Raw genomic sequence first — 58,359 nt, 5'->3', positions numbered from 1 at the left:
AGGGCCAAGAGGCACTTATTTTCAGATTTACTAAATGCCTGCATTTCCAGTTAATCTGGAGCTGTGGGTGCCAAAACCTCAAGAGAGTCACTTACCCTCATTGCAAATATCATCTCAGCCTCTCTAATGCCACTGGAAGAGTACTAACCTTTTGAGAAGACTTAAGGGCACTCTAAAAGCTATATACAGAAAAAACCAAGAAGATCAGAATGAAAGCCAAGAGCTTCTGACATCGGATGTTTCCTTTCAGTGTTTTCTCCTTTTGATTAGCTATTTCTTTTCATTTACATCCCATAGTCTCAAAAAGTTATTTTTGAATTATCTGTTTGCTGCAGATTTCCTGTAGAGGCCCAACCATCTACTCATCTTTGAGAAAGTGCCCTTCTGCTGCTTGGTCCTGCAATTGCTTCCATATGAACCTAAGGCAGGCAGGTTCTCATCTTCCATTTAGATTTTTTTTTAATGGATGATGAAAGCAGAAACAATTGAGCCATACAGCTCCCTAAAGCTTTTGATGTTCAGCTTCCCCAGTCGAGCACCATGGCGACACACCAGCACAGGGAACATCCACTGCACAACAACAAAGAAACACTCACTTTGCATTTTACACAAAGTGCTCTTCACATGGCAAAACATCTGTCCCAACCTATAAAGCAGGCAGTTTGCTGTCTTTTAAGGCAGCCCTGACTCAATGCCTACAAGTCACTCTCTTTGGAAAAGGGGCAGTGTTATTTTTTCTGCTAAACTCTGTATCCGTTCATCAAAACCACTGTATTGGTTTTGATGCATTAAAGAGCTGGATTTGATGATCCTTGTGGGCCCCTTCCAGCTTAGACAGTTTTGTGAGTCTGTCCCTGCTGAATTCACACATTCACTCCCAATCCCCTGAATCTGGGGGTGTCTTGCAGCACCAGGGGGTTCTGACCCATCCTTGTCAGATATCCTGGTGCTACTGACACATAAATAAAACACAAACAAACCATAAATTTTCTTTCTCTAACCCACCAAGACACGCGTGATCACCTCAGATCCTTGCACCAAAGCAACACCCCCTGGGACAGCTGGGAGCACACAGCTCCAGCAGCTGTCCCCAGTGCCACCAGAGGCCACCTCTGTGGGATCTAGAGTAAGGAGTCCTCTGCTTTCTTCCTGCATGTTTCCTTGAGGCAGACCAGCAAATTTTGCCTGTTTCTGACATACAGCCTGGGTGGTGGTGCCTTAGAGAGCAGCAGTGACAGCTGGATGAAAGGAGCAAAGCCTAGCCTGGTGATCTGTCACAAAGTGACTGCTGGCCAGCGCAGACATGTGAGACCTGGGCTTTAGCAACAGGCAAGCAAAAACCAAGCCTGCAGCTTGGCTTTCCTCTGTGCAAGTTGGACATCACTGAGAAAGGTCACATACAAATAAAATCCCACTGAGTACACTGAAATACAGCTGAAATACACACAGAATAGAACCTCTTCCAAAGGGTTTGCTAAGAAAACAAAGCAGAAAAGACATGGTCACCTTTGAGTATTGTGTGAATGGCTGCAAAATTGACTCCAATAATCACTTTGTAGGCCTTTCTCTTTCCAAAATTCACTATCCTTTCAAAAACAGAACAGTATATGATCTGGTTAAGGTGCTGATCCATCCCAAGGTGATGAATACTCTCAGGGCTGGGAGCTTCATCCCTTACCTAACATTTCCTGTAATGAAACTTTCTGGCTAAACTTTGACATGGAAAATTTCAATCCAAACAATTAGGCTGAGTTACCTTGAGTTGATGCATCTTCTTACCTGTTTTGAGAAGTCTTATAAAACCACCCTCACTGTAGAAGACATTAAAACTGTACACCCACTACCTTCAGGAGCAGGGATAAGTTGGTCTGGTGTTACCCAAAAGAAACAGCTGGAGATCTAACATGACCAAGTGTTTTTGACAACAGATGAACTTTTTTCTTGGTAATGAGCAATTTTGCTCATTCTGCAAGCCTTTTCTACACTGAGATTAATTTTAAGCACTGGCAAGACCTAGCTCATTAACATACACAGAAGATTTTACAGTAAATTAGTATCACTGTTCCTTACAACATGTGCAATTTTGCAACCTTCCAAAAGTAGGACAGGTTTAATTTTACCTGTTTCAAGGCTTTCACTGACCCTTCACATGTTCTGCTAGAGGGAAGATCAGATGGCAGATCCTACACCAAGCTGGGAAGAAGGAAGAGGCTGAATGCCCAAAGGTTGCTGCTGCATTTCTCTTTTCCATTGTCTTCTCCAGAGGGAACTGTTTAGAGAGAGGATGAAATCACTGTGGGAAAGAAAAAAATGTGTGAAAAAGGGAACCTGAAAAAGGTAGCAATGAGAGGTCATTAGAAAACCCCTGAACAGTGAGAATGTTTCAGGTTTGTTGAGAAGCAGAACTGTTCATCTCTGTGCCATGTGCAAAGTCACTGAACTACACTGTTTTCCCTCAGCTAAACACCAGCTTAATCATACATATTTCAATCATGTAAGCAATTAAAAATAATTGTTTTCCCTCAGCTGGTTGGTTTTTTCCCCCACAAAATACTGACAAAAATGGCACACGTTTCTCCTCTTGCTTGAATTTACTTTATTTGTGCCAAAATTAATTTCTGACCTCTAATATATGCTCCAAAAAGTGGTGACTGAAATAGAAAGCAAGACTTTCCATCTGATTAAATGCTTTTATGGTTTATGGTCACACAAGACCCACTGCCTAGTGCTTTCCTGCAATTCCTCCTCAGTGTTTAGAAATTCCTGATCAACAAGGAACACATCTGGGAAGCCCAACCACAGCATTGCAGGGAAAAGAAACTAAAAGGAGAAGGATTTCAGAAGTGACAGTGGCATAAGAGATAAATATGGGGAAAAAAAGTTGGAAGGCCAGCCTAGCACTTACCCACAGCTCCCAGCAGTAGTTCCAGGCAGGATTTGTTCTAGTAATAAAAATCCCTGGGGGATACAGGTATCCTAACAGGACAGGAGTGGCAGCACTGGTAGAGCTGAGTTACATAAACACAGTGTCACCTTCTCCCTGCCTCTCTGGGTACAGAGCAGGTTTGTGGGATCACAAATGGGCAATTTTGTTAGCAGAAGACTTGGGAGCAGATGAAAGCTTGGGTCCACCATCCCCCAACATACCTGCCAGAGAAGCTGAGCTGGTACAGGGTGGGGAAATTAACTGTGCTAGATAAAGGAGTGGTTTTAAAATCTCCTTTTGCCTGGAGCACTGAAGAAACCAAGAGAAGGAATAGCAGCTCTGCAAGGGATGCAGCTGCATGCCACTCCTTTTTGAGGGTGAGCTGTGATACTCCACTCTTGCCTCTTGAAGTCTTCCCCAGGGAATTAGAAGCTGGAGGAAAATTAGGGGGTTTTATTTATTTATTTTCACCAAGCCATTGTGCAGCATTCTTTATCTATGATCTAATAACTCTTCTAGCATTCATAATGTGTGTGATTTCAACCAGAGGAAAAATGCGATAGGATTTTGCATGACTCATGGGTCTTGTGAAATGCTTTCAAGCAGCTCATCTTTCAAGCTTTTTACTCTGATTGAAGCAGGGTAAAAACCCAAATTTTGTAAAATGGTCTGCACACCAAGTTTCTGCAAAGCATGCTGATTTTTAAAGGTGATTTTCTTCCGAATGTACAAACTATTCTGGAAAATTTGACAAATCTCTACCTGATTAAGCCCACAAAGGTGTGTTTGTACATTCTTGGGTACATTCTTACATACCTGCCCAAGAGCTTCATGCTTTTATCTTTCTTTTTTTTTTTTTCCCTCACCTTCTTTAAAATCAAGGCCAAATTTTCAACTGGCAAAGCAGATCTGCAGATTGGGGTTTGCTGAGCCAATGGGAACTGTTACCTGAAGCTTGCATGGAGTTACACTGCTCTGCTCTCAGCTCTGCTGCCACTCTCAGGGGTAGGAATCCACACAGGGCCACCAGAAATCTGAGTGCCAAAAATCACTCAGCTTTGTTTCTAGTGAGCAACTGCCATATGGATTTCCCTTTCCACTGAGCTCTGCTGTGCCTGAATCCCTTCTCCTACTCCCTTACCTCATTAGAGCTTGTGACAGAAAGGCAGGTCATTGCCTGGAGCTCCTTGAGAAGCAAAGCACAGCTGCAAGCTCCTCGTGCCTTTCCATCAGCACTTTTGTGGCACAGCAGCAATGCTCTGTGCATCACAGGCACTGAGCCTGACTGCTGCTTGCTTCCAAAACCCACTGCACCCTCCCAAGCTGTGTGTCCTCTCCTTTGATCTTTCCATCCATCCCGTTGGTCACCACAACAGGAGCTTGGAGCTTTCTAGTTTTCAAATGCCTGCATTGTTTATGGCATTGCTGACCTCAGCCAAGGGCTTGGCAGCTTTCCCTGGGACAGAGAGGCTCTGTAGGGAGGGGATGGACTTGGGAGGCAGCAGGAAAGAGCAGAGACACGTCTCAAAGTCATCCTTCAGGGCAACTTTGTGTGTTGGTCACAGCTTTCCTTTCTCAGAGTGACAGGCTGCAAACAGTGACATCTGAAAACCCTTTCCCACAGTGGGGAGAGGTGTTGTGCTGCTGTTCCAAGCTACTCCTCTTACAAGGCTTACTAATAACAACAATTAGGAGTAGTAGTAATAATAATAATAATGGGTCATGGAACAAATTTGGGGTTCTGACTATCATGCAGCAGGGAGTGAAACATATCACAACTGTCTCTTTTAGAAGTGCTGGGAAAACTTGTCATAGTTAAGGATTAAAGTAGCAGGCAGATGTGACATTTAATATCTGAACTGCCATCAGACAGGAAATTGCACGTTAAGTTGCATTGTTATCCAAACTAATAATCAGACTAATGAAAGAAATAAAGAAAAAAAGAAGACAGATCTAATAGTAAGCACTGTGTGCTGCAGCCCCTGACACCCAAGGGTGGTTCCTGTACCCCAGCATCCCTCTGGAGCCAGCTCTGTGGCTGGGGATGTGAGCAGGCTTCACATGGGCCTCCTGTACCACTGCATCAAACACACTGCAAGTTTCCAGGCCACACTGTGAACCAAAGAAAACCTAAGACACTTTTCAAAACAAATGAAAGTCATCTCTTCTTTCATTTCCCCTAAATGCTTGTCTCTGAAATGTCTTGCTGCATTTGCCTCAACCTTTCAATGCTGGAAAGGCTGTGGCACAGCAGTGGCAAGCTGTGTGCACTGAGTTCTGGCAGAGTTGGATGGAGCAGGAAGGAAGTTAAAGGGGAAAAAGTTTCACATTTCAATGGACAGAGTCAAATATTTCCTATAAAAAGGAAACAGGATTTGACAGAATTTTTTGTGTTTTAAGCTTTTTATACCTCTCTTCATAAAAACTAAGCTCCTTTTCTCCTCCTGCCACAGTGTATCATGCCTCAGATAAAATCCTTTCGAAGAACAACATGCACACACAGTATAATCTGACATTATTCCAGTGCTACAGGGAACATCTTGAACATAATTGCACCACATGGAAGTTGACTTGCTATGAGAAAAACACACAAAAAAGCTTTCAAAACAAATCTGTAAACACATTTATGCTCCCAATAGCCATGATAAATCCAATTAAACAGCCAGGATGTGTGTTTCAAACTGTCACTAAAGAAGTTAATGCAGTTTCTGTGGCAGGGAATATTCCATCTCTAAGCAAGAAATCCTAGTTCCAAACTGCCCGAGGGTCATGATTTATAGTCAAGCCTCACTTGAGAGGACCAATAGCCAAACCAAGACTCTTTAAGCCCAACTCACCCACATCCCATCCATGCTGGCACTGCATTGCCTGACCCTCACTCTGCCCAGTCCTGGCATCACCTTCTCTCGGTGCTATTTAAGGCTTTCAGGATCTCTACTTGCCTCTAATACTAAAAAGGTCCTGCAGATCCATGTGCCATGCCCCACACAATACCAGTCTGACATTCTGCTCCCAATACACTGAAAACTTACAGCTGAAAACAACTGGGGAGGAATTATTTCAGCCTGAAACTGAAGAATTTCTTTCCTGAGAATGCCAGCAGTGAACAAAGCAGGAATGCTGCCTTTGGACTGGGAAGGGCATGGTGTTCTGCAGCATCAGGGAACAAGAGACCCTGACTAAAGAACATCTGCTTCTGGGGAACACCAAACAATCCACAGCAAGGTTTGCACTGGCTACCTGTTAGTCACACTGGAAATATAAATCCTACTAAATCAGAAACAGCACAGTAGCTGTAACACCATTGCTTTGCATCAAAACACTTTAAATGTCACCGGTATTTCTCATGAGGGAGAAAATTCCATTTGTGAGTGCTCAGAACAAGAACAGCAGCAGCTGGTCTGCTTCCCCACTGAAAGCTGGTCCCAGCTGCAGCACAAGAGTGGAGACCCAGAAGGTTGAGTTCCACAGCAGTGGAGACCCAGAAGGCTGAGTTCCACAGCAGTGGAGACCCAGAGGGTTGTGCTCCACAACAATGGAGACCCAGAGGGTTGTGCTCCTCAACAGTGGAGACCCAGTGTGGAACATCTGATCACTCAGCCCCACTGCTGGGCATCCCAATCACACTTTAGCCACCTAGGTAAGACTTCAAAGCTCAGCAGCTAATTATCCTTCAAATAAAGGGAGTCAGTGCACCCAAATGTATTCCTCCTTTCTGCTGGGAAGGGCTCAGGAACACCCCAGCCATTGTGCCCCCACAGCTTCCCTGTTCCTGTTTCCCCCCATTTTTAAGTTCTGTGCACACAATGGGTCACCCTTCCACAACCTTCCCATTTTTCTTCTTCAAAGGTTTGAAGCCTCCATTTTTCAGTGGATGTAGCAATGGTCTCTCTCAGGACTGTGGTGCCATGAGTCACAGCAAAAGAAACTAATATAGCACCTGGCTTGGATGCACAGCTTGGAAGCAAAACCAACAGCAGGGAACATTTGCAGAGCAATACATGCCTACAGAACATTGGACAATGATTTAGAGCACTGCAAGTTTTGGCCACTTGGGGATGTTTTAGAAGTTTCTTAATGCTCAGCAAGTGGCAATACCCTGTCTTAAGGCATCCTGTGGCCACACACGATCAGCTCAGTGAGCATGGGTGTTTTGGGCTGGAAGATGCTGCTGCTGCTGACAACAGGCAGTGCTGGAATTGGAAGGGCAGGAGCAGAGCTGTGCCACAGGCAGTGGCCACCTGCCTGTGCAGTAGGATGTTTCTGCCCTGGCCTGATGCCAGCAGGAGCTGCTTTTTCCCTGCTGTCTTTGAACACAACTGTGGATATTTTTATCCCTGTCCTTTCTACGTGTGGAAAAGCATCAGCCAGCATCTTATTTCCCTACAAGGATTATAGACACTTAGATAACAACAAATTAAGAAATGGACAAGTGTTAGCTGTGTGATTCCAGCCTGCTGAGTTTATTTGGGCATACAAGCTGCTGAAGCCACACCTGCCTGGCTCAGACAGCCTCTGAATGTTTGCAGAGCTGCTGGACACCTTGAGCAATAATGACAAGGCCCAAGGGCTTTATGAGTGTTTCCAGGTGTGTCTAAATTGTTTCTGACCTCTTCAGACTGCAGCCTGCTTGGCTTATGGAGCTGGCAGGATCTCCTGGTGTGTTTGCTATTGGAACTTCTTTGAAGCAGGGAACTGTGTTTGCAAGCTCACTCTGGCATGTCTCCACACCAAGGAAGCTTGCTCAGAGCTGGGAGGTGCCAAAGGTCCAAGTCAGCTGGCAAAAAACACCTGCCTAGGGATGCTTTCCTTTGGACATGCAGTTCTGGGAACAAACTTAAAGTGTAATGACACTGAAGAAAAGCTCTTTTTTCCAGACCATGCTGTTTTTGAAATTAACAGCTTAAAAAGGTTTGGTTTTTTTTTTCCCTCAGGAGTGAAAGAAAGTATCCAAGCCAGAAATTCAGTCCCCAATTAACTTCAACACTTTGACATAAATATTTTATATCCTTTTGCATTCATATCCATAGTATAGAATTACAAAGGCCAGAGGAATGCTGTGCAATTAAAAAAGCTGAAAGTGCTTGGAAAAGGAGTTTTGACTTTCAACCTGGAGTCACTCTTGTCCCTGCATCTCTTGTGTATTTTCAGCATTATATACCCATATAATCCAGCATCCTAATCCTCCTCCAGGCACCTGTGCCTCAGGTACTGATGCCACAACCTTTGGCAGATTGATTACAACACCGAATGTGGCTTCACATCCAGAGGAAATTGGAGCATGAGACAAGGCTGGTCATGAGTAGATGGTAGGAACGGCAAGGACCAGCCCAGCATCAGCCCTCACTTTCTGAAGGTGTTCTCACTCCACACTGCAGTAAACTGGACAGCAGATAAACCAGGCTGTCTCCCTGCTCAGCAGGAAGGACGTGTCCTTCCCCAGTCCCAAACAACCAAGAAGAACTTCCAGCTCTCACCAACACCTTGCCCTGCTAATGGCATGAACTGGGCTCTCCTGCTCTTTCACGCTCTGGAGATGTGCCCTGCAGCCAGGAGAAGCCAGATTTTCACACAGGATCAGCAGCAGAGGAACCCCACTGACTCCAACAGAATCAGAGCAGCAGGACACAGAGACAGAGAGAGGTGCAAAGCTGTAAAGCCCCTGGACAAGTCCTACTGCAAGGGCATTTGGCAAGTACCTTTGTTGCATTTGGCACCAGATCAGAAAACTAAAGCCTGCTGGTACTTTGAAGAGTAAGCCTCTCTGCTCACCTTGCCACACTCTTTCTTTGTGTTATCCTTTCTCATCCTGTCAGAATAGAAGCCAGAGCTGGAAATACTCACTTTGTGAAGAGCATGAATCAGGGAGAAGTGACTTTCTTGAAAATTCTCTGGCCACTGTCAGAGGCAGGAGCCCAGGCTTGTTCAACCTTTCCTCTGAGTCAGCACAGCAAGTCTTTACCTTCACTTGCTGTCTGACACGAAAGGAGAAGAAAAGCATTTGTACTCTGCTGCAGTCACCATCACAAAGATCCTGTTGTTGCCAGCAGGAGCTGGTACGGATGTCAGGAGAGGCTGAAATGACTCCATCAGGGAATAATTGTTAAAATCTATTTGGGGCACATCCTGCATTCCTCAAGTACCTGCAGGAATGGCTGTGGCTAGCAGGGATGTACAAAATGACTGTACATCCTATGCTGGCTCTACCTGCCTAGATGTCCATACTTGCACCAAGTATGGCTTGCTTATCAGCATTTTACAAAAAGATAGCCCTTTAAACAAATTACCTTGTTTTAGAGAAAGACATTGGAAAGCTGCCTATGAGTAATGTGCAATGTAAATCCATTAATCAGGCAAAGCCACTGGCATATCTCTACCTAATCATTCCATAGCACTCATTTCTTTGTCTCTCCCATGTTTGTATTCAAATAGAGCAAATGCAGCAGTCAAAAAATTCTGAGCTGGTGGTGAGGGGAAAAAAAAAAGTCATTAAGTAGCCTGTTCAGAAGTGCACAGAAAATGTGTAATGACAGAGGACTGTATCTGAAAGCAGGAAAAGTAGGAATTTCAGAAGGCCAGGCATCCTGGGAAGGGAGGGAAGCATGCCAAGGCAGCATGCTCTGCCAGCCACAGGAATTGCACACTGATGGACTCCACACGGGTGCAGGCTGTAAGGAACAGCGAGCTGTGAAAAGAAACCATCAACAACCCTGACCAGACAGGCTCTGAGAGAGCAAGGAGGTATTTCAGGTGGGTTAGAGGTGCCTGGTTGTGGCTGTGCCAGTGGCCACCTGCCTGAGCTGGACCTGGCAGAGCTCACACAAAGAAAATAGAAAGCAGCAAGACACTCAAAAACTTAACGGGTCAAACAGCAGTGGGGAGCCACAGGCTGCCTTTGTGTTGTACCAAAGAGCTGGAAAACATCATCAGAACCTTCTTAATAGAAAACAGCCTCCTTTGATCTAAAAGGGCTTGACAGGCTCCTTTGACAATACAGAGATTAATCCTGAAGGTAGTTGAGCACACCAGGGCTAAAATTTAATTTCTAGAAACGCTGGAAAGAGAATAATTCTTTTCACGTTTGTTTAACAGTACTAGCAATTCATTCTTCCAAAAGAGATTGGTCAAATCCCAGGACAATTACTAAAGGCTACTGTATAAATGTGGAAACAACAGTCAGTATAAAAATAAATCTGAAGGCACAAGACAGACAGACATGCACTTATCCATAAATAAATATTGCTCCCATGGCCTCCTTACAGAACCATACCACCTTCTGTGGTTTCTCACAGCAAACACAGGGGGTTGACTACTTCCGTTAGTTCTCTTTCCTTCCCAGGCTCTCAAGGTTAGTTTTTAAATGAAAGACAGGGGGATGTTTTGAAGTTCATGACAGTGGGCAAGCCCTCTTTCTCCACAGGAGGGATGCAGCAATAAAACTGGTCCTGCCAGGTGCTGACCTGCCTGTCTGTATGGGGTGAGGGGTGTCCAGCTGCAGTGAAGCCCAGGAGTCTGAGATTCAGTCAGGTTGTCAACATCAGTGGATTCGAAACCATCTGGAATCAAAAGGAAATAACAGATTTAGGTGACAACTAAGGTAAGCCACGCATCAACCAGTGGCCTAAGAGCCAGAAGTGCTGATTTCTGAGTCAGCACACACTACTGGCATGCTCTCTTCTGGCATCTCCATCCACCAGAGGGAATGTCCCTCCCCAGCACACTGGCACAGACACAGGCTCCCTCACAGCAGCACCCCATCCACCCCTACCACACCCAGCACAGCCTCCCACAGGAGAACATGTTCCATTCTGGGTTTTCTGGGTAAGCAGTGACCCACCACAAATGTGTTTTCTCTTGGGACCATTGCCCATGGATAAATCCATGTAAGGTATCAGTGCTGCACAGCAGCTCAGGGCACTCTCACAGCTGCTCTTAGGCTGCATCAATGCTCCTTCACAGAGGTAACAAAATCCCTCATACTTGTAAGCAGGGGTTCAGAACCTCTTGAAAAATGAAGCTTATAACCTATTAATCAGTGCACATTTAACATAATATATAAGAGCTCGTGGTCAAAAAGCCCAAACTGCTTCTCTCTCACAGATTCAAAGCAAAGAAGGAATCCAGTCAGATTTGTATCACTGCTTCCTTGCTCTATAAATAGCTGCAACTGCCATTCCAAAAATAAACCAGATAAATATTTAAGGCCCACTGCTACTTAACTTACTGTTATGCTTACATACTGCTTACTGTTGTGTAAATCAGGAGAAATATCAATGAGATCCATAAATTCACCCCACAATGCTTTGCTGAAGTCAGAGGGAAGGACTGTTTTTCCAGTGATTAAAGAAAAGTCCTTCTATGAACACTTCACCATCAGCTTTCCTTCCCCTGACCTACAGATCCCTTTGACAGCCATGGGAAAATGAGCATAAGGGGAAATGCCAAGAAAGCTGCTACAGTCCTTTTGCCAAATCCATGGCATGGATAAATATTTTTTTTTTTAAGGGCACCTCTGTCCTATTTAATTTTTAAGCTCAGCCTGAACAAGGACTGCAAGAGATACCTGCTCCCTACAGCAGTTTAGGAGAAAGCACTCTGCTGGAATTTTCTATCTACCTTGGTATCTACACTTGTCAAATAAAACAGCAATTACCCTAAAACTACTGTAAAAATAAGCAGCTATACTTTTCTTTTGTAGACAATTTGTCTGTCCCCAAAATAACTCAGTATTTTGCCCATGAAATACTTCAGACTAATGCACTTCTGAAAAAAATAGTTGAAGATGAACAAAATAGTCTCAAATAGCTCTTCTATCTAAATTTAACTCAAAGGCCCCATTTTACATCAAATAAAAAGACAACATAATGTACCTGATAATGAATTGCATTATTTGTGAGGGCCCTAACAGAACACAAATTATTTGTATTACTGGAATAAACATTCAACAGAATCCACCAAAACAAGTGAAACTATTTAAAGGAAAATACAGTCATCCTCCATCCTGAATAAACCAAGGGGAAAAAAACCAACCCAACCAAACCAAAACCAACCCAAACTGTTCTCGAGCACGCACAGGTATTGTGTTAATCTGATTTCATGGGAAAACTAAAGACTCAAAGGCTGCCTGTTTTGCTATTTTTCCTTGCTTTTCCAGGAAACCAAATATTAAGTACCTGGCTCACAAACCTCCAGCAGTTGATCCCGCTTCCTTTGACGTTCACCTCCTACGAATGACACAATCCAACACCCACATACCAGCTCTAAGAAATCAAGAGTGCTGTTGCTTCAACAAACCCCCCTGCACTTGGGGCTAGCCAAAGAAAGATGAAACACCCTGGAACCCTGCAAACAAATTATACCCACTGCTGACGTAAGGAGGGGGAAGGGAGGGCAAAGGGGAAAAAAAGAAAAATTGAATAAACCATAGGAAGCATCCTTAGTCATCCAGAGCAATGTGTTGAGATTTTTAACAGCACACCTGGAAATTGAAAGCCTCTATAAGCTCTAGCTAGAAAGTAAAGAGCAGGCTGCAAGTGGGCAATGAGCATTACCTTGTGGTGTGGGAATGGGACTCGAGTGCCTTCTGCTCAGCCTGGCCTTGCAGGTGCTGCAGGGAACTGGGGCTGCCTCCAACAGCACGAGAGCCCAAGGCAGGCAGGGCTGTGGGAGCACAGAGGAGCTCCCTCCCCACCTTACACAGCTGTGGCCTATTCCTGCTGCACAGGCCAATAAATCATCAGCAGGGAGCACCTGGGGCCTTTGTGGAACAACATGGATTAACAGCATCGAGAGGATTTGGTATCCCATCTAATACTGCACCTAGACGAGGGCATTGTGGACGCTTGAGAGCTCTGCATGCTGCATCCCAGGAATGTCCCCCATCACTAGGACCAACAGCACTGCTGCCTGCCACGGCCAAGTCTTCCCATGAGTGCTCCCAGCCAAAAGCAGTTCTCAATTTTCCGCAGCTGAAAACACCTGGGAAGGGCAGAGGGGCAGAGCTGGCCTGCACCTAGAAGTGACCTCCCTCTTCTCCCCCTATTTTGAATTATATTTGTGAGGCAACAGATAAAAATACCACCTTTAAGCTCAGAACCCCAGCTTTGGCCTGAGCACCACCACCATTTAGGAAACCAGACAAACAAATGGGAAGAAAGGAAAATGCTGCATAATTACTCAGAGCCACCCTGAAAGGAGGGCTGCTACCAAAACCACCGAGTCTCTTTTATTGAGGATTTCTTACTGCAGGAGAACGCTGCCTAATAGCTGCTATATCCTGCTTGAGCGAGTATATTCTCCTCGGAAATCAAGCAAAGGTTTCTAATAGTTTTTGACAGAGTGTGGTCCCCTAAAGCTACATTTTCTGTCTGATTCATGCTGACTAACTGTAACCCTACAACAGTTATTGAAAGTTAATTAGCGGTGAAGTGCTAAGAGCTCTAAAAATGAAAATTCAAGCAAGAACTGAATGCAGAGTGTCTCCCTTCCCAGAAAAAATACTGTCAAGAAGGTTAACATAGCTGAAAAAATATTCCAAGTTGAAAATGTGAGAGGGATTCCTCTAATAACTTGGCTGTGATGGTCCCTTGTTGTGTAGACACACAGCTGAGAGGTAACACATTCCTAAGGGTTTATCATGACCCAAGGAACAAACCCCAGTATTTCTTTCTTTATAAGATTTGCTAGAGGAAGTGCCTGGAAAGTTACATAGAGACAACACCCAAGTTACATAAAGACAAAGATATAAATCAATGACTGCTTCCTCTGGGGACTCAAGTTTGTCAGATGTTGCACACGCTATCAAATCCCAACTATTTTTGCCCTTATCCTTCACTTCCTCAGAGTTTGCAAGGAAAAATCCACAGTTAGATGTGAGCCCAGCCAGCACCAAGCGGGCGTAGGAGGTGAGGCGAGGAGAGCCACAGCCCTGCACCACCCACTCCCTGCAGATGTAAGCGCCCAGACAAGGTGCGAGGCAGTGGGCAGCACCCTTCAGGTGTTAAAAAAACCCATCCTGGCGCCCCCAGAAGTTGGATACAGCCCTAAACAATAAAAAATTAAAACTAAAAGCAACCCTCACGCAGAGAAGGGGCATTGTTCTAAGAACAAGGAAGGGAACGCACTGGAGCAAAGCAAGTAGGTTGGAAAAGCCAAATGTAGGGCTCGGTATAAAAATAGACAACAGTGATGCCAGAATGCCTTGGCAAAACTGTGTTTATTGATTTTCATAGAATAGGGAAAAAAGCTCCAGCCCTTTCCACCCCTGACTGGTGACTGTGACTCACTAGCGATCTAAAATGACTGCAGTGAGCAAGCGGGGACTGAGCTGAGTTGGACCTCGCTCACGTCTCACAGGGTTGACAGGGGAGCGGTGTCCTGCTCCTGGCTCTCCCTTGTGGCTGCCCAGGAAACACAGAATAGCTGTGCATGTTCACCTCCATCGCAACAGCCAGCAACACTTCATTCGGGCAGGTGCTCTGGGTGGACAGAGGGGCTGGTTAATGTGTGGTTCAGTGTCTGGCTCAGGCACCGCTGCTTGCCGAAAGGCACCCTGGTGACCTGGTGACATTTCCCTGGGGCTGGGAACAGGGTGTGTAAGGAGGACATCCACCGTCCCCGTTCAGCTGGGTGACCGCCTGGGTTGAGGTCTGCAAGTGTCACAAGCTGTCCACGTTTGGTTTGGAGCTACTTTACACCTTTACTGGGCAGCCAACACTCTCACTCTGAGGGGATCACAATGCAAGGACACGCTTGGGCTGAGCGGTACCTTCAATGCTTTTCCTCCTCCTTTCCAAGCCACGATGGTTTTCCTCCTCCCCTCAGCCCCAAGGAGGGCAGAAGAGGAGCGCAGGGCGGGCTGTCCCCCTCCAGACGGATCCCTCAGCCCCGCACAAGCTCCGGGTGCCGCGGGTGGAGCCCCGGGCCGCCGGCGGCCCCGCGGGGGGAGCGGGCAGCGGGGCCGCACCGCCCCTGCCCCGCCCTGCGCGGGCCGCGAGGGCCGAGCCCGGAGCCGGCGGCGGCCGCATGGGTCCGGCGTGGCCGCCCCGCCGCCGGCAGCGCCCGCGGGCCCTCCCGGGGCCGGGGCTGCTGCTGCTGCTCGTCCGGCTGGCGCTGCCCGGGGCGGCCGCGGGCAGCGGGGAGGCGCCGCCAGCAGGTACTGCCCGTCCCCTCCCGGGCCCGGGGCAGGGCGGGCGCTCACAGGCCGGGGGTTGCTCAGCCCATCCCTTCGGGAGCGGGGACTCGCTCCGCTCCCGCTGTCCCTGGGCCCCGCGGTCCCCGCTGCCGCCCAACATGGCGCTGCCCGGCTGACGGCCGGGGCCGCTCGCCCCGCCGGCAGCTGCAGCGGAGCCGGGGCAGCCGCGGCCTGAGGCGCTCTGCCGTGTGCCCCGGCTCTCCCTCGCAGTACGGGTCCCGCAGGACGGCCCCGCGCCGTGGCCAGGGACAGGGAATGGGAAGCGGTCCGGACAGGACACGGAGCCCGCACCCGGACAAAGGAACCGCGGCGCACTGAGGGCGGGCGCGTCCCGCCCGCTCCAGCGGCGAGGCCGGGAGCTGCCTCTGGGTGTGCGGCTCCCTCTGGCTTCCTCAGGAGCTCGGGCCAGGGAATAGGGTGCAGAACAGGTCTTTTATTAACGTGTTTGAGGGCAGGCAAACCCCTACAGGCTGTGCTCAGTTGTAGTAGCAATAAGGAACTGGAGAACCGGCTTCCTCCTTGCATTGACGTTCTCGAGTCTTGGGCATCCTCTGGATTCTGCAGCAGATGCTGATGGCTCATAATTTCGAATTTCTTTGCTTGCAGTCTTAGAATTTGAGTTACTCTTCAAGTGTGTCCTCCCAATAGCTAAACCCAGCACCACCTCAGAGTTACTTATACAGAAGCATGTCTCCTTTTGGAACATCATTGTCTCGCTCTGTGGAGCTGATGTAACATCTCAAGCAGCTGTTTTTTCTCAAGAAAAATGCCTTAAAACTATGGGTGGTAAGAAAATACCTGCCAGCCTTGCCCGTGGATGACATTGCCTTTGACACGGATGGATACTTTATCCCTGGTGGCAGGAAATCCTAAGATGCCCTTCAGGGGAGGTGTGGACTCTCTGGGCTGTGTTTTGGCCCTGCCATTTCCTGTTGCTGGATTATCCTGGTTTTAGGCCTGGGTAGTGCCCAGCCTCACCTCCCTGCTGCGTCAGTGACAAATAATCCTTCTGCAGCATCGTGCCATGGCTTTTGTGAAAGTGCCTGTCTAAAGGTACAGCCAGTGCTTGTCTGAGTGGTTGTGCTCCCTCCCACTGGTTTTGCCACGAATGAAAATGAATCCGATGGGTAATTTTTTGACAAGAAAAAAATTTTAAGGTTAAACCAGTTTAGTAGGATCGTGTGTGGACAATAATTCTGTAATGCTATAATAAACCTAAGTAAGAACTATAATAAACCTGAGTAAGAACATCTACACAGTATTTTTCACTGGCTTAACTAAATTTGTTAAAATATAATTTAGCTTAATTTCATCTTCCTTATAGAGACACAGCAGGTTTTTACCTGCAAACAGCATCTCCTTGTCTAGGTTGAGATTGCACATACCCATTTTGCTGCTCTGAGTGCATGACAGCATGTTAGCAGTTATTACTGAGCTTGGCTGAGACCTACATTTTCTATTCAGTAAGCTAGATGAGTCCCTCTGTTAGGATGTGTAATTATTTCCTCTATGCTTCTCTTTAATTATGTTCTTGAAACACTGTGGTAATGCACTGTAGGATATATTTTACACATGTATATAGATCAGAATGTATCTGAAACTTTGCTCCATTAATCTTTTAGATCCACTTTTGCTCAAAAGTGCAATCTTAATTCTGAAGATCATAGGGGCTCACTAAGGTTTCAGGAGGGTTAGAACAATTCACATCTCTAATTCAACAATTTATGGTGAGCTGTCAGTGCAGTTCCCTTATTACATGCCATGGCTGGACTGGGACAGGAGAAAAAATGTTCTAAAAAGAAGAGTTGTGTGATTTAACATCACAAACATTTCTGAGGGAGAGGAGTATGACTTTTGTGATCAGCAGCTGTGTCATGTGCTAAATGACTGTGTTAATATGTAAGTCTGTTTACCTGCTCAGACTCCCACAGTTGCATTCACCACTGGTACAGGGAACTCTGGTGGAGCTACACCCACTCATGGCAGCAGTGAATTTGGCCCAGAGGCCCTATTCCACTGCCATCAAAACACTGATGCTGAAGCCAAGCTTTTCTGGAGTACATTTTTCAAAAATACCACCCTCTTTTGTTTTGTTGGGTTTTTTTTGGTTTTTTTTTTGTTTTTTCCAAAGGTGTTGCAGTTTACTTTGGAGTCTAAATGACTTGATTAAAAGTCCAATTTGAATTTCCATCTAAATCATATTGAACATGTTTCTGTCAGGATTTACAACAATGAAATGGACTATAATTAGATATTTGTATTTGACACATGCCTAAAATTAACTTTTTTGCTTCCCCCAGGTAAAAACTGCAGCTTATTGCAGGAAATGGACGTCATCCAGAAGCAGGATGAAAACTGTTACTGCTATGTGCAAAACAGAACCATTCACTTACAGTACCTGTGGTCAACTATCCAGGTGAGAGGCTGTTCTGGGGTCAGTCAGTACATTTCATGTGAGCTTTTCCCAGCTAGTTAGCAGGATCAGGGCAGCATCTCTATGGAATTAAATAGCTGTGACCATGATATAAATCCAGCATTATGAGCCTCCAGTTGGGATGCAGTGAGGTTTCGTCTCTGCCTTAAGAGTGTTATGGTGCGACAAAAACATTAATTCAGGATTGTGTATTATTTTCTTGCACACCTTTTCTGTTGATGGATCACTGTTAACCTCTGCAACAAATGCTTCTGCCTATCACCAGCTGCCTTTATGGAACTTCTAAATCTGAGGACTACATGCAGTTCTGTGGCTCTCTCACCACAGCACACCAAAGTGTAGGAACCAAAGGCTCGTTAGATTGTGACTAATGAACAAACAGCAGCAGCAATGTGTTTGTTTTCCTGAGTTAGCAGAGGGTCATCTTACCAGACACACATTTAGAGATTAGCTTGAAGCAGATAAAAATCCCTTCAACAGCTAAAGGAGTGAGCTAACCATCTCCATGGTTCCTTTACTTTCCTGAGAAGTATGTCTCCAGACAAAGGAAGGAAATAGTTTTATTTTGTCTCTGTTGGAGGACTGTTCTCTCAGGTATCCGAAAGTGGAACATCACTTTGTTCCCAGGACTTTTCCTCAGGAACATGTTGCAGGTGTTTTTATGAATGGTAGCAGGCTCCAGGTGGTAGAACCCTCCATCAGTCCCACAAATTTTCCTGGAGTCAGTGTTTAAAAGCAGGAAGTTCAGATTTTTTCCACAACAAACTGCTTGCTGACACATTGTCTCCTTTCCCAGTACAAACCTGGTTTATTATCCGTTGCATCACTTTTTTGCACATAGGTCTTTGTTGTCTAGTAAGCCCTAAAGAATGTATCAGAGTCCTCAGGAAAATCACCTCAGCTTAGAAGATGGACAAGATCTTTGATCAGTTTGGTGGGAGAGGGCACTGGGACCCAGAAAAAAAAACTTCAAAATACCCAACAGGAATGTGCTTCTATTTAAATTTCTGGTTATGCTATCTTTCATTTTCCTCATCCCTCTTATGTCCCCAACATGAAGATTGCATTATAAAGAAAAGCAAATCAAATTTGTTACAGTTCAGGAGGGGAAGGAGGAAGGGTATGAACATTCACAAAACAAACTGTGGTCAGTCAGATATCACTAGCTTTGTTAGAAATTTGTGTGTGGGCAAGTGTCATAGTAAAACCAAACCCACTGTGCTTTTGGATGGATTGAGGTCCCTCCACTGAACTTTGCTGCCAGTGAGTTCTCTGAATTACCTTGTAAGGTATTAATTGTAAACAATTAATCTTTGCATAATATAAATAACCAATACTAAACCATTAAGACTGATTTTCATTACCACATGCATGGCTGATATACAGTATAATTCACCAAACCCCACAGTGATTGTGAGCTGCTTCTCTGTGTTTTCTGTTCTTTGTTTCTAGATAAAAGTTAACAGCAGAGAAAGGTTCCGGTTTGAGCCTATTTCAGAAAAAAACAACTGCCGGAATTCAGAAACTGTTTTTGAGTTTGTTGCATGTGCTGTTCAAATCCTCTGGAAGCCAGAGACATGTACAGAAACTTTTCTGAGCATAAAACAATATGGAGAGGACGTTTGTTTCAAAATACAACCCTTCAAAATTGAACCCTATGTTGTGAGGGTGAAAAGAGAAAGTAAGTACCAAATCTTTGAGTTCAGATTACAGATGGCTTGGTATTGCCAGTGCTACTGAATGTACCATCTCTTCTGTAAGAAGCTTGGGACTTTTCTGTTGATATTTTATATAATCAGCATTTCAGACTGAATTACTCTAAAGTCAATTTCTATTTCTTTCCCCCCTTTTTAGTGCTAGATGGAAAGCTCTTGTTTTTGTTTGTAGCTGGAATTTTTCTGTTCCATTTTGCAAACAGCCTGAGCAGGTGAGTACTGGCTGCTTTTGACCTTCTTTCCCAAAGCTTGTGCATCTTTGGTCTGTTTTCTCAGCTAAAGAGGCAGTTCTTTGGGAAAGTGAAATAAGGAACTGAATATATATTTAAAACTTCCTCATACCATTTGTGTTTGGACAGATTGTGACATATCTTGGAGTGCCTAATGCTGTTTATCAATCAGCTGTGTTAGGGTTTTTGTATCCAAGCTCCCTGCACTGGGGGACACCACAATCCTCAGTGGGCAAGTGTGTGGATCAGAAAAGTCCTTTTTCCCTTTTTTAGACCACTGAGGATAGCTGAATGCTAAATAATGCTGATTATTAATGATGCTTTTCCTTAGAAATAAAGTCATGTGGGGCCTCTTTTGCCTCCACCTTTGTGCCAGCCTTTCTTCTGATGCACATTTTTCATAGCACGTAAGGGAGGATACTCAGTTGTTACAGCAAAATATGTGCCCACAACTTCAAAGCAAAGTGAGTCACAAAATAATTGTCAGGAGGCACCTCTGAAACAAGCAGAGCAGCAATAGGTTTTATAGAATTAACTCTGAATTAAGAAGATGGAATTTATAAGTGCATATGCTTAGGAGAAAAAACTTGTGGGTTTGTGGGGGGTTTCTGCATTTTAAATTAAAATAAAACTTCTCTTGCAGTGCAGAACCATATTGGTTATTTCATTTTCGTCTGTGTACTAGAGACTAGAAGGTCAATGCAGGCAGAAGTAGTGTGAGCTTTAAAAAACCCCAGCACAGTCTCTTAACCTCTAACAACTCCAGTGACCTTAAGTATCTCTTGGGAATTTTTCCTTACACAGATTTAATACCTGAACTGGGCCTGCTTACTGTATAACTGCAACTCTAACTTACAGCTGATTTCAGTTCTTACTGAACATCACTGCTGTTTGTACAAATGTCTTAACCAATTACAAATGATACTTCTCACCATATTCTCTGTTGTTCTCTTTACAGGAGTGCCAAGTTCTTTTACCTTTCTGGAGTAATACTGGGTGTTCTTGCTCTGCTAGTCTTTGTCCTGTTGACACTTAAAAGGTTTATTCCAAGGGTAAATCTACATTTATAAAATAAAATAATAGTAATCATCATAATACAAGAAGTGACAGTACAGAGCCAGATTCTGACCTTGTTCTGGTTTTGTGGCCAGGTAACTGCACTGAAATGACTGCAGCATTGTTGAATCAAGTAAATAGAGTTAGGTCAGAGTCAAGTTCTATTTAGCTTCCTCCTGAGTTTAAACTGAACAGGCATTGGTGATGTACAAGAAGAGTTTGTTCTGAAACATAAATTATTTTCATTGAACTGGAGCTAAACTTACCTTTGAATCTATGAATCAATTTAAATAAAAATACAGTGGCAGCTGAGAGATTCTCTTCCATTCACCAAAGACAATTCATTGTAAGGCAGATGGGAATTTTTCCTTTAGTTTAATAAAGCCTGTGCATTCCCATAATATTGCTGAGATATGTTAATTGGGAACATGTCAGTAGGGTTATACTGTGACAAGATACACAAATACAGGGATGCAGTTGCTCTGCTTGGAATTGATACTGTGTTGTAGCATGCAGAGGACTGTGCAGTGGAAGTCTCAAACCCTGTAGGTCTAAAGAATTTCATATCTGCTTTTCCCTGTGAGTTCCTTTGGAAACAGTGGTCCTGATTCTGGCTTGAATTTTTTTAATGAAGTTTTTTTTCACTTTTTTTTTTTTTTTTTTTTTAATTTCTAGCACAGTACCTTCTGGATTTTAATGAGTGGCTCCTGGATGGTCTCTCTCTATTTTATTTACTGCTTCAAAGAGAATATACAGTGGTTGTGGTCTGAACACAAAATCTACCTGTTGGGTAAGAAAATTACCAAGAAATGTGCTGCAGATTTTGGTTTAATTTAGTGGTCAGATGAATACTTGCCCATAAAAAAATAAAATCAAGTGACTCATATAGAGCTCTATTTTCTCCTAAGACACAGATGTTGAAATATTCTAAAGGTTCCTAATTCACTCAAATTAGTGTTTACTCACATTGTATCATTGAATAAAGAGTTTGATGTAGAGGACTGTAAAGTTGTAAGAGATGCAGAGTTCTAAGAGCAGATTTTGCTTGCATTATTTGTTCATTTATTTGCTGTTGTTACATACTTTTCCTGTAAGAGCAAAAGGGCAGCTCCTCTGGTCTGCAGCTTGCTGGATGTGGGAAATGGATGCACACATTGGGAATGGGATGTGGCTGCAGGGGCTGACAAACCTATTGATCTGGCACCTGCCTCAGCATGGTCATGTGAGGAGAATTCATGTGCAGCCCACAGCATTGGCTAAAAGCTGTTCAGAGATAACCTTGTGAACTCTTGGCACACTTTGGAAATAGAAAGCACATAAAACATCATGCAGTTACCTGTAACACAACACAGGAATCAGCAGGCTACACTTCACAGCAGCTGCCAGCTTTGGGAAGCAAAGTAAAGGTTCTAGGGGTAGTTTGCATCTTTTTCTCCATGTCCTTTTCTGTTCCTACAGGGTATTTTCTGGCTGTGGGGATTACCAGCTTTGCCATTAGCTATCAGCATGGGCCGCTGACCACGGAGCTCAGCATAACCTTGTTCACATGGACACTCCAATTAACAGCCTTTGTCCTCATCTACTTTGGAGTCACCATCCCTCAAGTTGCATATGCAGTCATAGCAGTCAGCCTCTGCTCCAAAGGCCTCTGTTACCCCCTGGGTGCTGCCTGTCACATTGCCAGGTCTGTGTCTGTTTGTCAATGTCCAAATCCTGAGAGAACCAGGGAATGCTGGAAGCTGATCATGAAAAAAACCCTAGACTTATACCACATATACACCAATAATGGTGTATATATGGAATTTCTAGTACTAGTTCAGAATTTTGCCAAATGTAAAACTGCCTTAGGAAAGGTGTAAGGTCCAGAGACACAGAAATGATTTTCCACTTGGCAGTTTTAAGCATGAGTTTTGTTCTGTGGATAATGGAGAAGTGTGACTGTGTTCTTAAGGACAAATGTAGCACCTTCTAGTCCACAGCATATGGCAACCAGAACATTTCTGTTTGATTGATGAGACTGCAGCAGTACTGCCTTGGTTTGATGTGTAGTGAGAGAAGCTGCAGGGAACTCATATGGAATCCTAGAGATAAAACACTGAACCATCACCAAGGATGCAGCTGTTCAAAAGTGACAGTCCTTGGAGGTTGAAGAGAGTTCAGAGACTAAAATCACATGTCCACTAAACAGCATTCTCCATGATTTTAGTTTTTCTCCTTTTCATTCATAGAAGCAATCTATCAGAACTAGGGAGATATTCCTCAGCATTCCTAGAGGCCCATTTACATTTTGGAATTGAACAGGAACTGCCTGCAGTAGGTACACCTTAACTTGCTGAGTGTTTGCAGTAGCAATACAGGAACAACGTGTTTGCTCATCCTTGAATTTGAAGTATGCTTTAGCACAAGTGCCATGCTCAAATGAAGATTCTAAAAAGCCTTGCCAATTGACATCTGTTTTTTACCTTCAGGGATGGATGGCATCCAGCTTCATAGTCTTTAGTACAGACTGTTCCATAGCTGTGGACTCTGCTGAACCGCAGAGAAGTAGAAGAGGCAAAGGCTAGAACTGGCATAACCAAAATAATAAAAAACAAATAATTTGGGTTTTGTTCTTTTTTTATACACACTGTTTACTTTTGAAAAACATACTGCTTTAGTCTTTATCTTCTCTTCTTACATGCTGAAGTATGAAGCAGCTTGAATTGTTCTTATTTTAGGTAGAATTTGTCATTTGTTGTAGACCAATTTTTGCCTGCGGTTGAGGAGCAACAGCTGTTTCAAAAGCAACATGTAAGATCAGCACCTGTTGTAAACAGGTTCAGAATGCTCTGGAATCAGTATGATGTGGCCACAAGTTTTACTTTCAAGTTTTACTCTGAAACACTGTAGTTTATTCTTCATGTAGTTCTTTCTTTTTGGTTTTTATGAACTGATGCTTCTATAAAGGAATACAGCTCTACAAGTAATCTCTCTTAGGAGAATGAAAAGGGCTTTTGAATTTTTCTGTTTCAAAATCCTTAAGTCACACCACCAAACTGTGAGGCCACGATGCCAGATACACAGTTCAGAGCAGCAAATATATCAAAATAATTTAAAGTCTTGCAGTATTTATTGTTAAGAACAGTGGATCTCACTGAGCCAGCAAGACCCTTCACCATTTGACCTAAACAACTACTACAGTTCTCTGCTTTAAAGGGATAAAAGAAGGAAAGTTAAATGCTGCTGATGTTGGAGCAGGTGTTTTTATACAGAGCTGAAAGTTTTATGGGCATCCAGCCCTTGCTTATCTTAACTCATCACAACATTTAAATTGAAAGCAGTTGACAGAAGGAAACAGAACATGGCACACTTTCTAATTTATATCTAATTATATTATACATCACTACGCAGCAGCTAAAAAACCATCAGATTGTAAACATTTTGGCCTCAGACTACTCAGTTTTGTAATTCAGAGCAAGATTTAAGAGAAGCTAGCTAGTAAACAACATGAACAACTCACAACAGGCTTAGAGCATTGCTTATCTTTGATGTAACATATGCAGACTGAGTTTTGATTCAGCCCATGTCTCTGCACAGACTCATTTTGCATTTTGCACCTTAAAATGGCTGAGCAAGCAGCCATCTCTTTAATTCTGTGAGATTCTAGTCCATGCATACACAATAAGGACCTGATCTAAAGCTCATCTGAAGCTCATTAAATATCATGTGAAATTCTACAGCTTTGGTTAAGATCTAGGGTAAACAGGCTAGCAAACATTACATGCCTTGCCCTCAAATATAAGAATGCAGCTTGTTCTCTTAAAAGGGTAGAGGTGACTAATGCATTTTAATAGCAGGTATAGAGAAAAAGGACAGATAATTACATGGCAGAAGACTTTATAAATACTGTTTATTTTCATTTTGTTCTAGAAAAATGAAGCATCACTTGAAATCAAAAAAAATGGTGTTTAAATACCTTACTGAAGAGGAGTATCGAGAACAAGGTGAAAGTGAAACGATCAGAGCTCTGGAGGAGCTGCGCTCGTTCTGCAGGAGCCCTGACTTCCCATCATGGATAGCTGTATCCAAACTCCAGGCTCCACACAGGTAAGAAACCTTGGCTTCTCTAAAACAGGAAACACATTGCACACCTAAACACACTGCAGACCTAAATGCCACTGCAGGCACTGTTCCAGATGTGTTTATCTTGCATATCCCACTCAGGACCACAGCCACACCTCTCGAGGGGATTGCTCGCTGATGGCATTGAATTTCTCTTTGTTCTTCCCTGACCACAAATTACTCTTGGCAATTTGCAGACCTTCACAGCTGATTCATGGTCACAGAACTTAAAGGCTTCCTACAGTGCCTCTGTAAGCCCTTGCAGTGACCCTGGTGCCTCTCTAACCAGTGAAATTGCCCTGCTTCAGGTTTTAGAACAGTGCCCTTTTCTGTGGTGTAAAACTGGGGCACAGTGAAGGTACATACTCAAATATTACCTATAGTAAGCTCTCCAACTGCAAATCTGCAGAGTCAGGGAATCCTATTATTGAAGTATCACTATCTAAGACTAAGTATACAGAGAAAGAAATCAATACCTGCAACGAGCAAGTAGAACAGGTAGAAGAGCTGTGCCATGTATAGCTTAAGAGATAAAACTAAGACAAATACAGGTCAGGAAGGGTCAAGTAAGCAAAGCCAGAAAACCCTGTAGAGTATAAAATTAATCATAACAGTGTATTCCCATCAAAACAAAAACTTCAAGAGGTCAGAAGCAGAGTTTCAAATATTAGCCAGCCACAAAGACTTAGTCCTTGCCACAGAACCAATTGTCACCATTTTAAAGGAACCCCAGTCAGTTTGGAATTTATTCAGTAACAAGTTAAACCCAGTTTCAGAACCTTCATCTTCCTTGGACTGGCACGCAGACAGCCTCTCTGCCAGGTTTTATAGATTTACTGTTAACCAGTCTTACTTTCTAAGCTGCTTGCCTTTAGAATGATGGAGAGGGAAAAAAGTGAAAGCTTACTGTTGTATTGTAAAATTAAATACCACTAAATGTATTGACACATATTTTCTAGCCATCATTTCATTAATAGAGGTGCTATAGACTGTTCTCTGGTTGTGAAAAGGGAAATAAAAAGGAGAACCAACAGCAAATCAATTTGGAGAACCCCTCCCAGCTCCCATTAAGCATCAGACTGTGGTTCATCCCAAGGCAAACTGTTCCCCATTTAGACTAACAGAGCTTCCAAGAACAGTGAGGTGACGACATTCATCTCACAGAAATGTTAAGTCTGAAATGTAAATTATTGATCAGTTTACCAGAACTCCAGAATGTAGCTGCATTTCCTTTTTCATACATTTCTCTGATGCTGTCGACACTTACCCAGGTGTCAGAACTGCCGTCTGTTCCCACACTCTTGCCAGAAACCTCCAGCTCCGTTCTCTCTCCTCAATGGAGTTGCCCACTGAAAGGAAGATTGGTGGAGGATTGCAGTATAGGGACAGTGCTAAGTTCATGCTTTGTTCTGGCATTTACTTGGAGAATTCCCAGTCTGCAGCTCCAGCTTCACTAGAGGCAGGAATTCTTTGGGAAGACTTGAGCTCAGCTTGCCCACAGTGCACACACAGCACCAGCAACAGGGTGACTACATACAACGTAGGAGTGCAGAATTTTCAATTTTTCCTTTCATTTGCAATATCAACACACCTGAATTCTTGCAGCCTTTGTCTCAAATATGCTACAGCTTTAATTTATTTTTAGAAGCTAAAGTACCAACTACCCCACTGTACAAATGCTTAGTCTGGATTATCCTGCAAGTACTGACAAGATGTGAAAACGAAGTTAGATCTTCTTGCTTAGTCACAAGACCTTGCAGATGGTTTCCAGAAGAGCAAAAGTTACTTCTACAGAAATACTGAAAAGATGAGCTGGGAAAACCAATCTTTGTGGTTGTTGCCATCCGTTATTGGAACTTCCCCTCATCTGCACTGCCCGTGGGGATGTCCTTACAACACTCCTTCCTAAATAGCAATACCTCTAGAATTTACAGTATTTCTTCTTTTTATTTCTCAGTTGATAACTTCTCCCTTCCAAAATTTGTCAGGTTTGCAGCTTTTGTTCTGGGATCTCCCCACGTCTCAGCTGCAGAAACAAAGGCGCATGATGAGCAGTATGGCATTGGGAGCTTCTTCCTGGAAGAGCAGCTCTTTGAGACAAGGGCACAGTTTGAGCAAGATGAGCCAGCCAATTCTGTCCATGAAGAAGATGAGGAGAATGAAAATGAAATGCATTCACAAATTCCATTTCCATATGCTACTGAGCTGCTCTGAGCTTTGAGAAATAACAACAACGAGACAGAAAACACACTTCTCCTAGAAAGAGAGGATACAGAATGAGAACTCACACTTGGCCTTTTCTTGTGGTTGCTGGTGGACAAAGAAGGATCTTTGAAAAAAACTCTTTCCTGTATCACCAATGTCACCTGATTATTACCATGGGGGCTGTTCAAGTGAAGAGGAATCTCATGCTATGGGTATTTTCACTAGGAAAACAAACATTGTGTATTTCCAAGGCAAGTACTGGAGACAGCCTGTCCACCAGGATGCCTTCTTTTACCAAGAACACTACCTCTAGTAAACAGAGAATCTGTTTTGGCCCTTTCCATCAAGTCCTCTGTGCTGAGCACTAGAGGGAGGAAAAGCCATTTTTAATACTCTCCTTTTTACTCAGTACCCTCTGTGTCAAGACTTCTGATAATGCTTTTAGAGAGTTGATAAACTGTGTTTGTTGTTTGTGAGACTTTTATAGAGAGTTGATGCAGCTGAACAAGGTTTGTTTCCCTTCTGGCTGGGCTGGTCTGTTAGCTTCATCCTGCCTCTGCCTTTAGTTTTAAGCTCCCCTTGCTCCTCAGAATGCTGCCTGATTTTTCACCCTCTGCCCATATTATTCCATTCTTGACCTCTGCTGTAGTTACACAGCATTTTGTTCTAAGTCTTTGTTTATTTACATACTTTCTTCCCTCTTGTACAGATCTTCTGCTAAACCTTTCTCTAGCCCTCTGCTTTTCCACCTCTGATAATGGTTTGGGAGAGGTTTTCCATCCCTAAACATTTTTGCTATTGCCTTCAGTTTCAGTGTCAGCTTACCTCAGGCAGGTGCTGCTGTCTATTCCAGGCCTCTGCAGAGCTCCAAAAAGGCCACAAAGGCTGAGGCTGTTTCAGCTGCTTGGAGAAGCTGCTATTAGCAGAGCCAGAGTGCTGCTGTGAGCCTGGAACTGGGAATGCAGATAACCCACACAGAGCTCCACTGGCCTCAGAGTACCCAGGAGTTTGTTCACTGAGTAAGAAGCAGAAAATCATTGCTGGAAAACAGTTAGGGTAAAATCTGTCTTTTACCTTCCCTTTCTCAGCTGTCTGTGGGGCTTCTCACAGGAGAAGCGGGGAGGACCAGAGAGAAATTTAGGCAGTCGTGTCTTTCAGCTTATGTATCACACAGTCCTAGGCTAGGGAGTAGTGTGTGTACCTCAGTTCACCCACCTGAAGAAGTAATTTCTTTCTTTTGTTCTTTAGACTGTCTTTCCCTGTATTCTTCTGTTCTCACTCTGCTGTTTTCCTTTACTGTCTTACAAACTGCAGAAGACAAAAGACCATTAATTCTGATTATTTCACCATCTGATCTCACAAAGCCACTGGGAACTGTGAGCAATGGGGAGCAGTTGGTGCTCAAGAAAGGCATGTCAGACTGGATCTGTGTGCTTTAAAAGGGCTGTCTGTCCTTTGTGACATGCCTAGTGGTGCAGCATGACTTCAGCAGTGCAGGTGCTGTCCTGGGTTCTCCTTGCCCATCGCTGCAGCAGGGACAAAACCCCTTACCTCCAATGGTGCTAAGGGTGGCCATACCATAATCCAGGAGCTCCTCTGTGTAACAAAGGACTCAGAGTTGGTGCTTGAAAGCTTTAAAACCTTACTGATGTGGTCGTTTCTCCTTTATATTGCTTCAGCTTAAAAGAAACACTTCCATTTTACAGTAAAGAGACACTTAACACCTTTTAGTGCCATAAAGTTTTAAGTACCTATGCAGAATCTAAAGCATGTTTAGCAGAGAAAAGCCATGTCAAGCAGGTGATCCAAAGTGCACTTGCTGTTAAATCAAGAACATTCAAAGATAGAGCAAGGGTTCTGTTTAGGAAGGCTGCTAGCAGCAAGACTCACCTTTGGCTGGTGCTACCAAATCCACAGCTAAATTGCCACCCACACTTGGGAAGTCAGGTTTGGCTTGGGGGGCTCTGGCACTAGCCACAAGCAGTTGTGAAAACAGAAGAAGGCCTCATTATCTTGGCTGGTTTGGGAGAAGGGTGAAAACTCCCCCTGAACCATGACCATAGACCAAATCAGTTTTATTTTATCTTTGTGTCACCATCATGAAAATGGAGTAATAAAATCATTACGGGTTAGGCAAAGGATACTCAAAGAAATGTCTTAATGATTTTTGCATGTTTTGAAATACAGGGTTTTTTCAGTGTACTTCATAGCTAGCCATGAACTCCCATCCAAGCAATTTGAGGCCAAGGAAGAGAATCAGATTTGTTTGAGCTTTTGAATGTTCTCTCTTTGGTGAGGTAGTGATGATTACCCTTTCATAATATGGAGGCATGTAAATACATAACATGTATTTACATACAATGGCCCAGATTATACATTAAGGTAGTATTTTACCTAAGCAATATGTTAAATGGAAAAGCCCCACCCCCCACCTTAGTTTAGGTAATTACATGTTTTAGAAGAATACCAGGTACACCTACTTCAACAAGGAAAAAAGTAAAAATGCAATAAAAATGAAATAAAAATCAACTCATGCTGTATGTAGTTGTGAGATCCACTGTCTGGCAGGGATGGGTAAATACTATCCAAAATAGAGCAGGAAACTATTAAATACATGCAAAACAGAATGGCAGCAACAGGAGAAAGATGATGGCTACCTTAGTGGGTAGCTAATGGTGACCTTAAAAATCCTCCCAAGCCTGTTCCAACACTGAAAGGGTTTCATAAACAAGACCCACCAAAAGCAGCTGCTGTCACTGGAGCCCTGTTCACTTGCACAGTGCTCCTGTGATATGTGGAGATGACACAGCCTTACTGAAACACAATTGTTAAGTACTGTTGTTTTGGTTTTCAGCTAGAAAATCTAGGAACAGAATCTAGGCATTAATCCATTGCCCTAACTCTTACAAAAGCCTTTCTCCCTTAACAAAGGATGTTACATTTTTCTGTGTTCTCTGCAGTGTTCACAGTGATGCTCTGCACTCTTTCACACTGACCAGTTTACAACACACATTGGTTTGTCCCTTACAGCCCCTGCACCCCACAGAAGGGAACTGGTGCCTACAGTCAGATTTTATTATCAAATACTATTTTAACACAGTGTAAGAGTAGTTCCCAGGCTCTTGGTTCAGCATCCTCCAGTGACTTTAGTAAAAGGTCATTATCACTGAATTATTTTCACTTCAGGTTGGTTATGTTCACTGCTGACTCCAATATGAACAAATAAAATAAAAGTTCATGTTGATACTATTAAATATGTTATGGATATTTTATATTTCTTACCACAGTTTTTACAGTTTCACAAATATCAAAATCCAGGTGTACATGTCCATTTTGCAACATAGAATGACTATACAATTCCAAAAAGAGCAGGCATTTCAAATACACAATTCTGAAGTGTAAACACAGTGTACAAGCTCTTCACTTCACAATCCAGGTGCTATGCAGTAGCAGCTGAGGTAACACCATACAGCATGAACTCAACAAATGGTTGGTTAGCCTCAAGATGATTTTTAGCATCCTTCTGTCCTGTCACCTGTTCAGTCTTTAGTTCTCCCCCAAGTTATACAAACATACAATAAATACATTTCTGATTTTAAAGGACACTTAGACAAGTCATGAGGATTTATGTGAGTACAGTACATTTAAGTTCAAGTGCAAAAAAAGTAACTAGTGGCTAGTCATTGATGTTTCTTTTTATTGTCTATGGTGTTGGTCCCAGGCACTGCCAGAACGTGGGTTGTTCTAAAAGCACAGCTAAAGCACAGCTACGGGACACCCCTTCAGTCAAGCTAAAAGTTGTCAAAGTGGGTAAACCTGTGCACCCCCTTTCCTGCTCAGCTGCTGCCACCTTCCTCTCCCTGACTCTGGGCTCCTGCTGGCCTTGCCTCTGCTCAGCTCAGCCCCTCCCCATGGAAGGCCTCGTACCTCACACACATCTCACTTCCAGGAGGGCAGCGCTCCCTCAGGCCCAGGGGAGCAGAGTGCTCAGCATCTCCTGGGAACAAGCTGCTCATCTAAGAGCATGGGCCAAAACACTGTCCTGACTGATCCCCTGACTCTTCCCTGAGCCCGAGGATTTCCCTCCAGCAGCAATTTTCACTATGCACCAGCACGAGCTGGCTGCAGACAGTATTAAGAAGCATGACAAAACATAATCCAAAGTCCTCCAGTGTCTTGACATTGGGCAAAGTAACTTCCTAAACATACTGCAGTTGAGTTACATTTGCTTCCTCCTGAGAATCTCACTCTACTTGATTTCTGCATCCACTACTTTGCCCCTATAATCCTAAACATTTAAGATTTTTAGGTGATTCCTCCCTACCCCCCCACCTTCCCTAGGCACTTAAAGCTTACTTTTTTCTTAATAAATAACCATAATAACTACACTGCATTAAATAAACCCCTGTATAGATGAGGAAATAAAAAACCCAAAAAGATCACTGATCAATCTCAGGCTGTGCAATCTAGATCAAAGACTCCTGTCTCAATATAACATCAAACCTAAAATTACCCAAATGCACACAACCTTATGCCCACCTGCAGGGCTGCAAGCACAGAGGGTAACTTCTTCAGAAGCTTTCCTCCAGCTTTTGTGTGGCACTAAAATGCCAGTTCAAAACCTTTGCTTTGCAGAAATAAACTTCCATCTCAAACAGCTGAACATTAGCTTCAAAAACATATTATTTGAATATGCATATGGTTTACTTCATCCCTCACCATGATATTAAGATACATTTTCTTAAGCTACTCTGTTTCTGAGAAATCTTTCCAGAGATACTTTCATGACATTGCTAGAATTATTAGATCTGGAATTTTCTGATAGACTATTCAGGGAAATTCAGTGTCTCTCTTAAAAAAGTAATTTAATTTTGATTTGGGAATAAATTTAAAGAAAAAAAATTTATCCAATCAAATCAGACACACTGTGCCTCAACAAATGAGGAGTGAACTCCCTTTATTCCACAGATGGTAAAGAAATTTCATAGCACTTGACTCAGCTTTAGCAAAGCAGCTGAGAATTCTCCCTACCATTATATCTGGCCACATCACTTCCCTCAAGAATCCGACCTTTTGGCTTCCCTGCTCATGTTGCTCTGTGTAGTCATATGAATATTCTTTATATAGTTAAAAGCTTGCACTGCATCACGTTATGATTGTTAAGATGAAGGAAGTCCTACTTTAGAGCTCCTAGTCCAGCGTTTCCCAGGTGAGAAGCAGAATTCCATGCACTGGATTTGGTAAGATGAGCGCGCCTCAGGGCCCTGCAGCAGCAGGCTGAGCATCACCATCCGACACCACGCGGCTGCCATCTGCTTGGCAATCTGATGGTGCTGCAGCTCTTGGTGCTGAACAGTTTCTGGACTGCTCAGCATCTCTTGGATTTTGGGGTTGTCTTGCTGAGCTGGCTGATGAAGCACTGCAATTCTCACTGGTTTTCTAAAAAGAGGGGAAAGGATTGCATGGCAAAAGTCAACAGAAGTACTCAGGACACTGTCCCCACTGGCACCCCCCAGATGCATTCAGGCACTGCTGGAACGTCACAAGGCACTTGCTTTGAATGCCCACAACATAAAAAAAGAGTCAAATTTAAAGCAGCAAAGCAAAAAAGGTACATTTAAATCCAGATGACACTAACAGCAAGCAGACAGCAGCTTACCTTCCATATCTTTTCCTAACTGCACTTTCCCAAGAAGCATGCAAAAAACAAACTTGTGTTTCAAGGGGAAAAAAGCAATTAACTGGTCTTCAAAGTGTTTAGACAAGATAATTATTATGACTAAGCAAGTCTATAACTTTTTTTTTCATGCTTCTCAAATACAGTTTTTCTCAGTTGATCCCACCCTCCCCAAGATACTGTTCAGACTGCCAGAATTTTTGCTGTATTGATGTACAAATCTATCCAGTCTTCTCAACCAAGCCTTATCAGGGAACATACGAGCACATTTAAACACCAGTTACATTCCCAGGGCTGAAACAGCAAATCTCCACACTAACACATTTCATTAGAAGGTGATGCACTGCCTGTGATTATTTGTTTTGCACTGAAGCATAGAGAATAAGGCTAGTATGTCCTTTGGTTTGAAGGACTATGAGCAAGCAGAAGCAAAACTAATCCAAAATCTTAATGAAATAAGAAGGAATCATTTTTGTCACTAATTTCTCTGTTCACTGACCCTCCTTCCAAATGTTCTATTTTCATTTAAAGGAAACTATTTAACAAATTCAGTAAGAGAGCTTGACAGCCTTTTCCTGGTTTCAGTATTTCAATATCATCAGCCTAAAATAAATGACTGAGCCTGAATATTTTGAAGCAAATTTGTCCTCTTGGAGCACTGAAGGAGGGATGAGAAATTTTGGAGAATACACATGATGAAGAAAAAGATATAATTTTCTTGGTGCATTGAATTTTGGCACATTAACAACTACTTTTGTATCAGCACTGTATTTTTACAAGAATAAAAGCATTGTGAAGAGAACATGTGCCATAGAGAACAGGCACAAAAGCCCTTCTGGCACTTTGCAGTGCTCAGGGAAGCAGCTGGGCTGTTTCTGGCAGTGCTGGACAAGTCACTCTCAGACACCACACACCTGCAAAACATCATTTTCTTGCCACGTCCATTGCCTGACTTCTGTGTAACTTTGCTCTGATTTAACAGGGGGCAGCTTACACTAACCAAGACCCTGAGGACATTTGCAATGGGAAATTGAGAAGTTTGTTTGGACACATTACTTTGATGTCAGAGACCCTGTGATATCTTCAGCTCACATTCTTTGACTCTGAAAAAGTTGAAACCGAACAAAAACCCCAACAAATCTAAAGCACGCCTCTCACACATTTCCAAGAATAAAGTCAAGTAAGAAAGGCAGGAGGTCACTGACCAGGTGAAATTCCTACACCCAGCTCTGCTGATTCACACTCACATCCCAAATTACCCATTTCTAAAGACAGCACTTGTGGAAAAAGCATTTCTGTGTTTACGCCTACTGGGTGCAAGAAGGAACCTCGCCCAGCCTGAACTTCAGACAGGTAAACACAGGGCTGAGACTGCCCATGCTGTTCCAGCCCTGACTGACAGCACCTCCCTACCTGGCTTAGCAGTGTGCTCCAGCTCCAGCTGGAAAGGCATGGCCAGAGCATTACAAGTTCAAGATCCAAGTCCATCCAACCACTGAGGCAGCTGTTACAAGCTGCTCTGTGGGGAGACTGAAGGGTAATGGTGCACAGTAAGCACCAGCCACCAGATATTTTAAGTCCCAGGATAGCTCTTATCTAGGTAAAAAAGAGATTAACTTCTACAGAAGGTTTTGTATCCAGTCAGTAGCTGTCTGGCAAACAGCAGCCATGTACATGTCTGACAACATCATCTAAGGAAGCAAAACTAAATAAAATTAATTTTACAGTCTGTTAAGCAGCTGTGCATCTTCATGTTCAATTATCACCTTGTTAATTTTACAAAATGCATAACCTGCAGATTCCAACTAACATGAAAAGAAATGTAAACTTAGAGGGAATACAAATATATCCAAGTCTGTAAAATAGAGTCCCTTTCTATGTCTCTTCTCCTACCATCTTCAGGAAGATACTACTTGCAAAGTTATTCCTGCTACATTACACATAGAAAACAACTCTATTTCATGCACTATTTCAACTACTGTGTCACAAGTCCAGTTATACTACAAGCTGACAGAAAATACCTACCAGGTACTAACAGATTTACAGAGCTATAAAGATTTTAAAGCTGCTAAAATTACATAAGAGCTTCCTGAACATTAGAAGATTACCTGTAAAGGCTGATTCTCAGGAGTGGGATTGGTTTTGGATAGTTTAACCATCTCTTTTATCTGGTAGACAGCATAAGCTAAGGTGACCCACGGAGAAGAACTGATGCCCCAGGCAGGCTTGTTCACATCCTCTTGCTCTTCCTGGTGTTTAGTTTTCTTTGGAGGGAGTCTGGGCTCAGTCCTAGGCATGATATCTTCCGACTGCTGCTGCACAAGGTCAATAGTTGCTATGGGAACAGGACTGGAAGGCACTGGAATCCTTTCCGCCAGCATTGTCTTTTCTGAAGTTTAAAACAAAACCATTACTGGCAAAGCTAACAAGCTTAAAAAAGAACAACCCTGATGAAGCAGACAATGAGCATTAAGTGTTCCTTGCTTTCCCACTGTGGTTATCACTGCCCTGAAAGCAGAGCACTGGCACAGCCACCAGGAGCCAGACCCAGCACAGTCTGGTTAGGGAAACGTGGCTGCTGGGCCCTGGAGCATGAAAAACTCCAGTTGTTCCCACCAAAGAGTTCCTATGGAGTTAGGCAGTTAGTGAGACAAGAATTAAGGGTGGTGACACACTGGAAGACACAAAGTATCTGTCAAAGACTTTCAGGTAAAGGAAGAAATCCTCCCAAGAGACCTTTACATCTCAGGTCTTGCAATAAACTGTAACAGTTTTTGTAACTATCTTGAAATGTCATCCGTGAAATGACTGCCATGACCCAAGCCAATGTGCCTTACAATCCTGAAGAGCCAGAGTATTCATACAAAAAATAATTAAACAGATTTTTAGTAACGGGGGGTTATTTTCAGTAATAGCTCTGTGCTCTCTGTAAAAAACACATCCTGTGAACTTTGAAAAAAAATTTTTCCAAAGAAAATATTTTACCGATTAAGAAGATCTTTCTTTCAAAATTAAAAAATTACTCTTACACATTTGGTTTACAACTCCTAGATAGTACTGGATATTTTAAGCAAGGGCTGGATGTTCTCAAGGAGTGAAGAAACAAGGAGAATAATCCTGCACACCCTTGACCACATGCTTCATTTTACTCATCCAACTGGTCTGCTTGAAAGCAGCCTAATTACTGTCATGCTTTAAATGAACATACACACTGTTAAAATGGGTAGTGTGTATTAAATGAAAACCAAGGACAGAAACAAAGAGAACAAGGCCACTATGAACAAGCTGGCCTTTTGTAGATTCATGTGTAATTAACTGACTGCTGATGGCAAAGTGAAGCAGCAAATAGCCTTTTCACCTTTCCATTTTTTGCCATTATCATTTGAACACAACTGAGGAAAATACTAGCAAAATACATATTTGAACACTTCAGTACAGGCAGCCTGATAACTTAATTTAATATTCCAGCTAAAGAAAACTAACATTCATTTCATACTCAAAACTCATACTGGAAAGTATTTGGGCAAAAAGCAGCTCAAAAATTCATGACTTTTCACAGTTAGCCAGAGTTTTATTGTCTTTGTAAGAACTGTAGTCACAGTAAACCCTTAACTTTTCTCCAAGTATTTAGTTTCTGGTTAGCCTTTATATTGATAAAGATGGAGATTAAAAAGTTCAAGTTCCCCCTGAGGGGAGATATCTCAGGTTTAAAAAAAAAATCTATAAAATTTTTTGTCCTCTGAAGCCATCTCTACAATTTCTAGCAGGTGGCTTCGACTGAATATGAGAGCACAAAGTGGGACTGAGGTGACCTTAACGAATTGATGCAACTGAAATGACTCACTACAGCTGTGAAGACTAAGGATTCTCAGAACTGAGAGGACATACAGGCAGCAAATCAGATCATCCTTTTCTTCTATGGACACTCAATGCTGCCCTTCCTGTAGCAGCAGCAACACACCACTTCAATTTCTTCATTGCTCAGGACAAAAACTTCCCACTTGAAAATGAACTGTTTTGTCAAATTCAAGTTAAGACACCAAAGATACAAAAGTAAAGGTGCAGGAGCAGCTACAGAGAGATCTGTTTTTCACTACTCCTAATTCTGTAGTGTCTCTGTGACATGAATATTTACCTTCTTCTTCATCAGGAACCAACATCCACTGGATCAGTGCAAACAGAAGCAGAATCACTAAACAAGCCATCCCTATTCCTCTGAATGTGGCAGCAGGACCTGTAATGAGATTTTTTTTTTTCCCTTAATTGAGAACCTACTTATTTAATAAAATAAAATGAGTCAGCATTATGTGCTTCTTGGCTATATATTGCCCATGAAGACTCTTATTAGCTTGTTTCATTACATTTTCCTCCCCCATCACTTCTTCAACAGGCTTTGTAAAGGATTTTTAAGCAAGTAATTAGATTCTCATTTGTTCATCGAGAGGCTTTATAGTATCAACCTATTCTCTCACACAGGATTCATTCATCTTACAGATGAGGTTAGGTATTTGACACAATAATGAAATATCTAGGTGTAATATATTGAATCAATCTGGAACACTGACAGAACAAAGCCATGAGCAATTTGGTCTGAATGCAGTGCTGACCTTGCTTTGATCAGGGGCCTGGACATCTCAGAGCCCTCCCCAGCCTGAGAAGTTCTATGATCCTGTATACAAAGTGTATAACTCTTAACATATAACAATACCTACAGCATAAATAAGTTTAAAGCTAACAGTTTGGTAAAGCCAGAATAAATAAAACTAAATTTTTCAAAATTACTTTTACTTACCAAAGTAGTTGACCAAAACCCCTCCAACCATGGCTCCACATCCTCTGCCCAGCCCCAGGTGCAGGCCTTGCAGAATTCCCTGTGCTGATGTCCTCAGCTCCGGAGGCACGGCCGCACTCAGGTACGAGATGCAGGCTGCCCAGATAGCTGCATGTGTGACACCTGCAGAAAGGAGACATCAGCAGGAGCACCAGGGCCACAGGGGGCCAACACAACATCTGAGCAACTGCACTTACCAGCTGGAGCACATGGAGAGAAAAACTACAAAAACCCTCCGGTGACAAATGGCTGCGCAGTACAAATTGGCTTTTGGTAATGTGATACTGGCAACCAAGCCACAGAGAGACAGGACAACCAAGCCACAGAGAGACAGGACAATCAAGCCACAGAGAGACAGGACAAGTCCTTCTGCAGAGCCTGTCAAAAGCTTTCTCCCTCCAAGATGACCTCAGTTCTCCTCTGGAGACGCAGTCCCTAGGGAGACAAGTCTCTCTGCCAGATTCATTGTGCCTTCACAGTGACCCAGGGCCTTTGGAATACAGTCCCATTTTCACAAACTCCAGGCAATTAAAGCATTGATGCCTCTCAGCAGTCTCCTTACCACCACAGTGAAGCACACAAAGGTCATAAAATCCAGACAGTATCAGAGAAATCCATGCCATCTCAGAGGCAAGAAGTAATCCCCTCCTGCCCTTCTCACTCCCTGCAAAAACCCAACAAACTCCCTCAAACCTCCAAAAACTTCCCAGCAAACTCTTTCTAAACTCAACACCAACACACTCTGCATTTAGCATGGAATGGTCCAGATGAGAACAGCACACAAGCTTCTCAGGTTAGGCCACAGACATCACTTTCCATGGCTGCTGTTGAGAGGCAGAGTCACTGGGCCTTCCTCCTGCTGCAGCTGCATCCTGCCCTGTGCCTGATGTGCCTGATCCTGCGTGGGTGCTGCCACTGCTTCACCCACTCCTACAACAGCCACCAGTGCCACCAACCACAGCTCAGTGACAGCCCCAGAGCTCACTGCCATCAACTACGGCCCAATGACAGCCCCAGAGCTCACTGCCACCAACCGCAGCCCCATGACAGCCTCAGTCCTCACTGCCATCAACTATGGCCCCATGACAGCCCCAGTCCTCAGTGTCATCAACCACAGCCCCATGACAGCCCCATTTCTCACTGCCACCAACCACAGCCCCATGACAGCCCCAGCCTACAGCAGAAACTGTGCAAGTGTCTACACAGCACATTTGGGGTTTCTACCCAGCATATTCAGGTTTATCTACCCAGCAGATTTGGGGCTGGGACCACTTTTTCCTCCAGCAGGAGAGCTAAGGGACAGCCAGCACACGGCCCTCAGCGTGGGAGGCTGGCTCTAGGTGGAACCTTCCCCTTGGAACACCTGTCTGGGGGCCTGTGTGGAGTGGGGAAGGACAGGAAAAAGCAGGGTTGTGGAGAAGTTAGAAAAACAAAACAGTTTCGTAGTTCATCACACATTAAATAAGCCTGAACTATTTTGCCACCCTCAGATTGAGTGGGAATTTTTTTTTCCTTATTTCAGAGGTATTAAAAATAGTCATCACAGTTTACCAATTCCTAAGCTCTACTGCCTCAGTTTTAAACAAATATTGGCACAACTGATGATTCAGTCAACATGTCTCTGTCCTCTACACTTGACTTATAATGAACAGTTGGACAATCAATAATTACTTAGGCATTTAGGCTGAAGACTCCTAAGAGCAAGAAAACACATTTTTTTGTAACATGTATGTAACATACAGAATAATGTGGATTTTGCTTAGGAGAAATAAGCAATAGCACTATATGAAATTGATATAGTGCAGGTACACACGTTAGATGTCCACCAGGCTAATCCAGGTCAAATTCACTCAAAATCAAATCTCCTTAAGCTTTGGGTATTACACATATATATGTGCATGAATCTCTCTCTCAAGGTTTTGGTACTAGTACATCACTGTATTGAAAAACAAAAAGCTTGCATTAAATTGAGTCTGTATTACCTTACCATTTAGAGTTTAAGGCTTTAAAACTCACAGATTTTCTATGCAAAAAGCTAAAGAGTTTTAAAACTCACTGAGTCTCTACTTTCTTTAATGCAGATCCATGAATGCATTGCAAATAGCAACCAAGAGCTGTCCCAATAACGAAGCAGAGCTAATTTAATATAGGTAAAGTGGTTTTGGTTTAGAAAATGCATCAATTAACATAAAACATTCAGTTTTATTGGCTGTTAGGAGCAAGCACATTCTTAAAGCTGGGCAAATAAAAAACACATCAGAAATTATTTGAACTGAGTTTGTTTGAACACAAAAGGCCATAACTTAACCAACAGGTTCTTGGATGTTTTCATCTTTAGCACTAGAACACAGTGTTCTCAGTTTCTCTGAAAACAAATCCATACTTTAAATCAGCTCACTACACTTGCCTTTAAAGGCACAGCCTTTTTATTTTAGTATGTGTACATTATTAATGTGATTTTTATTATTTATACAACAGTAGCTATTTGAAACAGTTTTTACCACAATTCACATAAGAAGTCTGCTGTGGATTACTGTTATTGCTAACCACAATTCTTTTTAAAAGAAGTTGCTCACTATATATATTGTGAAATTATTTGCTAAAACCACTAACCGCCATTTCATCATCTGCACAACAGTTCCAACAAGTGCAGCAACCCTAGAGTGATGCTTGTAATTTCAGTGAATTTAGGATAATTCATATGTAAACTGTGAGCTGAAGATTTGGGGATCCAAATTTATTTCAAGAGAAATATGCATCATAATTATTGTCAGCCAAAGGCCAAACTCTTTGCTCTCTAGACATAACTGTGTTGCTGGAACATCAGTAGGAGTCACTTCTTAGAATAGTACTTGTTTTGGAGTTTGCTGAGTAACTGCCAAGTGAAAACAGCTCATTTTCAGGTTAACAAGATGGTTTTGTAATTTAGAAAAAATTCCTGTCATGCAAATTGGAAAGCTACCATAGCTGTTATCAGAGAACCTGGACCAGTGCCCTGGAACAATAAATTGCAGCTAACTAGCATAGCAAAACTTTATCTGCTAAGTGCCAAATGAACAAGATTGCTTGTGTGCAATATATATAGATATATATGATTTACAAGGATGTCTTGAAATCTTCAGTTATTACAGATTCAGCCTTAACTCTTATTTTCATACATTGCCTGTGCAAGTCAATACAGCAAAGTGGTTGAAAACTTTGGATTGAGAAGTGAATTGTTTAAATCTCCTCATTTACTCCTTTGAGAGTGCAATGCAATGAGAGCTGTCCTCATTCCATCTACAAACAGCAGCTGGAACACAGCATGGTTCTTATTACAATCAATAGATGCAGTCTGCAGAGTCATCTTCCAGAAAGGTCTCCATGCCCTCCAGCAACAGCACATGGGGATAATCCTGCTTGTACTGCAGGAACATATTAAACAGAAAAGAAAATTTTTTACAGAAGTCAACTAAAAGTTCTGTTAGCCTTAACACCCCTCAAGCTGAGGAGTTTACATAGAATGTGACAGCTTCCTGGAAAAAAGTTCTGCACAATTAGAACAAGGACTTCACCAGGGGTTTCAAAGACCTGTCAACTTGATGGCCCACATGGTGCCCACATGTTGTACACAATCTACTCTTTTTTGGTTCTTACACAGAGAAAACAGCTCCAACTCTTGCTTCCCTCTGTCAACAAGCTCACTTAAAAATAAGAGCTTCCACCTCACCAAATTTCATTGAGGTATCACGTCTTACTGCCACTGACAATACAGTGGTTATGTTGGAGAGAAAGCAGAGCCCAAAGAAAGAGGACTTGGAACTGCTGCAGAGAAAAACCAGAACTCTAGAAAAGAGGAAAACTAGTAAGAGCAGAAAGGGAATGAATCAATGAGGGGGGGAAGTCAGCAGTACTTCTAAAAAGATAACCCTGATCCCCCATTTGGCAACGCTGAATAAGATGACTGGAATCCCACAAATAATGCAGTGGCAGTGGTTAGACACACACAGGGCACCCATGGACATCAGGGACCGACAATGACGTGTGAAAAGGGCACACAGAACACAGAGAACCGGGGCTGGGTGGGGGAGCTGTGCGTGGGCTTGGTTTGGGTTTAGCTCTCTCATTTGCTGACTATAAATAACTGCAAGTAGCCAGATTAACCAAGGAGCCCATGATTCAGCAGTGCCTAAATATGGTAACATCTGGCAGATACATTTATGACAAAGTATTATTTTGAAAGTCCTTAATTTTTTCTTCAAACATCAATTATTCAGGATTTGTGTACTGTGTACTCTTGCTCTATGTAAAGGCAAACCTATGTATTGTGCAATTCATATTGAAATTTCAGCAGAATAAAAACCACATGCAAAGTACAAGAAACTTCTTTTTCAGCCATGACTTACAGGATTCTTCCAGGCACAAACTTATGGCTGTGTAGGTTAAACCAAAAGGGTTTTTCCCTGTATTTAGATATGGGATATCTTTAAATCAGGATCACCTAAAAGGCAACATCCAAAGCTTTGTATTCATCATTTGTTTTCCCTAGATGTTTGAGCAGGTGGGAGTATAACACATACTCATTCTTTAGTTTCTTTCTAAACATGTTCCTATTTTAACACTTGGTATGAACAATGAAGCATCAATTCAATAGTTGTGGTTTGGGGGCTTTTTTAATAACAAAATTCAAAAGCCTGCTGTTGGGGCAATTATAATATGATAAACTGTGTTTTGTTAGCTCAGAACTTTAAGGAGCCAGGACACAAATGGATCTCTGTGTGTATGTAGAGATCCACACAGTGCTCTCTAATGGCATTTTGTAACTCAAAGTCTACCTTACAAAGATTTCTGTAAGTATAGTAGAAAAAGTTAATTTAAATTCAAGTTATGCTGCACACAGAAGAATAAAACTTCTAAGTATAATCTAAGGAAAAAATTCTAAATATTATTTTATAAAACCAAAATGCTGGCTTTAAAAAGATGGTAAAAATGGTACTCTTCAAATATTGAAGAAATAGAAAGTAAGGCAGTTCCACTTTTTCATGGTTTTGAGAAGTGGTACCCACCACAAAAAAAGGTCACAAAAAAGGTCAAAAAAAGAAGCTAGAACAATGCATACTTTAACATTGTAATGAAGTTCTTACAGACTTCTACAACAGGATTTGAAAACAGGACTCAAGTTACTTGTCAATAGACCACACCTCTATCCTTGAAAATAAGATTGTGAAAGGGCACGTCCCTTAAAGAAGTTCTCTTAGGATTGAGAAAGCACTGAGAGAACTGCTGCTCTAGCTATTAAAACAAAAATTCTATAATCTAAAAGCACTGATGGAACTGAAGTATTTAACAGAGACAGAATGACCCAGACTATGCTTGGAGGTTTTCTGCGGCATCCTTTCAAGGACTGCAACCTCTGGCATTTAATGACGTTCACATTTATCACCAAACAGGATTTGCAGTAGGTGTGTACCCTCATAGCTCATGCTTCTGTCTCTTTGTTTATTTAAAGGGTGTGTTGGTCTCACACAGTTCTGTTTGAATAAACACATAACTGTGCACAATCAAATGCATGCCCACCCTTTTGACGTCAAATATTTCCCAGGATAAACAGCAATGGTTTATGTGTTTTATGAACCTCCATCTTCTGGGGTATTTGTGGTCAAAACAACAGAGAAATACCAGATTTTTTACTTAATCATAGCTCACTTGAAAACAAGATAATGGGAGCACCTGGAAGGTCTTACCTTGCAGCACTTCCATCGGAAGAACGGTCCAGGCATTTTCCAGGTACGAGATGTAGATGTATCGTGCTGTGTTACAGGCAAGGCCAATATAAAGCACTCTAAAGGAAACAAAGAAAGGAAAAAGTCAGGACAGTCTGCACTTTCCCTTTCTGGTATGTTATAATACAGCTTACTGATTTAGAACTTATTTGCATGCATACGGTTTGCCAGTCTAAAGCATTTGCTCAACAGAAAATACATCCTTCAAGTCCTACACCCAAACATAAACTCTCCTCCTGCCCATTCAACACATTCAAAATCCTAATAGAAAAAAAATAAATCAAAGAGACAGCAAACCCACTGAGCTTTTAATTGAGGTCTGTAGTTCTATGCCACACTCTAAATGGGATTGTGTTTCAGAGAGAGAATTTCTGAGTGCATTCAAAATCCTTTCCAAACAACCTGCTTTTCTAATCATCCAGAGATTCATTCTGCCATTTCAATGAAAGCCTGGAGCAGGTTTGTATTAAAGGAATTAATTTTAACCCAATTAATATAAGTTTATAGTCCCAGTATCTGCAAACTGCTCAGAACTACTCTAAAACACATCCCACAGAAGCAATATGGTTTATAATAACATGCCTCAGGATAAAACTTAGCCATCCTGTTGAAAAGCAGCAGATGCTGCATCTCAGAATTTAGAGAAAAAAAAAACCAACAAAAACTCTTACAACAGCTTTAAAACAATGAAATACAAAGACTATTTGTGAAGTGCATTTCCCATTGCACATTTAACCTGATGACTCTTCCCTTGCAGTTTTTAGATTTAGCATAACTTCCCTCTGGGGTGCTCATTCATCCAGCTATCTTCCTCTTATTTTTAGATGGATCTTGGGAAACAAGGACTTAATTGAAAACATGTTTACCGCTTGAAAAAGGGTGCTATTGCAACATTTAAAGATTTTTTTCAGGGACAAGGATAATTTGTTGTCCCAACAGGGCTTGTTGTCTGAACCCTGGTTGGGCATAAGTGAAATAAATGCAATTGGTAATTAAGGTGAAGCACCGACCTTGTGAAAGGGCTCTTTATTCTTTGTGGTGCTTTTTCAGTTAGTTTTTCTACAAATGCACACCAATAATTAATTAAATGGTACAGAGTGACTGGAAAATCTAGAGTGAGGCACCATCACAAAAACACAGCATCTTGTCAACATATGAGGTCTCCAAATACACATGTTGACAGTGAAAAATCCACTACCAGAGTTTTTATCATGTCAGTGATATCAAAAAAGGCCTGTGCATTTCACAACAAGATGAATTTACTTTCAACGAGTAGGGCAAGCTGGCAGGAAGTCATCTCCTCTCAGTCATAGATCAAACCAAGCTGTGCTGCTTCCAGATACATGTGAGGTCCATGAATAGCTGGTTTAAGCTGCCTTTAGGCAACAAAAGGCCAAGCATTCAAGGAAGAAAACATGGGAAGCCATGAAAAAGTTCACTGTTATACAATAATGAGAACAAACTTGTTCTTTGTGCTGTGAATCATAAATTTCATCTCATCCTTTAATTAATGCCTTCTGTTCCAAACCAATAACTCGGTTCCTTTCATAGCCACAACTTAACATAGCTCTTATGTAAAACCACATTTCTGAAATGTATTAGGACACATCAGCCTCAAAAGGTAACCAAAGTCACAAGGTCTGCAGGCTCCTGTCTTCACTCCCCTACTAGAAAGGTCCAGGGTGATGCATACTCTCAGGAGTACAAAGGAATGGCCTCATATATACATTTGGTTTTCCTCAGCAGCAGTACAGATGCACCTCTCTGTTTAGGACGAGTTCTAGACAGCTTAATTTCACTTTTGTCTAGCAAAAACTTTGTTCACCAAGAACTGTCTTCCTATCTCAGCTGTTCCCTAGCATAGCCACACCAGAGATGTGACCTCCTGCTTCTTCCATCATCACTAACCACTCACCTACCTGTGTTTATCCAACACGTTACATTTGCAGAAAGATTTGGATTTGAAGTTTAAGAGCAGCAATTTAGTCAGGTTCTACCTCTTAATTTGTTAGAATATATGTACAGAATTTTAGGTAAATTACAGTTTATGAAGATTTCTATAAATATGGTTTTGGAGGGGTACGTCACACGAAAACTTTTGTATATTTACAGAGTCTTTTCAAAAATGAATTTATAATAATCACTTAGGCTCCCTATCAGACCTAAATGGAAAATGTAAACAGATGTTCCCTATGAACCCTATATGCAGCACTCACAGAGACACAATACTCACTTCACAGGTTACACATTTAAAGCACTGAATCTATATTTGTGACAAGGAGTCTGAGCTGTTTACAGCCATGACTACCAGTCTCTGCTTCCCATAAAAGCTCACATGCTGGAACTGTGGTCAGACAAACACATTCTAGCTTAACCTCAAGTAGGAAGTTATTTTCAGAGCTTGACATCATCTTCTTAAGTGACTAGCAGCTCTGAGTGCTTCTACACCAGGTGGGATCTAAATATTTCATAGCCAGTTTTGCACATTTTTTTGCTCACAGTATCATAGAGTGATTTGGGTTGGAAGGGAACTTAAAGATCATCTAGTCCCCACCCCTCTGCCATAGGCAAGGACACCATTCATTAGGCCAGGTTGTTCAAAGCCCCATCCAGCCTGGTCTTGGACACTTCCAGGGATGAGGCAGCCACAGCTTCTCTGGGCAACCTGTGCCAGGGCCTCACCCCTCACAGTAAAGAACTTCTTCCTAATATCCTCTCAAAGAAACACTAGAAGCACACATGCACTGCACAAATGTATGAACAGTAGAGCTAATGAAGTCAGAAATTGGGCATTTTAATCAGCAAATATTTAATACAATCACACGTAAAACGCTTGGACAATAATCTGAACATTAGTTTTAAAAAACTGTGAAAACACAGGAGGTTTCAAACTGTTGTAAGGGTTTTATATGCCACCACATACAATGGTAGAAACAGAAAGATTTTTAAGACTTGAAAAGGGAAACTGAGCTTCTGTCTGATAGGGTGTAAAGCCCATTTCCTTGCAGTTCCACAAAGGACATTCAACAGCCTTTTTTCCTGCTACTGTGACAATGAATGCAATTCTGGTACTCATGCCTGTCTTCAAACACTTGGCACAGAAAGAAAAATTGAATGACAATATTCAAACACTTCAGAAAGAAAGTCTACATCTAGAAGTCCAACAACCCAGAGGAAAGGAATTTTGAGCTATTAAAAATAAATAAAATATCAACATTGAATGCTTCTGACTAAAGATATGGAGCTGGAGGCTATAGGAATTTTATTCCTAATAGGAAAATTATTATCTGCACTAGAAGGCAGCAGACAACACATACACAGAACTGTCAAAGATGAGCTATGAAAACTCCTATCCATGTTTCTTTGGGGAAGAAAAAAAGAAAAGCTTGCTTCCTCTCAAACACACAAAGTTCAGAAAGTACAAAGTGGCAGGCAACCAGGAGGAGTCATCTCAAACTGTGATGACTAAACACAAGCATTAGATAACACTAAAATATGACTAATGTGCATTTCCCAGGTGTAGGTATGTAGACTGCTGTTTCATAGCAAACAGGGACTAGTGTTTAAACAATTCAATCTTGATCCCATCTTGGCTTCACAGGTTTAGCAGTACCAAAAAAAAAAAAGAAAAAAAAAGGAACTGATCCCCTCTTATCATCCTTCTTTTCACTGCCCAATGGGCCAATGCTCCCATCCCCTCCATTTAATCTTATTCACAATCCTACCACTCTTTCAGTTTTCATTCTTTAGCTGAAATCTAAGCCTGAATTTTGTACTATAATATACATTGAAAGACCATACGCAAGCTATCTTTAGCTATGAAGACTGTGATCTGTTCTCACCACTCCTCCATCATCATATCCTTCCTCCAGGCTTTGCATGCAAGGTGTCATTTTCTCTTACTAATTATTGTCAAATTCAGAGATTAGGACTGACTCTAAGTAAAGATATCCTCCTCAGTTTCAAGTAAGAAAGAACTCCATCTTTTAAGTAATCTCTCAAATTACTGTGCTAAACATCTCAAACATTTTTAGTAGAGGGCAAATGAGTAAAAATATTCCTCCCAATAAAAGCAAAACAAAGAGCAGGACCTTAGAACAGAATACACAAAAAGAACAGTGCAAACAGCTTAAAAATACTTACATCTCAATGCCTGTATGAATATAAACTGGGTATTTGGAAAGGATATGATGCTAACAACACACAGCTCTGAACTTACATGCACAGAATACCTGAGTAAATATTAAAAAAAAACACCTCTGCAGCTTCATTACTCAGGTTTTCCCCATCTTTCCTCCCCTGTGCTTTTTTTTAAAAGTAGAGGAGGGATTTAGAAGGCTATTAAGTCAATGTAGTGAATTTACTGGAAACCAATGCTCACTAATATGCTGGAAGCAGTCGCTTTCACTTAGACAAGGCAAAAACAACAGGACAAGCCCTGCAGCCATCTCACTTCATAGCTGACACAGACACTGCAACTGAAGGAGGAGAGCAAGCCCTGAACTAGTAAGTGACACTGCCAGGCTGCAACCTCATTCTGCCAACACCCAGAGTCTGATTACGAGGCCATGTACACAGGAGGTGCTCACCTCGTTTCCTCAGCTCAGCTTCTCCCTCTCAGCCTGCAGCTGACACCTTGACACCTTTCCAGGCTACCGTGGGGGCAGCGAACTGCCCTGCAAGGGGAACTAGGCTAAAGCAGAATGCTGCTACTCACAGGAAAAAAACTGAAAAACTAATGGCATTTGTATGTCAAAACAGACAACCCTTGAGTGGGTGGCAATTTGTAAAGATCTCAGAGCGATGCATCAGGGAACAAGGCTATCTTCTGGAACCATCTGCAAAAGGTTATGGTGCCAGGCAGAAAGCACATACTAACATGCAACTCAAATGCAAAGCAAGCATTTCAGAGCATTTTCAACTCTTGAAATAAAAAAAAAAAAAATCGATCATGTGAGCCACATAACTGAGCATGAATTTGAAAAAAAAAAAAAAAAGATTAGTTGGAGTTTCACTTTGTAGCACAAGGGCTGAGCCTGAGAGTCACCATTTTTTGTATAGCTCTTTAATGATTGCTGCCATCTTACCTGATGTGACCAACCAATTCAATGAGTTTGTGGCTGAAGAAATAGGCAGTCAGCTCAGACACGTGGCTGAGCACAGAACAAACTCCAAAGAGAGTGGTGGTGCCATTTAGGTCTTCCAAGTGCCAGTACAGAAAGGTGAACACAAAGCCATATCCAAACCCCATGAACCAGGCCACGAAGAGCACGGAGCCATATTGGATACTGCACAGCAGTTTAATTAGGTCCCAAAAACTGAAAGACTGTGACTGGCTCATACTGGTAGGAGTGTTATCTGAAGATTCATTGGAGGCATTTCTGTCCACCTGTGAGATCTCGACCTCTTTTCTCTTATTTTCATCTTGCTTGAAGTGCGTGTAATGAAATCGAAACTGGGTGGCCACGATCAGAGCCATTGTCATGAGGACACCAAAAACAATGAAAACGATCCTGTAGTTCTTGTACTCTGGAGCTTTACATCCTTGACCTTCAATGGCAACTTCTGTGTGAGTATAGTCAATGCCAATTCCCACGGAGAGCATGGCCAGCCCCCAGCCCAGAGACCCCCACATACGCTGCAATCCATAGCGGTCCCGGTGCTTGCCGAGGTACTGCAGGGTTATGGTGTCCACAATGGTAACAGAGGAAGCACTGAAAAATTCTCCTATTATGACAACCAGCAGAATGAGTAGAAAGATGGCCTCTACTTCTTGCTGATCATAAACGAGCACAACTTGGTCAGAAGGCATGGGCTTTGTGCTGATGGAAGCTGGGGTGGTGCTCAGAGTTGTGTTCCCTAGTGAGACCGGGCTAGTGGTGGTGCTTTGCAAAATCAAATGGGTACTGTTCTCCAAGGTAAAATCCTCACCATTGCTCTGTGTAGGTACTGGGAATGTTATTTCGGGATTAGGTGTCCCTGTTGTTTCCAAAGTGGCTGAACTGGAAGTGACCAGGTCTCTCCTCCCACGAACTTTCGGGGATGCAGCACTCACTGTGGTTAGTGGAGAAGCCATGGAGGTGTTTTGCAGGATTGTTGTTAAAAGGCTGCTTGCGTTGGTGGGATGTGCAGGGGGAAGGCCCTTTGGTACACATCTTAAGGTGGCTGGTCTCACAAATCCAATGCCCAGGTTGAACAGAACCCAGCATAAAAGTGAAAACAGAAGGACAATCTTGCCTTTCTTGAAGCGATCTGCCACCACTCCCCAGAAGGGAGCACTGCAAAACTCAATAAAGTACCTGATGCCCACCAGAAGTCCACTCTGGCTGGGGGTCATACCCAGCTGCTTGTAGTACACGGGCAGCAAGGGGTAGAGAGAGCCATATGCAGAATAGAAGAAAAAATAAAAGACCTTTGAGATCAGAAGATCGTTGTTGATTTTGACACAGTGCTTTTCTAACCAATCCAGCTCTTCATCTGGGGCAGTGGTTGTCTCTGTTGAAGGGGATTCATTATTGGGTGGCAAGTCTTGATCCTTGGAAATGCCATTGAAAGGATCAGCGAGCACATACTTTCTCTTCTGCTCTTCTTCGTCGTCGGTTAGAATGGCCACCTTATCATCAGCTGCCATGGTTTACCACAGGCATCCAGGATCTGGTGGACTCTCAAGGAACTAGGGCTACCCTGTGAACAAATAAAACATAAGGTGGTTAAGGAGAGCAGGACCTGCAATGCCAGCCATCAAGGACAGAGAGCCTCTTTCTTGTAAGTAACATTCCTGAGCAATAAATGCAGTGTTCAGGGTGGAGAAGACCATTTGTCTAGACTAGTGGTACATGGTAGCATCAATAAAAATGTGTTTTATGACCAATTCTGTGAAGTTCTCCCAACATCAGCTTTTATATTGTGCAACAAAACATCTTTCATGTTTAGGAGAGAGAATAACATATATTCAGAGTTACTGTGGCAATTAAGTGCTAGTATTTGCAAGTTCTCTTCTTTCAAGTTAGCTTTTCTCCCCCAAGGCTAACTGCTTTATTTCCAGTATTCCCTCCTATGCCAAAGGATAGCCATGATTTTGTAATTAAGCAATGCAGCCACATATACCCAGGTTATTTTGATCATCAAAACATATTATCTAAAGCCACATGATGGCCTTCAAAAGGCTCAGCAATCTCCTCTTGAAACACATTTTTCTAAGCACTCCGCAGCTGCAGCAGAAATTGATGGGAGGCTTGAGCTTCTCCACTGAATGGGAAGAGGTGGGAATTAGGATGGGGCTTAAAGATCAAAATTAGGGTAACAATCTCAAAGACATCAAAGACCTGGGAGCAAAGAAACAGACACAGGCCCTATAAAGCTATCTTCAAGTCAAATTCTGAAATGGAAAAGAGGTGGACTGGGAGGCAACAGCACTGCAGCTGCCTGCACTTATCTTCTGCAGAAGTGCCTGCCAAATTGATAAGCAACACTAAAAAATAAACACTTAGACTTTGAGTGACCAGCCAGCTTTCACATTTAAACACAACCCATTCCAATAAACTAGCCTAGCTAAGAAAAGCTTCCTTTTCAAAGAACAAAAACCAGCTCTGCCAGCAGGCTATCAGCTCCAAATTATTATTAAAAAACTGGTTTTGCTCTGTTGGTACCTTTAAATTTAACCTAATAAGATCACCTCATGCTCATTGTGAGAAAGTTAAATGCTTTATATATTTTGGTTTTATAATCCTTTCCTGTTTGGATTAGTATTACTATCACAGAGTAACTTTTTCAAGGACCAATATTTGCAAGCAGAACCAGAAGAACCTGAAATTTCTCGAAGAGGACTCCATTTGTGATCTTGACCTGCTCAAGGAATTTGAAATTGGACAAGATGATCCTACTGCATTCCTTCCAACTCAGGATATTATATCATTCTATGATAAGTATTTTTTTGCAGTTCTGTACTTTATTCCAAGCAGAAGAGGACAATGAAACAAGTCTTTCATTACTCATCTGAAAGCACAATATCATCCCTTTAAAATTAGTCATGCAACAGTGTATTCAGTGCCTTTAAATTAACTATAATTCATCATTATTTAATACTGACAATGGATTTGGAATGGATTATTTAATACTGACAAAGGCTAATAAGAGAGAAGAGACTAACATTCAGTAGTATGTTAAATTAATTGTCCCCTATTGATTCAGCATATATATAACAGCTGACAACACGCCATGGGTATTTCCAAAAACAACAGTTCATGAGAATAATCTAAACCTCACACAGTTCAGTGAAAGACAAGTCTAAAAATACCATCATTAAAATCCAAAACACTCATAAGGTTTGTCTATGCTTTTCACTTTTAAATGTCACTTCTATGGGATACTATCTACGAGGATCTCTGGTTTCACTTAGGGAGAAAAGGCTACATACAAATCTTGGAACCTTAAATATTCATGTATTCAAGGTCAAAAGTAAATGAAAACCATGCCAGCATATACAGAGATTCAAGTTTTTTCCTCCAGTTTCTTCAGAGACAATCCAATTAAATTTTTTAAAAAGTATTTCAACTGTCAAAAGACTAGACAGCCCTAATTAAGTTGTTAGAACAGTCAAATGTGAAAGCACATTTTCTTGCTCTTACCTGTTACCATCAAAAGCCCCATGAACCAAAACTCAGCAGCTGTCTAGTGAGCTCCTGCAATTTTTGGTTCAGCCAACCACATCCACCTGACAGGTGGAAGAAACTGTGGGGTTTTTGCTCATTTCTATATCCATAAAACAAGCCCTTCTAATGAGTAAATTAGATCAGTCATCATCTGTGCTCTTATTTTCTTTATGCCTTGCCCTTCTCTGACAACAAAGACTGCAGATCTTCTGCAGGGCCCCACTTATGTCAAGGGGATGTAACTGAGCTTTCAGTATAGGCTCATCTGTTTACAGCAACTCGCTTGCTTGCTGCATCAGAGCTTTACAGCATTTACTTCTGAAGAATAGATTTCCTGTTCCCCAGACATGACAAGATAGAACTCACATTTTAACCACGTGGATATTTTAGGAGGACTTCTTTGTAAGTGTGGCTTGAAATCATCCTCATTTAAACAAGTTTATTCCTGTATATGAGCTCTGATGCAGCTGGTTTCATACAAATAATATTGAAAGCTTTTAGAGCAATTACTATTAATTTTGTTTCCCTTTTCTCTTGAAGTGGAATTTCAATTCCATATGTTGTATGAATAGTGAGAACATAACAAATTATGATACTGTTAATCTTTAAACTCTTCAGTTGCTGTATATTCTTCCCCTCTCCACAATTTTTATTGGCCTCAGCATCCATCTTCTAATGCATTGCATAATCCAAAAGATTCACTCCTGCTATTCTGACCAGAACATCCTGGGTTAGAAGGCTATTAAAAAAGGCTATTTCAAAATAATTTCAATAAATATTTTCCCACACTAAGAGCTTCATTGAATGTTATTAATAATACAGAATATACTCTTCAGAAATATAACAGCATCAAGAGTGGTAGGAGCCATATGGCATTCTTTATTGTTTTGATCACTAGTTTGTTTAGGAGTCAGGTTTTTGAAAGTCATATTAAGCAATGTTTTAAATTCTAAAAGTAATTGACTGAAAACAAGAAAATGAACAAAGTATTGTTACTGAAAGAAATCTACAAAAACCCTGAACCAATGGGGATTTCCTTCAATGGCAAAAACCCCGTGCCAGTCAGGGATTGAACATGCAGCAAACTAGACAGATGGAAAAACCAATATACTTCTCAGTGATAAGAGACTAGTTATCTATTGGTTATTTTAACCATTGCCTTCAAATACTGTATCTGTACTTTGCAAATACTATTCTAATGCATAAGACTATAGAAGGACAGAAGACAAGCACAACAGAGAACAAACAACAGAGAACAGGAGTAAAGAAGAAAGGTTAGGAGAGTTAACAGATGGACTTCAGAGTGATTATAAATTTTAACTCATTTGAAGTTGAAGAGAATACAACATTCTGGGAGAGGCCTGCTGAATGTAATCAGCTCTGCCAGGACAGAGGTTGCAGAGTGGTACCTTCACTCTGAAAACAGGAATAATGGGTTGGAGGTGTTACCCCCAAACTTAGGGTTCAGAAACACACAAGAAAGCCCTAAGATGTAATTGGAAAGAACTCCTCCAGGAACCCTGAGAAAGCCCTGCAAAGGGTAAAGGGAAGAGGCCTAGCAAGGGCACAGCACAGCAGCACGTGTATCACAAGACAGCACTTCGGTCCTCCAACAAACGAGCTTTTATCCTGACACAGGTTTACATTTCCAAACCGCTACAGAACTCAGAACTGGGAACCAGGCCCTTGTTTCCTCACCATGCCCTCACCCTCCAAGGCTGCAATGGGAAGGGAGCGCATCCCTCCCCTCCCTGGCTGGCAGCTGCACGGGGAGCCCGGCAGACGCAGCGCTCTCAGAGCGCGATTATTCCGTGACATCACGCCTTCTCCCAACCTCTTCATGCACAAGTGCGTGTGCTTCTCCTCAAAGAATGCACTTGTTAACCACAAGGCTCTTCTCCCTTCAAGATCTGCACAGATGGGATTTTTTAAATGTAAGTACAAACTATTATTTTTTCTGAGTTTCCTGCCCCACATCATCCCACATTGCTGTCACTTGCTTTAGTACCTATTCCTCAGCAAGTCAAAATCCACTTTCAAGCCCTTACATCTAGAACATGGATTTTATCCAGTCATCTCCTGCAAACAGACACAACTTCCCTGCAGACTTGCACCTTTGAGCAGCTATCTTGGGAATGGAAGAAGAACCATTTGTCCCAAGAAATCCAGTGATGACAGTGCAGTGGTCATTTCAAAAACTGAAATGAGCCTCTCTGGCAGGTAGGTAGAAAGAGGGTTTTCTACATTTAGTTAAGTATCTTCTTGGCATTCTTGCTTTTATTTCTTAAATCGATCCTCATTTAGTCTGTCTCTCCTAATAATTAACAGGATTTCAAGATCAGAAAGGATAAAAAGCTAATCTACTCAAGACAACCTGACATTGCAAGAATAAAAACAAAACAAAAGTAACAAAGTAAAATAATAATACAGTATACTAAAAACTCAGCTCTCGCCTTGGAGTCACTCTTCCCAAAACTTAGGACAAAAAAAAAAACCCCTTGCTTTGAACCATATCTCAAATTAAAAACAAAGAAAAAGGAAAAAAAAAACCCAATTAAGAGCTCAGCCTGGGGTAGCAAATCCCTAAACCTCTCAGGGAAAATACCACACTACTTACAGAACCCGGCATTGAAACTTCATCTGCAGACCAACAGAAAGTTAGATCTGAGGTGAAAGTGTACTGTTGTTCTAAAATAAAGTTTAATTTGCCATAAATATTCCATTCACTAGGCTTTGAGAATTAAAATATAATTAAGACTCACAAAGCAGAGACTCAAAATCTGGGTTTGAATGTATGTGAATGTTAAAAAACAAACCACCAAAAAAACCCGTGACAGTTCACGAGAAGACAGTGGAAATGATCACGAGAGCCTTAACCCATTAAATACCTAAAAAATTATTAACTGTAGCAGATTTATATTTATACAGCCTCAGAAAACAGAGCAGGAATGATCAAGTAATCTCTCAAACAACATGCAGCTGTAGGAACAGAGCAGGCCAGCTTGCTGTTTGCATTGTGCAGATAAATCAAAGCCAGTCAGAATGGCATCACGTTTTAGTTGACCCCTTCCAGCCTTTCACTGACTAGAAAACTCACTTTGTAGCAAATACATTAAAGTCCACATGAAGTTTTCATACAAACATTTTAAAATCTGTAAATAGAAAAGACATTTCTTTAAAACACTTTAAGTCACTAAGAACTGTTTGATCAAGAACAGGTCTGCTAGAGAAGGAGACTTGAAAACTACACAAAGGCTCACCTCACTCATCCCCCAGCTGGTGAAACTGCCATGAAAGCATCCATCACACAGCTCATGCTCACCACCTCCTCCTCAGCCACCCTGCCCCATCAACCCAAGCTCCAAAACCTTTGCAATAAAGACTTTCTGCTCACTATCTGTGCAGCAGCTCCAGAGGGAAGCCCTGCATCCAGCAGGCCTACAAGGCACTGCTGCAGCAGCCATAAATAATAGACCATGTTTTCCATTTTCAAGCAAGTTTCACCCCTAAGGAGCAGCCTGGCGCTGTCACCTGCATCCATGCCAAAAAGGAGGAGAATGTTATGCAAACAACTTACGTCATGGCAGAGAAGTAAGTGCCTGGACTCCATTCACTCTTGCATCACCAAGAGTTCCCAAGCCTCTCCCAGAAAAGTCAACCTCCAGGCGGAGCCCTTGGATGGGCTGTTCCCTGCCAAGCCATCCAGAACAACGCCCACAGGGTGCCCCACCTACCCCACATCATTAAAGGTAAGCAGTTCCTCCTGTGAGGCCCCAGCATGAGCACCTGACTGAATTTGTAAAATCAGAAACAATTCACACAGAGTGAATTTGTGCTGGGAAATATGCTTGTTTCAATTGTAAAGAAAGACACGAGTGTTGTAACATTAACCAACGTAATTAGGGTTTCCATGAAAGTGAAACCACCTTGTTCAAAGTAAAGCACTTCAAACTACTTTATTTTATGTTGGTGATACGCACTTACTTAATGTGTTGGGCTATAGGTTTTTCTGCTTCTTCATTATGGATATAAAAACTCTACACACTGAGACATTGAGTCAATTAGATTGGGAGATAACAGTATGTCTGAAATATGTCAAGATCAGGTCTATAATAGGTTTAATGCACTTAAGATTGGTCTAAAGCTACTACAATAGTGCTAGTATTAACATTAAACTGAAGAACACTATGAATCTTCATCTATTAAAGAAAAACCATTAAACTCACATCTTAGGACTCCTGCATTCCAATCTTGTTTTCCATTTAATATGTGTACATTAAGATGTCCAAGTAGACTCTTATTTGTTAAAGAGCTTATTTTTAGTTGGTATCAGCCTCCAGTTTTTTTGACCAGTTTTCCAGCTGTCAACTGCCTCCAAGGTTTACACTTGATTAATGATGGTAATTTCCAAGTGTGCTTTAAGCTCCAAACCAGGCAAATGCTCAGGGCATTCCAGGAGCACAGCACAGTGCTACCAGCGCTGGGCAGGGACAAGGGCACCCAGCTGCCCCTCCAAGCCTGGCAGCAGCAGCAGTCCTGGTCTGCTGCAGGACAGCAAGGCCTTCCTGGCCATTCCAGCCTCTGGGACCAATCTGCAGGTGGATCATGCCACCAGCTCATAATTTCCCACACTGCTATATAAACTCAGGCCCATTGTACTGTAGCTGAGGACTAAGATGAATTTTAGGCTGCATTCAAGCTGTACCCTAGCAGCAGCTCTGTTACTGATAAATCACAGCTTCCTCCCATTAGCTCCTCACATCGTCAGCTTCTACTCTCATATTCTCACTCCCCCTGTTTGATTTTTTTTTTAAAGTCTTCTTACGATTTTTACTGGACTCGTGACTACTACCACAAATACTAACCCTTAAAGGGATGATTGTTTTCTTTTCGCCTATTCCTTGGTGGGTCTTCAGAGAATACAAACAACAAAATACATGTCACCTTTGTCTATTTCTAACCAGTGAAACAAAAAACACACACAAAATAACCAAGCTAGAAAACTAGCATTTTGTAATCTCTTTCCTTGGACATTACCAACTAGTGGACAACAAGACCTAATACATCTTAGTAATGTAATAATGTTTGGAGAAGTTTTTACTGAAATATTTCAGCACTATGTTTATTCAGCTGTTCTCTTCTGTGCTAGGTTATCCAACCATGTTATCACTCCTCAACACTGCACTTTTTCATTAACAGAAGATTTAAAAAGAGTCTGCTGCTAAAACTTTAGAGCCACTAAACAGACAGGGATTTAAAACTCAATCTAACTTAGAACATCACAGGCATCCGTAGCAGCTATGGCACCTTCAGCGCTGACTTCCTAAATAAGTATCTTTTCCTACGCCTGTTCCAATAAACAGACGAGCAACCGACAGCCCGCTTACTAAACCCCACGGTATTTGAAGGATGTAAGGGCTGTGGATCCGAGTGACAGCCACAAGTAACGCCACGCCTGGATGCTGGCGGCAAGGAGAAGTGCGGGGATGCCTGTGCAGGAGCTCCCGTGGGACACGGCCCGGCCACCTCCGGGACTACGACTCTGTCACCGGGGAGGGCAGGGGGTGTTACACGGCTCGGCCGCAGCACGCTTCAACCACGATGCTGAGCTTAGGAGAAGCGGGCCGGCACCCACCGAGCTCGGCACCCGTCAAGGCTGACACAACCGGCCGGCTCCGGGGAGGCGCAGCTGACCGGCCCCGGCGCGGCAGGAAACGCCGCTGGGGAGAAGCTGCGGTACGGGCCCACGGGCAGCAGCATCCCGGGCGGCTGCGGGGACGAGGCCCGCCGCCCCGCTGGGAGGGCGCTGCAGCCGGTGCCGGGGCAGACACCGGGGGGGGAACGGCCTCCCCATCCCGGTGCGCCACAGCCGGCCCCGCGGGGCCGGTCCCCGCGGAGCGCGGGCAGGGGAGGCGGCGGCACCCCGCCGGGCGGCCCCGGCTGCCGGCCCGGCCCCCCGCGCACCGCGGGGCCGCGCTGACTCACCTCGCCCGGGGGCGGCTCCGGGGGGGCGCTCGGCCGGGAGCATCGCAGCCCCTTCCCTGCCGCCGCGGCTGCTGCGGGCGGCGGCTCCGCGCACCTCCCGCCCCCCCGGCCGGGCCGCGCCGCCGCCGCGCAGGGGCGCTGCGGGGAGGGACGGAGCCGCCCCCCGCCCCGCCGCGGGGGGGCCGCGCAGCGCCCGGCAACGCCTCCGCGGGGCCCGCGCGGCGGCCAGGCCCGGTTCGGTCCGGCCCTCCCTGCGCGGGCCGCTCACGGGCCGCGTACGGCTGCCGGGGGGCAGCACCGGCACCTCTGCTGGGACACGGCGGGGCCTTGCGCTTAAAAACACTGCCTGGGCAGCGTCCTGGGCCCCAGGAGCCGAATGACATTCACAGCGCTTCCTGCGCGTCACAAGTCCCGAACGCGTATTACAGCATAAAGAATTAATTGCCGTAGTGCCTTTCACAGCCACTGGCATCACCTCTTCGATAACACTGCTTCTAGACTTGAACACAAAATTCCCTAAATGTTTAAAATGACAACAACATAAACTTCCCCACACGCTAATCACTGAGGCAGAAAAAGGGAGAGAGGGCAAC

The 58,359-nt window shown here is 42.9% G+C and overlaps 2 protein-coding genes across 4 annotated transcripts; one reads left to right on the top strand and one right to left on the bottom strand.

Moving 5' to 3' along the window:
* Nucleotides 1-15,004: 15,004 nt before the first annotated feature.
* Nucleotides 15,005-30,460, top strand: NEMP2 (nuclear envelope integral membrane protein 2). Its single transcript, XM_058027573.1, has 9 exons — nt 15,005-15,080; nt 17,420-17,535; nt 19,006-19,234; nt 19,408-19,480; nt 20,457-20,550; nt 21,230-21,344; nt 22,013-22,238; nt 24,464-24,640; nt 26,644-30,460. The coding sequence occupies exons 2-9, from the start codon at nt 17,446-17,448 to the stop codon at nt 26,867-26,869; spliced, it is 1,230 nt and encodes a 409-aa protein (XP_057883556.1). The 5' UTR covers nt 15,005-15,080; nt 17,420-17,445; the 3' UTR covers nt 26,870-30,460.
* Nucleotides 30,115-57,859, bottom strand: MFSD6 (major facilitator superfamily domain containing 6). Of its 3 annotated transcripts, none has more exons than XM_058027571.1 (8): nt 57,767-57,859; nt 48,218-49,814; nt 43,092-43,189; nt 37,330-37,491; nt 36,673-36,771; nt 34,646-34,926; nt 32,520-32,538; nt 32,207-32,299 (listed from the first exon to the last, which is right to left on the bottom strand). In XM_058027571.1, the coding sequence occupies exons 2-8, from the start codon at nt 49,759-49,761 to the stop codon at nt 32,289-32,291; spliced, it is 2,214 nt and encodes a 737-aa protein (XP_057883554.1). In that variant the 5' UTR covers nt 49,762-49,814; nt 57,767-57,859; the 3' UTR covers nt 32,207-32,288. The 3 variants fall into 3 exon arrangements, with proteins under 3 accessions (XP_057883553.1, XP_057883554.1, XP_057883555.1); XM_058027572.1 differs by having other exon boundaries at nt 32,236-32,299; nt 32,520-32,543; XM_058027570.1 differs by lacking the exon at nt 32,520-32,538 and having other exon boundaries at nt 30,115-32,299.
* Between the last annotated feature and the right edge of the window lie 500 nt (nt 57,860-58,359).

Source organism: Melospiza georgiana, chromosome 7, assembly GCF_028018845.1.
Source record: "Melospiza georgiana isolate bMelGeo1 chromosome 7, bMelGeo1.pri, whole genome shotgun sequence".
NCBI classification, from domain to species: Eukaryota; Metazoa; Chordata; class Aves; order Passeriformes; family Passerellidae; genus Melospiza; species Melospiza georgiana.
Note: the sequence above shows the minus strand (reverse complement) of the source record. Positions and strands in the feature narration are given on the sequence as shown.

Excerpts from the sequence above, each read along its gene's own strand:
- NEMP2 (XM_058027573.1), top strand. The coding sequence starts at position 17,446 with ATGGACGTCATCCAGAAGCAGGATGAAAACTGTTACTGCTATGTGCAA. Across the intron at positions 21,345-22,012 it reads ACACAAAATCTACCTGTTGG|GGTATTTTCTGGCTGTGGGG; the intron begins GTAAGAAAATTA and ends CTGTTCCTACAG. Across the intron at positions 24,641-26,643 it reads AAACTCCAGGCTCCACACAG|GTTTGCAGCTTTTGTTCTGG; the intron begins GTAAGAAACCTT and ends AAAATTTGTCAG.
- MFSD6 (XM_058027570.1), bottom strand. The coding sequence starts at position 49,761 with ATGGCAGCTGATGATAAGGTGGCCATTCTAACCGACGACGAAGAAGAG. Across the intron at positions 37,492-43,091 it reads TCCGATGGAAGTGCTGCAAG|GTGTCACACATGCAGCTATC; the intron begins GTAAGACCTTCC and ends TCCTTTCTGCAG. Across the intron at positions 36,772-37,329 it reads GGTTTTGGTCAACTACTTTG|GTCCTGCTGCCACATTCAGA; the intron begins GTAAGTAAAAGT and ends ATCTCATTACAG.